The following is a 72,089-nucleotide window of genomic DNA, read 5'->3' on the forward strand; positions in this document are numbered from 1 at the left end:
GCAGAGGTTAGAGTACTGGCTTCAAAGTAGCTTTTTTAAACCTAATTTTATTGAGCTGATTTTATGTGCCAGGAAGTGTTCTAAGAAAAGACCCAGAACACGGGAGATAAATACAGGTTTCACATCCTTTGACAATTAGTACAAACATGACTGGGTTTCCCTGGTGGCTGAAACGGTAAAGAATCCGCCTGCAATGTAGGAGACCTGGGTTCATCCCTGGGTTGGGAAGATCCCCTAAAGAAAGGCATGGCAACCCACTCCAGTATTCTTGCATGAAGAATCCCCATGGACAGAGGAACCTGGTTGGCTAGAGTCCATGGCGTCCAAAGAGCCGGACACGACTGAGCGACAAAGCACGCACAAACAACCTGTCTCAAGTCCCAAGAGGACACCAGCTTGCCGGAACTAAATGGCTCGCCCTCGAATTTCCGGGGGGAAGCTTGAGTGTGTTACTACGGATCGATTGCTTTTGCCTGCCGGAGATCGATCTTAAAAAGACCCAGCACTGGGAGGCCAAGGAAAAGAGGTGAGTCAAGAACGTCTTCGTAGCGGAGCTACTGAGATTCGGAAGGCCACGCTGGTCCTGTTTGGCGTCCAAACGACTCAGACAGTTCAGTCATGTTCGCCTACGCAGTGAGGCGCGCCCTGCGCAAGAGTAAGACCCTTCGCTACGGAGTTCCCATGTTGGTGAGCGCAGGGAGGGTAAAGTGTGTGTTGGAAGCGGGTGGGGAGGAGGGATTCCGAAAGGTTGGGACCTCAAGATTGGCTGGGACATGAGTGCGGTGAACCTGTAATGTGTGAGGCGAGGAACCGCAACCTGCCCTAGAATGTGGCTGGCCTTTAGGCAGTCCTAGTTTCCTAGTCACTCCCTGCGCTGCTAGTGCGATCTCCGGTCCTTGTATGACCTTTGGTAGTTAACCTGGATGTGCTTCTGAACCAGATTTTAACCCGAACCAGGCTTTAGCTCGAGTCTGGATGATTACTAAACTCCCATTCCCCGATCCCAACCTCCCGCCTGCCATGCTACAGGTTGAAGATAACTCTGATCATTGAAAGTAGTTATATTCACTTAATTTAACTACAGTTTGGGGCATCCTCAGGTTTCAGTTTACTAGTTTGTGAATTGGCTTAATTCTTCCAGGGTTGCTATGAGTTAAATCCTTGTGAGTTAAATGTACCACAGTGTAGCAGCCCTGCAAAGATAGTCGCTGCATTATAGCTGATATTTTTTAAAGCACGTTGCAAGTAGTTTTGGCGTTTCTTCGTTTGTATCCACTCCTACATGGAGTTCTCAGAAGATCCTGGTCGTCTTGAAGATTCAAGTTAATGCTTAATACTTAACACCAACTGGAGTTGGAATCCAGTGAAACCACACTCTTTCTTTTCTGTTTGATCTTGGCAAGGTATTTTGTTCAACAAGCCTTGATGTCGTAGTAAATGAAATAATTTAAATAAAGCAGGTGAACAGTTTTAAAATAGTTTATTACTTTGATAAGAATTTGGTACAGGAGAAGTTACCAGATTTTACATTTAACCAGGACTAAATGAAAGTAGTGGTCTTAGAAAAGTAATGTGTTTTTTTTAGTTCATCTTTGATGAATGTGGATTTCTTTTTAATCTTTAAAAACTCCTTTTTATCTTTTAAAAAGTTTAAAGAAAATCATTTGTGAGACAATGCAGAATTATATTTGTGTAGCCAACAGGGACTGTAAAAACTATCCTCTCTGTGGATTTCCTTGCCACAAAATAGAGGTCCATTAAGAAACAGAAGTCCATTCAGAAACATGTGATTGTCAGTGCAAGTTGAGGTCACCTGCAGGTCCCACTGGAAGATAGTTTAGTTTTGTTTGTTATCTTTCAAAATCATCAAAGCTAAGCTCTTAAAACCACTGGTATTAAACTACCTTCTAGGGATTCCCTCATTTGTTTTATTTCTTGGACAAGACTACCACAGTAGACTTCTTCCTAAGTGTATTTCTCTGTACTGGTCTCTCTGTCTATACTGAATCTGTACTATACTGGACCTAGGTCTATACTGTTTCAAAATGTGGGTCCTCCATTAACTATGTGGACCTTTGTCCACAGAGTGATCTCTGCTTTTTAGTACACTGTCTAGGTTTGTCATAGTTTTTCTCCCAAGGAGCAAGCATTTTTAAATTTTATGGCTGCAGTTACCATCCACAGTGATTTTTGGAGCCCAAGAAAAGTCTGTCACTGTTTCCATTGTTTCCCTATCTATTTCCATTGTTTCCCTAAAGAATGGGACCAGATACCATGATCTTTGTTTTTTGAACGTTGTGTTTTGAGCGAGCTTATTCACTCTGCTTTTTCACCTTCATCAAGAGGCTCTTTAGTTCTTCTTTGCTTTCTGCTATAAGGGTGGTGTCAACTGCATATCTGAGGTTATTAATATTGGAATAACCCTGATGGAAAAGATTCATTGGAATATCTTGATTCCAGCTTGTGCTTCTTCCGGCCCTGCATTTTGCATGATGTACTCTGCATATAAGTTGAATAAGCAGGGTGGCAATATACAGTCTTGATGTACTCATTTCCCAGTTTGGAACCAGTCTATCATTCCATGTCCAGTTCTAACTGTTGCTTCTTGATCTGCATACAGATTTCTCACGGGGTAGGTAAGGTGGTTGGAGAAGGCAATGGCACCCCACTCCAGTACTCTGGCCTTGAAAATCCCATGGATGGAGGAGCCTGATAGGCTGCCGTCTATGGGGTCACACAGTGTCGGACACAACTGAAGCGACTTAGCAGCAGCAGCAGGTAAGGTGGTCTGGTATTCCCATCTCTTGAAGAATTTTCCACAGTTTGTTGTGATCCACATAGTCAAAGGGTCCTAGACAAGTAACTAATTCTGTAGGGGAAAATGTTGAACTCAGTTCTCTAAAACCCAACAGTACTATAAAGAGCTCAGATGATGCATGGTCTTCATCATATATCAGTTGGATATTCCATATTTACTATATTACTATGCCATAATTACTATAGTGTACTACTATACTTAAAGTTGAAGTTATTTTCTCTCTTTGTTGTTGTTGTTCATTTGTTCAGTCGTGTCTGACTCTTTGTGACCCCATGGACTGCAGTACACCAGGCTTCCCTGTCCTTCACCATCTCCTGGAAGTGAAGTGAAGTGAAGTCACTCAGTCGTGTCCAACTCTTTGTGACCCCATGGACTGTAGCCTACCAGGATCCTCAGTCCATGGGATCTTCCAGGCAAGAATACTGGAGTGGGTTGCCATTTCCTTCTCCAGGGGATCTTCCCGACCCAGGGATCGAACCTGGGTCTCCCGCATTGTAGGCAGACGCTTTACTGTCTGAGCTAGACCATCTCCTGGAGCTTGCTCAAATTCATGTCCCTTGAGTCACTGATGCCATCCAACTATCTTATCTTCTGTCGCTCTCTTCTTCTGCCTTCAGTCTTTCCCAGCAGCAGGGTCTTTTCCAATGAGTCGGCTCTTTATGTCCGGTGGCCACACCATTGGAGATTCAGCTTCAGCATCAGTCTTTCCAACGAATATTTCAGGGTTGATTTCTTTTAGGATTGATTGGTTTGATCTCCTTGCTGTCCAAGGGACTGTCAGGAGTCTTCTCCAGTCTTCTCCAGCAGAGTTTGAAAGCATTAATTCTTTATTGCTGTCTTCTTTATGGTCCAGCTCTCACATCCATACATGGCTGCTGGAAAAACCATAACTTTGACTAGGTGGACCTTTGCTGGCGAAGTGATTTCTTTGCTTCTTAATATGCTATCTAGGTTTGTCATAGCATTTCTCCCAGGGAGCAACTGTCTTTTAATTTCATGACTGCAGTCACCGCCCACAGTGATTTTGAAGCCCAAGAAAATAAAGTCTGTCACTGTTTCCATTTTCTCCCCATCTATTTGCCATGAAGTAATGGGACTAGATGCCATTATCTTAGTTTTTTGAATGTTGAATTTTAAGCCAGCTCTTTTACTCTTTTTTTTTTAATCTCTTACATAAATGTTGGTGCTTGCTTCACAAGAATATTTATTCAACAACAAACAGAAGAGGACTTGGAGTACCAGGTATAGGCTAACAGTACTCTCCTTCCTTTCTTTCCCAAACCACTTGGAAAAGAGAGTATATTTGTTGTTTCAATTTGTGCACTGCCCATTTAGTCCCCAGAGTTTACCTTTCTGATCTGACCAGTCATTACTGGTTTCTGCATACTAAAATTCAGACCATTTAATGTCTGAAGATGGTTTTAGTATATTCATTGTTTGGAAACTCATCACAATCTAATTTTAAAACATTTTCATCACCCTAAATGAATCACCAAACTCACTTGTAGCCACTTCCTGTTCTCCTCTACTCTTCTGTCTTAGGTAACCACTAATCATCTCTCTATAGATGTAATAGAATAATACAATTTGTGATCTTTTGTGAGTGACTTTGTTCACTTAGCATAATGTTTTCAAGGTTCATTCTTCTAACGTGTATCAAAGTGTCATACCCATTTAGTGACAAGATAGTATTCCATCAGTTGGAATATTTATTGTCCATTGATAAGCATTAGTTTTTTGGTTTTTTTTTTTCATTTATTGGCTATTATGAATAATGTTGCTATGAACAGTCATGTACAGATTTTTGTATGGATGTGTTTTCATTTCTCTTGGATAAATGCCTACTAGTAGAATTGCTGCATCATATAATAGCTGCATGTTTAACATTTTGAGGAACTGCCAAACTGTTTCTCAAAAAGTACATCTTTTTACATTCCCCCCAGCAATATATGAGGCTTCTGATTTTTCCACGTTCTTAACAACAGTTGTCATTGTCCAATTTTAAAAAGAATTAAACCCTTACAAGGAGATGTGAAGTGGTTTTGATTTGCAGTTTTCTCCTGGTAGCTTAGCTGGTAAAGAATCTGCCTGCAATGCAAGAGACCCTGGTTCAATTCCTGGATTGGGAAGATCCCCTGAAGAAGGGATAGGCTACCCTCTCCAACATTCTTGGGTTTCCCTGGTGGTTCAGACAGTAGAGAATCCACCTGCAATGTGGGAGACCTGGGTTCGATCTCTGGTTTGGGAGGATCTCCTGGAGGAGGGCATGGCAACCCACTCCAGTATTCTTGCCTGGAGAATCCCCATGGACAGAGGAGCCTGGCGGGCTGCACTCCATGGAGTTGCAGAGTCAGACACAACTGAGCGACTCAACAGAACAATGACTAATGATGCAGGACACCCTTTCTTACGACTGATTATTGGTTGTCTGTTTATCTTCTTTGAGGAACTGTCTATTCAAGGTTTTTGCCCATTTTTAAGAGAATGTGTTTTTCTTTATATTGGGCAGAGGTTTCCTTAAACACCTGGATTCAGTAAGTTTCCCAGTCTTTGTCAAGGGGCTCTGTGTGCTAGATTGGGCATTCCTTCAATACTCAGGCAGGTTACAACTCTGCCTTAAAGTTCTACTTATTTGCTCAGAGCCTCAAAGTTAGCCATTGTTGAGTGCTTAGGGTCTTCTAAGAAATCTCCTGAACTTACACACAGCTATGGGCACATGGACCATTCTGTTCATATGTATGTGTAACCAAAAGTAGGATCTGGCTGCTTGCAGCTCAAAAGCCAATAAAAAAGTAAAGTTAGTGGAAAGGAAAGGTTGCTTTATTTTGGATGCCAGCAACATGGGTGAACTATTAGAAGCCCTAAAAGATGATACTGTTATAGGGCTGCACTCACTATGCCAGCAACTATGGAAAAGTCAGCAGTGGCCACAGGACTGGAAAAGGTCAGTTTTCATTCCAGTCCCAAAGAAAGGCAATGCCAAAGAATGTTCAAACTGTCGCACAATTGCACTCATCTCTCTCACAGGCTAGCAAAGTAATGCTCAAAATTCTCTAAGCGAGACTTCAACAATATATGAACCAAGAACTTCCAGATGTTCAAGCTGGTTTTAGAAATGGCAGAGGAACCAGAGATCAAATTGCCAACATTTGTAGGAATATTGATAAAGCAAAAGAGTTAAAAAGCATTTACTTCTGCTTTATTGACTACACCAAAGCCTTTGACTGTGTGGATCACAACAAACTGTGGAAAATTCTTTAAGATGTGGGAATACCAGATCACCTTACCTGCCCCCTGAGAAATCTGTATGGAGGTAAAGAAGGAACAGTTATAACCAGACATGGAACAGCAGACTGGTTCCAAATTGGGAAAGGAGTACATCAACGCTGTATATTGTCACTCTGCTTATTTAACTTATATGCAGAGTACATTATGCGAAATGCTGGGTTGGATGAAGCACAGGCTGGAATCAAGATTTCCGGGAGAAATATCAATAACCTCAGATATGCAGGTGACACCACCCATATGGTAGAAAGCAAAGAGGAATTCAGGAACCTCTTGATGAAAGTGAAAGAGGAGAGTGAAAAAGCTGGCTTAAAACTCAACTTTCAAAAAACTAAGACCATGGCATCCAGTCGCATCAGTTCATGGCAAATAGATGGGGAAACAGTGGAAACAGTGACAGACTTTATTTTCTTGGGCTCCAAAATCACATGATGGTGACTGCAGCCATGAAATTAAAAGACGTTTGCTCCTTGGAAGAAAAGCTATGACCGACCTAGATAGCATATTAAAAAGCAGAGACATTACTTTGGCAGCAAAGGTCCATATAGTCAAAGCTGTGGTTTTTCCATTAGTCATGTGTGGATGTGACAGTTGGACCATAGAGAAAGGTGAGCACTGAAGAACTGATGCTTTTGAACTGTGGTGTTGGTGAAGACTCTTGAGAGTCCCTTGGACTGCAAGGAGATCCAACCAGTCAATCCTAAAGGAGATCAGTCCTGAATATTCATTGAAAGGACAGATGCTAAAGCTGAAGCTCCAATTCTTTGGCCACCTGACGTGAAGAACTGACTCATTGGAGAAGACCCTGATGCTGGGAAAGACTGAAGGCAGGAGGAGAAGGGGAAGACAGAGGTGAGATGGTTGGATGGCATCACCAGCTCGAAGGACATAAGATTGAGCAGGCTCTGGGAATTGGTGATGGACAAGGAGGCCTGGCGTGCTGCAGTCCACGGAGTCGCAAATGGTTGGAGAAGACAGAGCGACTGAACTGAACTGAACAGAACATGGGTGGGTGGGTGCAGTAGCATATGCCTATCCAAAGGCCCCCACAACATTCAGTGGGCTAGAGCTTTTATAGACTGAGAGAAGGGGCGAGATACAGAAACAGCACAGTCAGCTCTGACAGTCATCTTGAAGTTGGTCATTGGTGGTGTGACCAGCATCATCTTGATTGTTTTGAGTACTGTTAATCTTCAGTTCCATCATCAGTTTTTTTCCCATTTTCTTGAGGCCAGTTCTTAGAATTGTGGGAGCTTATGTCATGACCAGTCTGGTCATCATGTAGTTAACTTGATGCCAACTGGTGTGGATTACATATCTATAAGACAGCTCACAGCATATGGCTCAGAATATTATCCATAGCCCTTGAGAAGGAACTAAAGGTCCTGAACTATGCTTAATGATATTATTCGGTCTCCTTTAACTGTTTTTTTTCTTTGTTTCTTCATTTTCTCACTTCTCTGATTAAACTTATTATTTCACCTAAAGTGTTTTCACAGACAAAATGCAGATAAGAGGACATGGAGGACAAACACCTGCTATATTTCACATGTCCTTCCAGAGTGTCAGGAATATGTTTGAGTTTTTTAGAGTCTTCTGTGAACACCTTATTCCTCATATATTCTTTTTGAGTTTTTTGGTTAGATTGTTCTTTATCCAGTTGCCTTATTACCGCAGGCAGTATGCCTCTGAATTTTTTTAACAAATATTTCCAGGGAAAAGTCTTTTTGCACTAGTTGCAGTCCAAGTCAGGAAGGCTAAAGACTGCCTTGTAAGTGGGGTCTTCCAGGGAACCACTGGACTGGTCAAATAATGATAAAAGATTTTAAGGAGTTCCACCTCATTATGCCCCTTCCAGTCATTACTTCTTTATGTCATGATTTTAGGCTGTTGGTTTTCATAGTTACCATGGAGTGGGGATCAAGATGTGGGAATTGGGTAGGTTAAAAATGCCACCAAGCTTTCTGCTTTAACTGAGATTTAGTAATTCTTCTTTAGTAAATGTTTGATGGAGAAAGTTTTAGGAGCTCTTACTCTTCCATTTCATTGATTTCACCTGTTGGTTCCTTTTTTTTTTTTTTTTTTATCTTTGATAAGATTTTCTAATTTTCATTTGTTTTAAAAACATCAGATACTGCTCTTTGAAGCACTTTTATGATGATTCCTTTACAGTCTTTGTTAATGTGAAGTGATTGCCTCTGCTAATTCAAGTTGCTATTTCCTGTTTCTTCTTATGATAACTGAATTTTTAGTTTATCTTGGAGATTCTGAATAGTATGTTAGGAAACTATGTTCTCTTTAGGTCTTCTACTTCAGCAGCAGTTACCATGCTTGGATTAAGCTGTGGATAGTAGCTGCAAAAAGTCAGACACTACTGAGCTACTAAGCACACAGTAGCCTTATATTTGAAGCTTTCTTTCTCATAATAATTTAGGTTCCGGAGCCCTTGTAGTGCTAGTTTGCTGTGTCTTTGTTGTTGTTGTTGTTTAGTCACTAACTCTTTTGCGACCCTGTGCACTGTAGCCAGGCTCCTCTGTCCATGGGATTTCCCAGGCAAGAATACTGGAGTGGGTTACCATTTCCTGCTCCTGGGGATCTCACCGACCCAGGGACTGAACCCATGTCTCTTGTATCTCCTGCATTGGCGGGTGGATTCTTTATCACTGAGCCACCAGGGAATCCTTGTGCCTTGCTTACCTGGTACCTAATTGCTCGCTTAAAACTTCTAGGTGTGGAAAGTTAATAATCAACATGTAATTGTTTTTAAAGTCTAAAACTGATGGAGATCACAAAAGAAATTAATGTAGGTAGGAAAGACCAAACTCTTTGCCCTGGGGGATATTCCAACCTTAGAGATTTGGGATCTACAGGAGGGACCAATACAGGAAACTAAGAATTCTCAGTGAGGTAAAAGAAAAACCAAGCTTAAGGGAAAAGAAGGGAAATGTGATGAACTGTCAAATTTTGCTCATGACATAAGATGAGAACAGAGAGTTAAACATTGCATTTAATAAAATAGATGTGAGTGATGATTGGAGTGAGTCTCAGAGAAAGTGGGAAGAGTAGCAAGCATAGATAAATTGTTTTCGATATTTTACTGCAGCTAAGAACAAAGCAATGGGGAGGGAAAGTCTAGAGAAATTTGTTAGTAAGATGGGAGAAATAATAGCATTTTTTATGATGAGTTGTGCCCTGTGGTAAGCAAGATTTTTGATGAATTACTGCCTTTCAGTACGTAAGATGACTGGAATCTAGTGAACAAATGAATATATTTACTTAGGAGTATAGGTACTGTGGTAATGAGTGCGTGGTCGCTCAGTTGAGTTCAACTCTTTGTGACCCCATGGACTATGGCCCCACCAAGCTCCTCTGTCCATGGGATGTCCCAGACAAGAATACTAGAGTAGGTGTCATTTCCTTCTTCAGGTTATCTTCCCAACCCAGGGATTGAACCTACATCTCCTGCATTGGTAGGTGGATTCTTTACTGCTGAGCCACTTGGGAAGCCTCTGAGTGGTTGGTATGTACAATGCAATTTTGACAGTAACTACCCAGTATTCAGATGGAGAAACTCTATACAGTCAGGAAAAACAAGACCAGGGGCTGACTGGCTCAGATCATGAACTCCTTATTGCCAAATTCAGACTTAAACTGAAGAGAGTAGGGAAAACCACTAGACCATTCAGGTATGACCTAAATCAAATCCCTTATGACTATACAGTGGAAGTGAGAAATAGATTTAAGGGACTAGATCTGATAGACAGAATGCCTGATGAACTATGGATGGAGGTTCATGACACTGTACAGGAGATAGGGATCAAGACCATCTTCATGGAGAAGAAATGCAAAGAGGCAAAATGGTTGTCTGAGGAGGGCTTACAAATAGTTGTGAAAAGAAGAGAAGCGAAAAGCAAAGGAGAAAAGGAAAGATATTCCCATTTGAATGCAGGGTTCCAAAGAATAGCCAGGAGAGATAAGAAAGCCTTCCTCAGCGATCAATGCAAAGAAATAGAGGAAAACAACAGAATGGGAAAGACAAGAGATCTCTTCAAGAAAATCAGAGATATCAAGGGAAAATTTCAGGCAAAGATGGATTCGATAAAGGACAGAAATGGTATGGACCTAACAGAAGCAGAAGATATTAAGAAGAGGTGGCAAGAATACACAGAACTATACAAAACAGATCTTCACGACCCAGATAATCACAATGGTGTGATCACTCACCTAGAGCCAGACATCCTGGAATGTGAAGTCAAGTTGGCCTTAGAAAGCATCACTACAAACAAAGCTAGTGGAGGTAATGGAATTCCAGTTGAGCTATTTCAAATCCTGAAAGATGATGCTGTAAAAGTGCTGCACTCAATATGCCAGCAAATTTGGAAAAGTCGGCAGTGGCCACAGGACTGGAAAAGGTCAGTTTTCATTCCAGTTCCAAAGAAAGGCAATGCCAAAGAATGTTCAAACTGTCGCACAGTTGCACTCATCTATCTCACAGGCTAGCAAAGTAATACTCAAAATTCTCTAAGCGAGACTTCAACAGTACGTGAACCAAGAACTTCCAGATGTTTAAGCTGGTTTTAGAAATGGCAGAGGAACCAGAGATCAAATTGCCAATATCCGCTGGATCATCAAAAAAGCAAGAGAGTTCCAGAAAAACATCTATTTCTGCTTTATTGACTACGCCAAAGCCTTCGACTCTGGATCACAATAAACTGTAGGAAATTCTCAAAGAGATGGGAATACCAGAACACCTGACCTGCCTCTTGAGAAACCTGTATGCAGGTCAGGAAGAAACAGTTAGAACTGGATATGGACCAACAAACTGGTTCCAACTAGGAAAAGGAGTACGTCAAGGCTGTATATTGTCACCCTGCTTATTTAACTTATATGCAGAGTACATCATGAGAAACGTTGGGCTGGAAGAAGCACAAGCTGGAATCAAGATTGCAGGGAGAAATATCAATAACCTCATATATGCAGATGACACCACCCTTATGGCAGAAAGTGAAGAGGAACTAAAAAGCCTCTAGGGACTTCCCTGGTGGTCCAGTGGCTAAGACTCTGCACTCCTAAAAAGCCTCTTGATGAAAGTGAAAGAGGAAAGTGAAAATGTTGGCTTAAAGCTCAACATTCAGAAAACTAAGATCATGGCATCTGGTCCCATCACTTCATGGGAAGTAGATGGGGAGACAGCAGAAGCCGTGTCAGACTTTATTTTTTTGGGTTCCAAAATCACTGCAGATGGTGACTGCAGCCATGAAATTAAAAGACGTTTACTCCTTGGAGGGAAAGTTATGACCAACCTAGATAGCATATTAAAAAGCAGAGACATTACTTTGCCAACAAAGTTCCGTCTGGTCAAGGCTATGGTTTTTCCAGTGGTCATGTATGGATGTGAGAGTTGGACTGTGAAGAAAGCTGAGCACTGAAAAATTGATGCTTTTGAACTGTGGTGTTGGAGAAGGCTCCTGAGGGTCCCTTGAACTGCAAGGAGATCCAGCCAGTGCATCCTGAAGGAGATAAGTCCTGGGTGTTCATTGGAAGGACTGATGCTGAAGCTGAAACTCCAGTATTTTGGCCACCTCATGCGAAGAGTTGACTTATTGGAAAAGACCCTGATGCTGGGAGGGACTGGGGGCAGGAGGAGAAGGGAATGACAGAGGATGAGATGGCTGGATGGCATCACCGACTCGATGGGCATGAGTTTGCGTAAACTCCAGGATTTGTGACGGACAGGGAGGCCTGGCGTGCTGCGATTCATGGGGTCGCAAAGAGTCGGACACAACTGAGTGACTAAACTGAACTGAACCCAGCATTAGTGCAGACTTCATAGATTAAGGGCACGCTTCTCCATAGAACTCTCCTTATCAGACACCAGCTGAAAGTTCTGGGGCCTGGGGCCACCTATGCTCTGATTAACTGGTTATAAATTCAGTGGTTCCTAATAGCCACTTGGGTTCAGTAATTTGGTAGAATGACTCACAGAACTCAGGAAAACACTATACTTAGGATTAGTGTTTTATTATAAAGTTTACGGATTAAAAACACCCCAAAGAAGAGACCCTTAGGGCATGGTCCATGGAGGGTCCCAAAGGCAGAATTTCCATGTTTTCTCCCTATGGAATCAGAGCATGCCACCATCCCAGCACATTGATGTGTTCATCAACCAGGAAGCTCATCCAGAGTTTTTAATTGGGATTTTCATCATCTGTGGTTGATTTGATTATTGACTGTGTGACTGAACTCAGTCTCCAGCCACCCTTTCCTCCTTGGAGGTTGGGAGGTCAGGTTGCTATCACATGGCTCAAAGCCTCAACCCTGTAGTCACATGGTTGACCATTCCAGCACTGCCAGCCTCTATCGTGTGCCTCTCTAGGAACTCCAGTGAGTCACTTCATTAACATAAACTCAGGTGTAGTCCCAATAACAGAGATGCTCCTGTCACTCAAGAAATTGCAAGTGAGTAGTTTCCTCCCAAGAACCCCAGGACCAAGACCAGACAGATTCTTTATTATGTAGCATGTGGGTAATGTGATAGCAATAGTCCAGAAAAGAGATGATGGTGGCCAGGACTAGAATATTAGAAGATTATATAGTCAGAAATTGTGATATTCAAAAAATAGTTTGAAAATAGAGTGACAGAACTCAGGGAAGCATTAGATGTGAGATATGAATGAGAGGACAATCCCCTGGTGGAGGGCATGGCAACCAACTCCTGTATTCTTGCCGGGAGGATCCCATGGTCAGAGTAGCCTGGTCCATGGGGTCACAAAGAGTCAGACACGACTGAGGCAACTGAGCATGCATGCATGAATGAGAGGAGCTAAAGATGACTCCAGAGAAGCTAGCTTGAGTAATTGGATGAAAGTATTTGGACTTAACTGGCTTGTGAAAGATTGATTGGCAGTCGATTGGGGCAGAAAGAGTGTTGGGAGGAAAAGTGAATTTTTTTCATGTTAATTTATATATACCTGGTAAACTTTCAAGTGAATATGTCAAGTAAGAGGGCAGGTCTTCAGTTCAGCAGGATGTTTCCCATTGAAAATGTACATTTGAAAGTTGTTATGCTACAGTACGAGTACACGCTCAATTGACTCTGACTCTTTGCAACCCTGTGAACTGTAGTCCACCAGGCATCTCTGTCCATGGGATTTCCCAGGCAAGAATACTAGAGCGGGTGGTCATTTCCTTCTGCAGGGAATCTTCCTGACTCGGGGAACGAACCCATGTCTCTTGTGGCATCTGCATTAGAAGGTAGATTCTTTACCACCGAGCCACCTGGGAAGCCCCGCTATTAGGTTATAGAGGCTATTTAAAATCCATGGAACTGGATAACATCGCCTAGAGACTGTGTTGGTTGTAAATAAGTAGAAGAGGTGTGAGACACTGCAACATTTTGAGATGGGGAAGGTGAAGAATGAATAAAGGGAGGCTAAGAAAGAATTAGGAAAATCAGGGATGTGTCTTTTTGTTATCAACCAGGGTTCTTGGCCTTCCTTAATCAACAGAAATTGATAAGAGGCCCAACAAGAAGGCAAGCCTTCATTGGGGCCCCTACTGCAGCAAGGAGGAGGGAAAACAGGTAACAGGTTCCCTTGCTCATTCCCCAAGGGGGTTGAGCTGGTTCCTTAATGGTTCCTTAAATGGGGTGAGGGTAGGAGTGTGTCCAGGGGTTGGGCCAAAGGGCTGGCTTAGGTGGTTTGCCCACCCCTTTGGTGGCATTGAGTGCAGGGGGCACGCACAGCACCGTACATTTGCTCCTGGCACCATGTTTTTCCTCCCGGTTCTTCAGAAGTGACTTCAGAAGGGCTTCCCTGATAGCTCAGTTGGTAAAGAATCGGCCTGCAATGCAGGAGACCCCGGTTCGATTGCTAGTTCGGGAAGATATGCTGGAGAAGGGATAGGCTACCTACTCCAGTATTCTTGGGCTTCCCTTGTGGCTCAGCTGGTAAAGAAACTGCCTGCAATGTGGGAGACCTGGGTTCGATCCCTGGGTTGGGAAAATCCCCTGGAAAAGGGAAAGGCTACCCACTCCATTATTCTGGCCTGGAGAATTCCATGAACTGTATAGTCCATGGGGTCACAAAGAGTCAGACATGACTGAGCGACTTTCACTTACTCTGTTATGTCTATACCATTTCTGTCCTTTATTGTGCCCATCTGTGCATTAAATGTTCCCTTGGTATCTCTGATTTTCTTGAAGAGATCTCTAGTCTTTCCCATTCAACTGTTTTCCTCTATTTCTTTGCATTGATCACTGAGGAAGGCTTTCTTATCTCTCCTTGATATTCTTTGGAACTCTGCATTCAGATGGGTATATCTTTGCTGTTTTCCTTTGCGTTTCACTTCTCTTCTTTTCTCAGCTATTTGTAAGACCTCCTCAGACAACCATGTTGCCCTTTTGCATTTCTTTATCTTAGGGATAGTCTTGATCACTTCCTCTTGTACAATGTCACGAACCTCCGTCCATAGTTCTTCAGGCACACTGTCTGCCAGATCTAATCCCTTGAATCTATGGTCACTTCCACTGTATAATTGTAAGGGATTTGATTTAGATCATACCTGAATGGTCTAGTAGTTTTCCCTACTTTCTTTAAGTTTGAATTTGGCAATAAGGAGTTCATGATTGAGCCACAGTCAGCTCCCTGTCTTGTTTTTGCTGACTGTGTAAAGCTTCTCCATCTTTGGCTGCAAAGAATATCATCAATCTGATTTCGATATTTACCGTCTGGTGATGCTCATGTGTAGTATCTTCTCTTGTGTTGTTGGAAGAGGGTGTTTGCTATGACCAGTGCATTCTCTTGGCAAATCTCTATTGGCCTTTGCCTTGCTTCATATTGTACTCCGAGGCCAAATTTGCCTGTTACTCCAGGTATCTCTTGGCTTCCTACTTTTGCATTCTAGTCCCCTATAATGAAAAGGACATCTTTTTTGGGTGTTAGTTCTGGAAGGTCTTGTAGGTCTTCATAGAACCGTTCTTTGGCCAGTTCAAGGGTTTTTTTAAGGTTTACCACATACTGAGAAATGTAGCTTCTTCTTATTTTATCACTTGGTAAGTAAATGGAGAGATGCTCTCTAATTGGCTTATTTTGCAAAATCATAAAAATTGAAAACATTCTGGTCTTGAGGAGGCAAGGCCAGATTTTTTCATGGATTTATCCATTGTAGTCACATGCAGGCCATTTAGTTGGTTGTGCTTTTCTTTCTCATATACTAAGTGTATAGTCTTTCCTTAGTTCATAGGTCTTTTATAAGAATTAACTGACACAATGATTGTGATCTGGTATTTAAATCCTAGGATCAAGTACAGGTATAAATTAGTGATTTTGGTATTTGCTAATATGCTAAAATGTTTCCCAGTGATAGTATATAATATATTTGCTCTGAAAAGATGAATGGTTACTCACCAGGAGGAATAATCTATAGGATTTTGTATAATCTGCTACCCTTGGCATTTAGATAAGTAATATGTAGATATGATGAATTCTGCCCTTCTATTTTAATTGTTTCTCTGTTTTGTTTCAGTTGCTGATTGTTGGAGGTTCTTTTGGTCTTCGTGAGTTTTCTCAAATTCGTTATGATGCTGTGAAGATTAAAGTAAGAACTCTCATTGGAATTTGACATGTATATATGTATATTTTGGTTTATGAGACATGGATACTTAAAATACTAAGCTGTGTGAATTTTATCTCACTTTTTTTTTTTAATATTCATTTATTTATTTGGCTGCACCGAGTCTTAGTTGCAATATGTGGGATCTATTTTCCTGAGCAGGGATTGAACCCAGGGCCCCTGCATTGGGAGTGTGGAGTCTTAGCCAGTGGACCACCAGAGATGTCCTTATCTTGCTTTTTAAGTCTGATGAATGATCTTTGAGCTCTTTTATAAAACATTTTTTTAAAATTTTTATATAATGTTTTTAAAGTTTTTATTATTGATTTTTGATTGTGCTGTGTCTTCACTGCTGTGTGAGGACTTTGACGAGCTGCAGTGAGCAGGCGCTGCTCTCCAGTTGTGGCGCACGGCTTCTGTTGTCGTGGAGCACAGGTTCTAGAGCACATGTGGCGCATGGCCTTAGTTGCTCTGCAGCATGTGGGATCTTCCTGGACCAGGGATTGAACCTGTGTCCTCTGCTTTGGCAGGCAGATTCTTAACCACTGGACCACCGGGGAAGTCCTATACAATTTTTTTTTCCTATACAATTTTTAAAGATTACTTTCCATTTAGAGTTATTACAGACTGTTAGCTATATTCCCCATGATGTATCCTTGAGCCTATTGTACACCCAGTAGTTTATACTTTCCACCACTTTACCCCTGTATTCCCTGTCCCCTCCCCCCACTGGTAACCACTAGTTTGTTTTCTGTATTTGTGTGAGTCTGCTTCTTTTTTGTTGGGCTTCCCTGGTGGCTCAGATGGTAAAGCGTCTGCCTGTAATGCGGGAGATCCAGGTTTGATCCCCGGGTCGGGAAGATCCCCTGGAGAACGAAATGGCAACCCACTCCAGTACTCTTGCCTGAAAAATTCCATGGACAGAGGAGCCTTATGGGCTACAGTCCATAGGGTCACAGAGAGTTGGACACGACTGAGTGACTTCACTTTCTTTCACTTTTCCTTTTTGTTATATTTACTAGTTTGTTGTATTTTTTAGATTCCATGAATACATGGTATGTGTATGAATATGTGGAGAAAGAGACATAGATAATGAATTTATAGGGGTCTTTTCTCTAGTTTGCTTTTATGGTGGGACTAGTTTGTTTTCTGTATTTGTGAGTCTGCTTCTTTTTTGTTACATTTACTAGTTTGTGTAATTACTACCAAAGTCAGGTTTGTTGTTAAAGAAGAATTCTGGTTAATTCATTCAAAAGTATGTAGCTTTTGTTTGTGGCACACATCTGATACTTGTTTTTTTCCCAAGTACAGTTAACTCTGGAACAGCAGAGGTTTAGACTATGCTGCTCCACTGGTACAATGGACTTTTTTCAATGAATACCGCAGTACTTTACAATCTGCAGCTGGCTGAATCCATGCATGTGGAACCCACAGATATGGTGGGCCAAGTGTATATTTATTGAGGAAAATCCTTGTATAAGTGGACTCTCAAAGAACAAACTCGTGTTGTTCAAGAGTCAGCTGTATTTCTTTAGCAGACCGCAGTAATGTTGGTGGGAAAATAGAGTATTGAAAGCTTATTCAGTTTTTTCAGTTAATCTTATGGTTTAAGAGAAATACCAACTCTAGCTAGTGTTAAAGACAGTAGGTATTATAATAAATATTAAATTAAAAAGGAATATATGGTTTCTGTGAGGGAATAGACCAGTTATCAACTGAGTTTTAAAGTTTCTGTTAGCATCCCAATTGTTTTATTAAGGGCTTTTTGCCCTTTTGCTCTAAGATGAAAGTTATAGTAATCTGACTTTTGGAAATGGGATGTCATATATATGTTTGAAAAATAATTGAGTATTTGTTGAGTTTATCATGTCTTAGATCCTACAGATAAAGATCCAAGAAACTGGTTCTTATAAAGCTCATAGCATAATCAAGGCTGTGCTGTGCTATACTTAGTCACCCAGTCATGTCTGACTCTTTGCAACCCTATGGGCTGCAGCCCACCAGGCTTCTCTGTCCATGGGGATTCTCTCAGCAAGAATACTGGAATGGGTCACCATACCCTCCTCGAGGGATATTCCCAACTGGGTCAAACCCAGGTTTCCTGCATTGCAGGCAGATTCTTTACTGTCTGAGCCACCAGGGAAGCCCAAGAATACTGGAGTGGGTAGGCTATCCTTTCTCCGGGGAACTTTTGACCCAGCGATCAAACTGGGGTCTTCTGCATTGCAGGTGGATTCTTTACCAACTGAGCTGCCCAGAAAACCCCATAATCAAGGTTGGGAGACTTCTAATATAAAAATGTATCCAAACATACAGTATGACAATGCCTAGTGAAATGGCAGATTAGAATTTTGCATAACACATTGCTAGAACTTCAAGGAGAGATACATAGTTTAGATTTGGAAAAGGGATACCAGAGAAGGTCTGCTAGAGGTATCAACCTTGAATTAAGGCTTTAAGAATGATAAGAGTTAAATGATAGCTAAATGATGAAATTGATATGTTATTATATAATTATAATTATATATTATATAATTATATTATATAGTTATTTTTCAAACATATAATTATATGTTGTTATATAACATAGAGGGACTGTTGGGCATATGGTCAGATTTTCAGTTTAGAACTCTCTGGTAAGAGTACAGGATGGATGGAGTTTAGGGGAGCAAGATAGGAGGGAAGAGAGTGTTTCAGTTGGAGATAGAGACCTGTTAAGATACTTTGGCAGTAATATAGATGAACAATACTGGAATCTGAAGTAAAACATAGGCAGTGACAATAGGAATGAATGGATTCTAAAAGAATTTGTAGCAGCAAATTGATAGTGATATATACAATATTAAAATCTAAATAAATATGGGATGACTTAAGGCTTTGGTTTTAAGGACTGGGTAAATTTTCACAGCAAGGGAGAATGAGGGAGATTGCAGTAACAGAAGAGGTCTAGAGGATGAGATCAGAGTAAAGAGAACAAAGTTGAGAGAAATGAGGTTGATTGAAGTTGAGAGGATGGGATTGGTTGAGGTCTGTGGAAGGAGGTTTAGAGGACAAAGTTTAGCTGAGAAGGATCAGAGGACAAAGACCTACTGAGAGTGAGAGGTCCAGGTTGGTTGATACTGAGAAGTCAGACTCTGGTGAAGTCAAGAGTCAGTGTTTAGGTGAGGTTTAGTTCAAACAAGGTTGAGAGGGTAAGGTGGACTAACATTGAGAGGAACTGAGAAGATTGGTTGAGGTTGACAGGAATTATGAGGGTTGAGAGGCTGAGATTAAGGGAGAGTCAAGAGGGAAAATTCTTAAAGAGATGGGAATACCAGGCCATGTTACCTGCCTCCTGAAAAACCTGTGTGCAACTCAAGAAGCATCAGTTAGAACTGACATGAAATAATGGACTGGTTCAAAATTGGGAACGGAGTACATCAAAACTGTATGTTGTCACCCTGCTTATTTAACTTAAATGCAGAGTATATCATGTGAAATCCTAGGCTGGATGAAGCACAAGCTGGAATCAAGATTGCCAGGAGAAATATCTATAACCTCAGATATGCAGATGATTCCACCCTAATAGCAGAAAATGAAGAGGAACTAAAGACCTTCTTGGTGAAGGTGAAAGAGGAAAGTGAAAAAGCTGGCTTAAAACTCAACATTCAAAAAACTTAAGATCACGGTATCTGGTCCTGTCACTTCATGGCAAATAGATGGGGTAAAAATGGAAGCAGTGGCAGATTTTATTTTCTTGGGCTCCAAAATCACTGCAGATGGTGACTGAGGCAATGAAATTAAAAGATGCTTGCTCCTTGGAAGAAAACCTATGACAAACCTGGACAGCATATTAAAAAGTAGAGACATTACTTTGCCAACAAAAGTTCATATAGTCAAAGCTGTGGTTCATCCAGTAGTCATGTACAGATGTGAGAGTTGGATCATAAAAAAGGCTGAGCTGTTAAGAAGAGATGCTTTTGAACTGTGGTGCTCGGGAAGACTCTTGAGAGTCCCTTGGACTGCAAGGAGATCAAACCAGTCAGTCCTAAAGGAAATTAACTTTGAATATTCATGGAAGGACTGATGCTGATACCGAAGCTCCAGCAGTTTGGCCACCTTATACGAAGTGCTGACTCATTGGAAAATGAGTCAGAAAATGGTGGGAAAGATTGAGGGTAGGAGGAAAAGGGGGCAACAGTGGATGAGGTGGTTGAATGGCATCACTGAATCAATGGACATCAGTTTGAGCAGACTCCAGGAGATAGTGAAGAACAAGGAAACCTGGCGTGCTGAAGTCCATGGGGTTGCAAAGAGTCAGATATGACTTAGTGACTGAACAACGGCAACTGGAGGCAGAGGGCCAAGCTTCAAAGCCAAGTTGTGCCTCTTTGATAAGTCATTCAAACTCACTGTGTTCCATTATCCTTGCTTTGATCAAATAATACTACTTATGTCATACACTTTTTTGTGGGTTATAGGAAATAATAAATGTCAAAATACGTGGCATATAGCAGGTACTTGGTAAATTTTTAGCTGCTATTAGTTGTAGTAGTGGTCATAGTACTATTGAGATATTAGTTGTCATACAATTTGATAGATTGTAGAGATTTTCCCACATTTTTGTAATCTGCTATGTCATCTGAGCCATGCTTATATTAACTTTTTAAATTGCAAATGGAATCTAACAGACTTAAGTAACTTATGGCTGCTTTTATTTTTCTACAGATTGATCCTGAGTTAGAAAAAAAGCTGAAAATGAATAAAGTGTCATTGGAATCAGAATATGAGGTACGGTATGCTAATGTAGCAATATTCCTAGTCTCTGACTGGTTCTATCTACCTTAAGGTAAATTCAAATTATTACCAGTACAGAAAAAAAATTACCTTAAATATACGTTATTGGAACAACTATGTGGTTGTTTGAGAAGACAATCAACATGGATATGGTTTTCATATACTATGAGTAAATTCTGGATGGATCAAGAATTTAAAAATAAAAAAGCTCAAAAGGCTAAAAGTACTAGGAGTAAAAAATGAAGTTTCTTTTTTGTGTTCTTGAGTCAGAAAAGCCTATTTAAATGTGATGAGAAATAGAGATGCTTTAAAAGTAAATATTCAGAGGTACCATCTAAAAAAAATTGTGTAATATAAAGTCAGTGGTCAGATGAGAAATCCTAAAAATATTGTTTATCATTATCATGATGAATTAATTAATTTTAAATATAAAGAGCAAATCAGTATACAGTTTCAACAGCTCAGTTGGAAGTGGAAACATGGGCAAAACATATAATGAGTTCAGAGACAAGGAAATAAATAGCATTTTTTAAACACAAAGAGATGTTCAACTTATAATAGGAATGCTAATTAACATTATAATGAAGTGTCATTTTTCCAGCTATCTGATTAACAAAATCAAGGAGTTAATAGTAGGTTTCTTTATAGGATGTAGGGAAGGAGGACATTCTCCATCTCTTATCGTATTTTCCCTTTTCTTTTTATGTGTGGTCCTTTTTTATTGAAATGTAGGCATTGTGAATAGTAAATATTGAAGAGACTTGTGAAGAGTGGTTGATTCTCATTTTAGCAGTTCAGTTATTGGCTGGTCATTTTAAGCTTGATTTTACACTCTGTAAGGGAGGATCTGTGGAAAGGCTTTGAGGTTTCCTAAATTCCCTGAACTTTGTGGGACTCCTCTGAATTGTTTTCCCGAGAGGATCTTGTCAGAGCTGAAGACTGGACCACTGTGTTGTTTGCTGTTTTTGTTTTAGTTTAGTTTGAAACTGGACCACTTTTGCATGAAGTAACTCAGTCAGCCTTGCATCCCATCTAACAGTTATTCTTAAATTCTTTTGAGCACATATGTCTTATGTTATCTGAGTGAAGGCCATTGTTCTTTCTTAAAACTTTTTTTTAACTTTGGAGCATTTCATAACTATACTTGAAAATAATTTACTCTGTTCTTGAATTAGTAGAATTTTGTTCACCTTTGTAGATTTAAACTCTTGGTAAAGCTCTAAGAGAAATTTAGAGAATCATTATTCACTATTCCCTCATTATTTTCTCTTAAACTTCTAACTTGGTACTTCTCAGTATATAAGCAGTATATGAGCTATGAAGGATTTGTCTGGAAGTAGATGTTCCTTACAGTTCTTTTAGAAACCATAGAACATGAGAGCTGAAGAGATCATGCAGACCATTTGGTCTTGTCTTTTCATTATTACTTATGAGAAAATTAGTGCCCAGATAACTCAAATCACTTGCACAGGGTTATATAGCTTATTGGTAAAAGAGTAATGCTTAATATCCATGTGTCAAGGTCAATTTATATCATTTCTTCTGTTACTGGATGTAAACTATCCTGTGTTCTCTGTGTTTCTTTTTCTGTCTTGTTCAGTTAATTATTCCAGAATAACCAAAGCACATATATGAAAGTTAACTGTCAGAGTGGTGTGAGAGGATAAAGAAATGTTTATGTTCTTCCCTTTTTTCCTGTTTTCATTCCTGTGTTTCAGAGGTACATCTAACTAAAGATAACAGTGATCCAAACTGTATGTGAAACTAGTTTTTATTGCCCCAAAAGGGCTTTGCTCACAGCCGCTATAGGTAATTGCTTTTCATTCTTCAGGCCAGGCTCATTTCTCAGGTGCGGAACAAATCATTGTGATCTCTCTTCCTTCTAGCAGACTCTATACAGTCTCCAGCTTTGTTCTCTTCCTTTCATTTATTGCCAGCACCTATGCTAATCATTACTCTGCTGTATCAGTGTTGAGGTGGAATTTCGTTTTCTCAGCTTCTTCCCTTTCTTTGTGCGCTCAGAAATAAAACATGTAAATTATTCAAGAAATACAAGTCAGAATGACTTGGAACAAAGAGGAACCACCTCACATAAATCAGAATGGCAATCATTAAAAAAAAAAAAACCCTACAGATAAATGCCGAATCTGGTTTAGAGAAAAGATAACCCTCCTGCACTGTTGGTGAGATTATAAATTGGTGCAGCTACTATGGAAAACAATATGGGTGTTCCTCAAAAAACTAAAAATAGAGTTGCCATATGATCCAGCAATCCTACTTCTGAACATATATCTGGAGAAAACTATAATTCAGAAAAATATATGTACCCCTATGTTTACAGTTGCACTATTCACAATAGGCAAGACATGGAAATAAATGATTATTGACAAATGAATGGGTAAAGAGGATGTGGTACATATGTACAATGAAATACTACTCAGCCATAAAAAAAGAATGACACTATTTGCAGCAACATGGATGGATCTAGACATCATTATACTACGAGAAATAAGTCAGAAAGAGAAAGACGAATGCCATATGATATCACTTATATGTGGAATCTAACATATGACAGAAATGGACATATCACAAAACAGAACCAGACTCTGATACAGACTTGTGGTTGCCAAGTCTTGATAGAGAGAACAGACTTATGGCTTGCCAAGGTGGGGGTAGGTGGGGGAGGGAAGGATTGAGAGTTTGAGATTAGTAGATACCAAGTATTATATACAGAATGTGTAAACAACAAGATCCTACTGTATAGCACAGGGGAGTATATTCCATATTTTGTGATAATCCATCATGGAAAAGAATATGAAAAAGAATGCATGTGTGTGTATCTATACATATATATATATAAAACTGAAGAAGTTTTGCCATAGCAAAAACTAACACTACATTGTAAATCAACTGTAATTCAACAGAATAAATTTTTTAAAAAACATGTAGATTCTGTTCCTTTTTTAATAGTTTTATTCTGATGAGGGGAAAGATAGGCAGTAATATCAAGAGCAAGAAAAATTCCAGATCCGATAAAGAAATATAATATTTCTTCAATTTTTAAGCTTGACATGCAGTTGATTTATTTACTAGAATTATAAGTGAGGGCCTATTGAACTTTTTCTGTTCATTTATTCAGTTAGGTCCTAGCCAAACTCACAGGGCTCCTATACTAATATTTATGCTCTAATTTTTGTGGCTCTGTAGAAAATAAAGGATTCCACCTTTGATGACTGGAAAAATATTCGAGGACCCAGGCCTTGGGAAGATCCTGATCTCCTCCAAGGACGAAATCCAGAAATCCTTAAGACTAATAAGACAACTTGACCATGCTGATGCTGTTTTTACTTTTTTGATTTTTAATAAAAATGTTATCAACTGGAATTCCAACCATATACTCCTATCCAATGGAGAGAAAATCCCAGACCTGCAGAAGCCTAGATAAGAGTAATTTGATGACAAGTACTCTTGATAAAAAGTCAAGTACAGGTTTGTATGAGGCCCAACTCTTCCATTTGCAAATGACAGTAACAATGTTGACCATATATATTTTTTACTGCTCAATAAACATGTGAATACTGCTACTTAAAGAGTGTCCTTTATTCTATTCCCAACGTGCATGCATGCTAAGTCACTTCAGTCATGTCTGACTCTTTGCAAGCCTATACAGCATAGCCCACCAGGGTCCTCTGCCCATGGGATTCTCCTGGTCTAATTGAAATCTCTAGAATACTGCTTCCAACAACAGTAGAATACACTCTTCTCAAACTCACACATGACGTTCATCAAGACAACATTCTTGGTCATAAACCACATGTTAAAAAATTTTAAAGAAAGGAAATTATACGAAGCATGCTCTTAAACCACAATAAAATTAAATTAGAAATCAGTAACAGAAAGCTACTTGGAAAATCACCAAATACTTGGAGATGAATTAATACACTTCTGAGAGAGTCAATTCCTAGGTAGGTTGATAAGAAGTCCAGGGTTCCCAAGGAGGAGAAAGCGGTTCAGAGCCCTCAAGAAGGAAGAAGGGATCTGGGGCTCTCAAAAAGAAAAGGACATTCTTTTCTACATTGCTTTGTCTTAGTCAGTATAACAATGTATCTTGAGGACGTGTTTCTCCTTAACAAGAACTTTCTGACTATTCCTGTCATCTTAAAATGTATATTAGGGGAGTGGGTCTGGTAAGATCTTTCTATTGTTCATTCTAATCTTGCTAATTTAAGATGTATGTTGTGGGAGTAGGTCCGAAAAAAGTATACAAGGCCTTGATAAGATTAGCGAGGGGGAACAAAAAAAAAAAAAAAAAAGATTAGCGAGGGGGGCATTCTCTGTCCCCCTTCCGATGTCTATATCAGAAGGTGTCTCTGTCCCTTTTCTTACTTTAATAAAAGTCTGCTACACAAGTTCTTGAGTGATCAAGTCTGATCCCTGGACCCAAAGCTAAATCTTCTTCAGAGATCACAAAACCAACATTGTTCACCATGAGCTATCACTTCTAAATGACACATGTCACAGAAGTCTAAAGAGAAACTTAAAATATTTTGAAGTAAATGAAGCTGAAATACAACTTACCAAAATTAGTTGGGTACAGCAAAAGCGAAGTTTTGAGGGAAATTAGTATCATTGAATGTGTGTGTTTTAAAAATCTATTAATCTAATGAAAAAGAAGAGCAAATTAAATTCAAAGCAAGCAGAAGAAAAGAAATAATTAGAGCAGAAATCTATTGAGAAAATCAACAAAACCAATAGCTGGTTCTTTAGAAAGAGCAATACAATTGATAAACCTCTAGCCAAACAGAAAAAAAGAGAGAAAACACAAATTACTAATACTAGAAATGAAAAAAGGCCATCAGTATTGGCCCTATAGATGATGAAGAATAATGAATATTATGAACAACTTTATGCCCACAAATTTGATAATCTAAATGAATCAATTACATATCCTTTCAATTCCTTGACATTTCATTTCCTTGAAAGATGCAGTCTGCTAAAACACAAGAAGAAATAGGTATTCTGAATAAGCCTATGTCTTTTAAAGAAATTAAATCAATCATTAATGTTCTAACACAGAAGGCACCAAACACAGATAAGTTCAGTCGCGAATGCTACCAAATATTTAAGGGAGAACTTACACCAGTTCTCTGCAACTTCTTGGAAACAAGCAGAGGAAATACTTTCTAACTCATTCTTTGAGGTCTACATTATCATAATACCAAAGGCAAAGAAAGACACAACTAGAAAGAAAAACCATAGACCAACATCCCTCATGAAGATAGATGCAAAAGTCCTCAGGAAAATATTAGACAAATCCAACAATGTATAAAAACAATTATATACCACAACCAAGTGGGATTTATCCCAGGTATATCCGGACTGGTATACAAGGCTCTGTACAAAGCTCAACATTGCTCATTATTAGAGAAATACAAATCAAAACTACAATGAGATGTCACCTCACATCAGTCAGAATGGCCATCATCAAAAAGTCTACAAACAATAAATGCTGGAGAGGGTGTGGAGAAAAGGGAACCCTCTTGCACTGTTGATGGGAACGTAAATTGATACAGCCACTATGGAAGACAGTGTGGAGATTCCTTAAAAAACTAGGAATGAAACTACCATGCGACCTAACAGTCCCGCTACTGGGCATATACCCTGCGAAAATCATAGTTGAAAATGCCGTATGTATCCCAATGTTCACTGCAGCACTATTTACAACAGCTAGGATGTGGAAGCAACCTAGATGTCCTTCAAGAGATGAATGGAAAAGAAGCTATGATACTTATATACAATGGAATATTACTCAGCCATAAAAAGAAATGCATTTGAGTCAGTGCTAATGAGATGGATGAAACTAGAACCTATTATAGAGTGAAGTAAGTCAAAAACAGAAAAACAACACATATGTGGAATGTAAAAAGATGATACTGATCAACTTGTTTGCAGGGCAGCAGTGGAGAAACATGCATACAGAACAGACTTAATGTGTTAGGAAGCATTTAACAAGAGGCTTCCTGTGTGCTGTTTTGGATCTGTCAGGAACCCTCTGGCCCTTATTAATTTCTGAATATTCAGGAATTAAGAGGAGAGGCACACCTTTCCCGGGGCTGAGGAATCCAGGCATTTCTCATTATGGTGATAAGTACCCTCTTCCTTTTTATGAACCATACAGTAAAAAGTGATTGCAACTTTCTCTTTGATAGGGATCATCTATGTTTTGTATATCTGGAATTTTAATCTTTATATTTGCTGAGAATAACTACCTTGTAAGACAGTATATATGCCCACACCATGTTGATTAAAACACCTTTGGTCCATCAGAGCTCGGGTCCCCATGTCTTTCTTTCTCTCTTCCTCTCGTTATCTCTCTATTTCTGGCTGATTCCCTGGAACACGAAAGCTGGCTGTGTAACCCAGGGAACATTAGCCTCTTTAGTTCTTTCACTCTCTCATCGTCGACTCCAGACCACCAGGTTCCAGTCCATTAAAGGACCAAGAAGTGGCGCCCGAACAGGGACTTGGTACATGTGACAAGATTCAGACGGAGTGACCCCTAGGGCCTATTGAGGCCGGTAAGTATTAAGACACGGGTCAATCGGCTGAAAAGCCCCCTCACTTTTCTACTTTACTTCAGCACTTATTTAAAGTTCAGAGATTTTCGGTTTCACGCCAGAGAATAGAGGCTTGCCTCCAGACAGTGGTTGAATATAACCCTTGGTTTCCTAATGAAGGTAGTTCAGATAGATTTCTGGTCCCTATGGGCTCTCATTAAAGCTGTGATTCTGCCATTTCAAGGTAATTCTAGCCCTCATAATATTTGGCAACAGGCAAAACACTTATTACATAAATATAAATTAGACAATGATACCTTACAAAAGGCCCAATTAAAAAAACAAAAGATATTTCAAAATTTTCCTACCAACCCTGCCCCGGTTGCTCCAAGCGCTCCTCCCTTGCTGGAGGGCACATATCCCAAAGTCTCTCCCTGTATAAAACCTAATGATTCTGACAATGACTCCCTTAAGACACCTTTTAACATTAAAACTGACAACACCTTTCTAAATAACAATAATCTACCCCCTTTGTGACAGAGGCTCTCTGAATTGCTGGCTTTGTAATCACAAGTCTCTGAAACCAATGGTTTTTCTGCCTTTCCAGTTTTAAGAAATGCTGACGCTTTAGGGCAGATAATACCTCAATATAAAGGTATTAACCTTTTTCACATGCAACAAATAAAAAAGGCTGTAACTATGTATGGCCCACATTCATCTTTTTCTAGAGAGACTCTGAATGCTATGGCATCTTCTATTGAAACCTTTATTCCCTATGATTGGCAAATTTTTATAAAAGCTCTCCTAAAACCAAGAGAGTATCTTCAGTGGACAATGTGGTTTCAAGATATAGCCAGAGATCATGCTAACAAAAATGCTTGAGCTGGTACTCCCCAAAATCAAATTACTTTTGAGATGCTAACTGGCACCAGACAGTTTGATGCTATAAAAGCTCAAATATGTTGCCCTCCTTGTTGCATGATCAATTAAAAACAGTGGCCCTTAAAGCTTGAGATCAAATTACTCCTCAAAGAGAGCCAACAGGTAGCTACTTTAAAATATTGCAGAGACCTAATGAAACATATGCTGATTTCTTAGCTAGATTAAAAACTGCTCTTCCCCATACAGTAATTGGGAAAAAAACTAAAAGACAACTAAAAAAAAATTACTTGCTTATAAAGATGCAAATCAAAAATGTCAAAGGGCTATAGCCCCAATTTATGAAACAGAGACTATTTTTGATTATTTGAAGTCTTGTCACAATATAAGATCTGAAACTCAAAAGATGCAAATGCTAGCTAAAACAAAAAAGGAAAATACCCTGAGAAAAAAAAATGAAAGGTGCTTTACATATAGAGATAAAAATAATTTTAAAAATGACTGCCCTAAAAAAGTTAAAAAAAAAAAAAAAAAACAACCTCCAAAAATCTGCCCTTGCTGCCATAGAAAAATACATTGGGCCAAAGAGTGTAAATCTAAATTTGATATTAAAGAAAAACCTGTTCCGAAAAACTCCAAGCAAGAGACCCCCCAGTTCCCCTTCAACAAAAACCAGGGACAAATTCCATCTTTTCCCTCAAACCCTTAACATCCGGCAGTGCTGCCGTCGATATACCAGCCCTAAACTCCTTTACCCTCAAGCAGTCCCCTCTAAAATACCTACTGGACTTTTTGGGCCCCACAAACCTTCAGTCTTTTACTTGGCTGATCTAGTTTGACTTAACAGGCAAAAAGACCAGGGGTCTCCAAATGGAAAAAATAGGCTGCAAGTGTCAGACATTTTTATCTCTCTTAAGCGGCAGGAGGAAACAAATTAGCGATTTTTTTTTCTTCTTCTCCTCTATACAATTTTAAAAGGAGGTTTCTCTTAAAATATTGTGCTGCCATAATGACACCTGGTTTCACTTGAAGCTAACTATTCTCAAACCCTGAGTTAACCAATGCATTTTTCTTATAGAAATGTTTGTCTTATGCTATGTTAATGAACTATGTATTTATCCTAGATTCTTTCTTCAAGTTAGTTCTGCCTAAGACTCAGAACCGACTTGACACACCATGTTTTACTCATGCAAATGTTCTCTTAAGCTATGTTAACGAAACTGTATTTGCTTGAAAACCTGCCTTTCTTCAAGATTCATGTCAATCATTTTGTGGCCTGAGACAACTCACGTGGTGCTAAGATTATCTCAAAATGCGTGTTGTGGGTGAGGGGCCTGGTGCTATTCTCTGAGTTTTGAGACATTTCCTTTCTCTAATTAAGCAGACTGCTGGTAGTTATATGATGTCTGGCTAAAGACTAGCAGGGGGCCACTCTTCCTGCCCCCTTCTAATGCCTATGTCAGAAGCTTTCTCTATCTCCTTTATACTTTAATGAAACTTTATTACAAATAAATCTCAATTTGAAAACACATTACAAACTTCTACCGATTTTCAACTAGCTTTTCTAAAATATTTTGAAAATTTTTCATTTAATTATCCTTCTGGTAAGCTGTGAAATTTCTTCAAAAACACTAAATTTATCATTTCTCGCACTTCTTTTATATAGATGGGACTAAAAACACCAAAGCTTCATTCTGGTCTCTTAAAAAATATAGTCTTTTATACTAAATTTCATTCTGCTCAACAAAATAAATTATATGCTCTTATTCAAGTTATTTGCCTGTATCCTTACCCCATTAATATAGTCTCTGATTCTATATATTCAGTTTTTGTATTAAAAAATATAGAAATATATAGAAAATATAGAAATATAGAAACCTCTACCATAGTTCTATTAAAACAGACAATGGCCCTGCCTATATTTCTAGACACTTTAAACAATTTTTACAATCTTTTTCTATTAAACATATTACAAATATTCCTTATAATCCGCAGACACAAGACATAGTCAAATGAACACATCACACACTAAAGTTATAAATAAAAAAATTTTAAAAGGGGGAATACACAGGAACACTACTGTCTTCCTTATCTAAAGCAGACTTTACTAGATTCCAACATAAGATATTTTCTAAACTCACAACTCTTGTTAGTACAGCTTTTGACCCAAGGGGGCCCCTGACATTCAAAATGGAGACAAAACAACAAAAACCCTGAGAAGAAGAAATTCCAATACAGGCCATCGCGGCTCTAAAGATCTACAAAATGCACCTCCCTCGGCGACATCAACCCTATGATCTCCCCACTTGGGGACAAATAAAAACCCTTATTAATCAAGTTAAAAATCTGGTTTCTCAACAGGGAATGCTTCAGAGTCCTGAAAACCTTCTTATCGCTATGCTCTGTTGGCCTGCACGACCCCCGCTTGAGCCGGATTAACTAACTTACTTACCCAACCCCCCTTTATTACAGGTCATAAAATGAACTGAAAAAAGACTGAGCGTCCACCCATGTGCCCCATCCCTGGAACCCTCACACCCTGGAGAAGAAGAAAAACTAATTAACATTTCTGTAGGCTATGAAGACCTTCCATTGCCTGGGCCCCCCAAAATTTACGCATAAACGTCAGCTGATCAACTTGGACTTTCGTTCTGCCTCCAAAGAAAGACTTTCGGACATTGCTACCCTTTTTCTGTCTGTGAACCATGTTTATACTACTGAAACTTTAGAAAAAGAGTTAAGGGAAAAAAAAAAACCCCAAAAAACATTATATATTATGCTGCTTAAGTGGCTTAAAAGGTTACTAACACTACGTTAAAACATTACCATGACAAAGGACTTCTTGGCTGGCCTCCTCCTCCTCGAATCGTCCTTGATAAACAAATTGGGCCTGAACTATGAGACATATATAAAACATAAAAAACTTGCTGCCAACACCAGAAAACTTGAGACTCGGACTGGACATTTCACAGAGACCAGTCGTGGTCATAGTAACTATTTCTTTTGCTATAGTCAGTCAAATTTTATATAGGCCTGTGTCCCACTTCCTTTTGTTATGGCCATAGAAAATTTACAATTTAATAAGACTTTACGTTCTGTAACTTGTATTAATTGCCAATTCTGTGTTACTCCTGTTCATTCCAATCATAGTACCTATAACTAGGAACAAATCAAATTTCATTTACATGATAATGCCTCTCTGAATGTACAATTACTGCAAAAGAAAATCTTTAAAACTTCTTCTAAATGTCTGCTCTCTTCCACTAATTTAGAAACTTTAGCTGAACAAATTATCCAGGCTAGACCAACAAGGATGGTTTCAAAGTATTACCCACAGCATCAGGTCTAAAACTGTAACTTTGGTGATTATCTTGATAATTGTATTTGTTGTTTCTTGTCGCCTTTCTATAAGGTTGGTTAATACCAAACTCATTTGATCAGGACCTTTTTTTTTAAACAAATAAAATAGGGGGAATTGTCAGGAAGCATTTAACAAGAGGTTTCCTGGGTGCTGTTTTGGATCTGTCAGGAACCCTCTGATCCTTATTAATTCCTGATTAATCAATCTGATTTCGGTGTTGGCCATCTAGTGATGGCCATGTGTAGAGTCTTCTCTTGTGTTGTAGGAAGAGGGTGTTTGCTATGACCAGTGTGTTCTCTTGGCAAAACTCTATTAGCCTTTGCCCTGCTTCATTCCGTACTCCAAGGCCAAATTTACCTGTTACTCCAGGTGTTTCTTGAATTTCTACTTTTGCATTCCAGTCCCCTATAATGAAAAGGATGTCTTTTTGGGGTGTTAGTTCTAAAAGGTCTTGTAGGTCTTCATAGAACCGTTCAACTTAGGCTTCTTGAGCATTACTGGTTGGGACGTAGGCTTGGATTACCGTGATATTGAATGGTTTGCCTTGGAAATGAGCAGAGATCATTCTGTCGTTTTTGAGATGGCATCCAAGTACTGCATTTTGGACTCTTTTGTTGACCATGATGGCTACTCCATTTCTTCTAAGGGATTCCTGCCCACAGTAGTAGATATAATGGTCATCTGAGTTAAATTAACCTATTCCAGTCTATTTTAGTTCACTGATTCCTAGAATGTCAACATTCACTCTTGCCATCTCCTGTTTGACCACTTCCAATTTGCCTTGATTCATGGACCTAACAATCCAGGTTCCTATGCAATATTGCTCTTTACAGCATCGGACCTTGCTTCTATCACTAGTCCCATCCACAACTGGGTATTGTTTTTGCTTTGGCTCCATCCCTTCATTCTTTCTGGAGTTATTTCTCCACTGATCTTCAATAGCATATTGGGCACCTACTGACATGGGGAGCTTCTCTTTCAGGATCCTATCATTTTGCCTTCTCATACTGTTCATGGGGTTCTCAAGGCAAGAATACTGAAGTGGTTTGCCATTTCCTTCTCCAGTGGACCACATTCTGTCAGATCTCTCCACCATGACCCGACCACCTTGGGTGGCCCCACACAGCATGGCTTAGTTTCATTGAGTTAGACAAGACTGTGGTCCTGTGGTCAAGTTGGCTAGTTTTCTGTAATTATGGTTTCAGTGTGTCTGCCCTCTGATGCCCTCTCGCAACACCTACCATCTTACTTGGGTTTCTCTTACCTTGGACGTGGGGTATGTCTTCACAGCTGCTCCAGCAAAGCGCAGCCGCTGCTCCTTACCTTGGACCAAAGGGTATCTTCTCACAGCCGCCCCTCCTGACCTTGAACGTGGAGTCGTTCCTCTCGGCTCTCCGGCGCCCATGCAGCAGCCGCTGCTTGGAGGTGGGGTAGCTCCTCTCAGGCGGGGCCCCTGACCTCCGGGGTGGGGTAGTTCCTCTCGGCCGCTGCCCCTTACCTCTGACGTGGGGAAGCTCCTCTCCGCTGCTGATCCTGCGCTGTTACAGCCTGGCGCTCTCAGTCGCTCGCCTGACCTTGGGCGAGGGATAGCTCCTTACAGTCACGATTCTGTGCGGTCGGTCGCAGCCGGCGCGCTTCTGCCCAACTGTGGCTCAGATCATGAACTCCTTATTGCCAAATTCAGACTAAACTGAAGAGAGTAGGGATAAGCACTAGACCATTCAGGTATGACCTAAATCAAATCCCTTATGAATATACAGTGGAAGTGAGAAATAGATTTAAGGGACTAGATCTGATAGACAAAATGCCTGATGAACTATGGACGGAGGTTCGTGGCATTGTACAGGAGACAGGGATCAAGAGCATCCCCATGGAAAAGAAATGCAAAAAGGCAAAATGATTGTCTGAGGAGGCCTTACAAAATAGCTGTGAAAAGAAGAGAAGCAAAAAGCAAAGGAGAAATGGAAAGATATTCCCATTTGAATGTAGAGTTCCAAAGAATAGCCAGGAGAGATAAGAAAGCCTTCCTCAGCAATCAATGCAAAGAAATAGAGGAAAACAACAGAATGGGAAAGACTAGAGAGAAAATTAGAGATACCAAGGGAACATTTGATGCAAAAATGGGCTCAATAAAGGACAGAAATGGTAGGGACCTAACAGAAGCAGAAGATATTAAGAAGAGGTGGCAAGAATACACAGAAGAACTGTACAAAAAAGATCTTCATGACCCAGATAATGAGAATGGTGTGATCTAGAGCCAGACATCCTGGAATGTGAAGTCAAGTGGGCCTTAGGAAGCATCACTATGAACAAAGCTAGTGGAGGTGATGGAATTCCAGTTGAGCTATTTCAAATCTTGAAAGATGACGCTGTGAAAGCGCTGCACTCAATATGCCAGCAAATTTGGAAAACTCAGCAGTGGCCACAGGACTGGAAAAGGTCAGTTTTCATTCCAATCCCAAAGAAAGACAATCCAAAAGAATGCTCAAACTACCGCACAATTACACTCATCTCACACGCTTGTAAAGTAATGCTCAAAATTCTCCAAGCCAGGCTTCAGCAATACATGAACCGAGAACTTCCAGATTTTCAAGCTGGTTTTAGAAAAGGAAGAGGAACCAGAGATCAAATTGCCAATATCCACTGGATCATCAAAAAAGCAAGAGCGTTCCAGAAAAACATCTATTTCTGCTTTATTGACTACGCCAAAGCCTTTGACTCTGTGGATCACAATAAACTGTAGAAAATTCTGAAGGAGATGGGAATACCAGACTATGTGACCTGCCTCTTGAGAAACCTGTATGCAGGTCAGGAAGAAACAGTTAGAACTGGACATGGACCAAAAGACTGTTTCCAACTAGGAAAAGGAGTACGTCAAGGCTGTATATTGTCACCCTGCTTATTTAACTTATATGCAGAGTACATCATGAGAAACGCTGGGCTGGAAGAAGCGCAAGCTGGAATCAAGATTGCCGGGAGAAATATCAATAACCTCATATATGTAGATGACATCACCCTTATGGCAGAAAGTGAAGAGGAACTAAAAAGCCTCTTGATGAAAGTGAAAGAGGAGAGTGAAAATGTTGGCTTAAAGCTCAGCATTCAGAAAACTAAGATCATGGCATCTGGTCCCATCACTTCATGAGAAATAGATGGTGAAACAGTGGAAGCAGTGTCAGACTTTATTTTTCTGGGCTCCAAAATCACTGTGGATGGTGATTGCAGCCATGAAATTAAAAGACGTTTACTCCTTGGAAAGAAAGTTGTGACCAACCTAGATAGCATATTAAATAGCAGAGACTACTTTGCCAACAAAGTTCCGTCTGGTCAAGGCTATGGTTTTTCCAGTGGTCATGTATGGATGTGAGAGTTGGACTGTGAAGAAAGCTGAGTGCCGAAAAATTGATGCTTTTGAACTGTGGTGTTGGAGAAGACTCTTGAGAGTCCCTCGGACTGCAAGGAGATCCAACCAGCCCATCCTGAAGGAGATAAGTCCTGGGTGTTCATTGGAAGGACTGATGCTGAAGCTGAAACTCCAATACTTTGGCCACCTCATGCGAAGAGTTGACTCATTGGAAAAGACCCTGATGCTGGGAGGGATTGGGGGCAGGAGGAGAAGGGGACGACAGAGGATGAGATGGCTGGATAGCATCACCGACTCGATGAGCATAAGTTTGAGTAAACTCCAGGAGTTTGTGATGGACAGGGAGGCCTGGCGTGCTGCGATTCATGGGGTCGCAAAGAGTGGGACACGACTGAGCGACTGAACTGAACTGAACTTATTCAGGAATTAAGAGGAGAGGTATGCCTTTCCTAGGGCTGAGGAATCTAGGCATTTCTCATTTTGGTGATAAGTACCCTCTTCCTTTTTATGAACCGTACAGTAAAAAGTGATTGTTTGCCACTCTCTCTTTGATAGGGATCGTCTTATGTTTTGTATATCTGGGAATTTTAATCTTTATCTTTGCTGAGAATAACTACCATGTAAGACAGTATATATGCCCACACCATGTTGATTACAACAGCTTTGCTCCATCAGGGCTTGGGTCCCTGTGTCTTTCTTTCTCTCTTTCTTTCTTTCTCTTCCTCTCTTTATCTATTTCTGGCTGATTCCCTGGAACGCGAAAGCCGGCTGCATAACCCAGGGAATATTAGCCTCTTTACTTCTTTTACTCTCTCATTGTCAACTCCAGACCACCAGGTTCCAGTTCATTAAAGGACCAACAAGGTGAGGGTGGGATGTTCTGAGAGAATAGCATTGAAACAAGTATACTATCAAGGGTGAAACAGATCACCAGCCCAGGTTGGATGCATGAGACAAGTGCTCAGGGCTGGTGCACTGGGAAGACCCAGAGGGATAGGATGGGGAGGGAGGTGGGGGGGGGGATCGGGATGGGGAACACATGTAAATCCATGGCTGATTCATGTAAATGTATGGCAAAACCCACTACAATATTGTAAAGTAATTAGCCTCCAACTAATAAAAATAAATGAAATAAATAAATAAATAAGGGACCAACACTTATGGACATGCGGGGTGGGACGAATGGAGAGAGTAGCATGGAAACATATACACTAACATATATAAAAGAGAGAACCAGTGGAATTTGCTGTATGACTCAGGGAAATCAAACCAGGGCTCTCTGACATCCTAGAGGGGTGGGATGGGGTGAGAGGTGGGAGAGAGATTCAAGAGGGAGGGGACTTCTGTATACCAATGGCTGATCCATGTTGATGTATGGCAGAAATCAACACAAAACTAATTATCTTTCAATTAAAAGTAAAAGAAGTCAGAGCATAGATATTTTATTTTATTTTATTTTTCATTTATTTTTATTAGTTGGAGGCTAATTACTTCACAACATTGCAGTGGGTTTTGTCATACATTGACATGGATCAGCCATGGAGTTATATGTATTCCCCATCCCGATCCCCCCTCCCATCTCCCTCTCCACCCGATTCCTCTGGGTGTTCCCAGTGCACCAGGCCCGAGCACATGTCTCATACATCCCACCTGGGCTGGTGATCTGTTTCACTATAGATAATATACATGCTGTTCTCTCGAAACATCCCACCCTCACTTTCTCCCACAGAGTCCAAAAGTCTGTTCTGTACATCTGTGTCTCTTTTTCTGTCTTGCATATAGGGTTATCGTTACCATCTTTCTAAATTCCATATATATGTGTTAGTATGCTGTAATGTTCTTTATCTTTCTGGTTTACTTCACTCTGTATAATGGGCTCCAGTTTCATCCATCTCATTAGAACTGATTCAAATGAATTCTTTTTAATGGCTTAGTAATATTCCATGGTGTATATGTACCACAGCTTCCTTATCCATTCCTCTGCTGATGGGCATCTAGGTTGCTTCCATGTCCTGGCTATTATAAACAGTGCTGTGATGAATATTGGGGTGCACGTGTCTCTTTCAGATCTGGTTCCTCAGTGTGTATGCCCAGTAGTGGGATTGCTGGGTCATATGGCAGTCCTATTTCCAGTTTTTAAAGAAATCTCCACACTGTTCTCCATAGTGGTTGTACTAGTTTGCATTCCCACCAACAGTGTAAGAGGGTTCCCTTTTCTCCACACCCTCTCCAGCATTTATTGCTTGTAGACTTTTGGGTAGCAGTCATCCTGACTGGCGTGTAATGGTACCTCATTGTGGTTTTGATTTGCATTTCTCTGAGAATGAGTGATGTTGAGCATCTTTTCATGTGTTTGTTAGCCATCTGTATGTCTTCTTTGGAGAAATGTGTGTTTAGTTCTTTGGCCCATTTTTTGATTGGGTCATTTATTTTTCTGGAATTGAGCTTCAGGAGTTGCTTGTATATTTTTGAGATTAAGTCTTTGTCTGTTGCTTCATTTGCTAGTATTTTCTCCCAATCTGGGGACTGTCTTTTCACTTTACTTATAGTTTCCTTTGTTGTGCAAAAGCTTTTAAGTTTCATTAGGTCCCATTTGTTTATTTTTACTTTTATTTCCAATATTCTGGGAGGTGGGTCATAGAGGATCCTGCTGTGATTCATGTCGGAGAGTGTTTTGCCTATGTTCTCCTCTAGGAGTTTTATAGTTTCTGGTCTTACATTTAGATCTTTAATCCATTTTGAGTTTATTTTTGTGTATGGTGTTAGAAAGTGTTCTAGTTTCATTCTTTTACAAGTGGTTGACCAGTTTTCCCAGCACCACTTGTTAAAGAGATTGTCTTTTTTCCATTGTATATCCTTGCCTCCTTTGTCGAAGATAAGGTGTCCATAGGTTCATGGATTTATCTCTGGGCTTTCTATTCTGTTCCATTGATCTATATTTCTGTCTTTGTGCCAGTACCATACTGTCTTGATGACTGTGGCTTTGTAGTAGAGTCTGAAGTCAGGCAGGTTGATTCCTCCAGTTCCATTCTTCTTTCTCAAGACTACTTTGGCTATTCGAGGTTTTTTGTATTTCCATACAATTTGTGGAATTATTTGTTCTAGTTCCCTGAAAAATACCTGGTAGCTTGATAGGGATTGCATTGAATCTATAGATTGCTTTGGGTAGTATAGCCATTTTGACAGTATTGATTCTTCCAATCCATGAACACGGTATGTTTCTCCATCTGTTTGTGTCCTCTTTGATTTCTTTCATCAGTGTTTTATAGTTTTCTATGTATAGGTCTTTTGTTTCTTTAGGTAGATATGCTTCTAAGTATTTTATTCTTTTTGTTGCAGTGGTGAATGGTATTGTTTCCTTAATTTCTCTTTCTGTTTTCTCATTGTTAGTGTATAGGAATGCAAGGGATTTCTGTGTGTTAATTTTATATCCTGCAACTTTACTATATTCATTGATTAACTCTAGTAATTTTCTGGTGGAGTCTTTAGGGTTTTCTATGTAGAGGATCATGTCATCTGCAAACAGCGAGAGTTTCACTTCTTCTTTTCCTATCTGGATTCCTTTTACTTCTTTTTCTGCTCTGATTGCTGTGGCCAAAACTTCCAAAACTATGTTGAATAGTAGTGGTGAGAGTGGGCACCCTTGTCTTGTTCCTAATTTCAGCGAAAAGCTTTAATTTTTCACCATTGAGGGTAATGCTTGCTGTAGGTTTGTCATATATAGCTTTTATTGATAGTATTTTAATAGCATTGCTCAGGAGTCTGTTAATAGCAATTAAACTTATGTTTCTGTGTTGTTCTTTTCCTGAAATCTTGTTTTGTGTAATATGTATTTTATATTAAAATTGATTGTTGAAATAAAAGTTTAGAAGAAAATTTTTTACTGAAAAGATTATATCTAAATAATCTTCTCTGTAGACAGCAAAGTTCAGTGGAAAAGAATGGAAACTGATAGACCTGAATTGAAATCTTGGCTCTGTCAGTTTGTCAGGTTACAAACTATGTAATCTTATACAAATTATATAACCTCCTTGAGACTCCATTGCTTTGTCTATGAATTGAAGTTTTGTTGTTTATGTCAATTAACCTAAATGAAATATATATGGAATGCAGGCAAGGAAACATAGGTGATAAAAAGAGTGGCTACTACTATTGTCTAGGAGACAAAAAAATAGTCTGTTTACAGATGACAGATATTCTGTCCTAAATTACAGATTCCAGTAATTCTCTTTTTAAAAAATTTCTCTATTTGTTTTCTGCCTTTTGACCCTTAAATAGTATTTAACTGGCTGGAAGCATCACCAAATGATAGAAGGCGAATGGACAAAAGTTTTCTGAAATGGGATTTTCGATTTCCTCTGGATTGGGAGAGCAGAGACGAGACTTTGTGGACAAAAAGGTGCTGAGAGGCATAACTGGTCTGTGGTATTTCCAACAGAAATCATCCTGGTGTGGGAAAGCCTTGGAGTCACTGCCTATTATCAGTGGAGGGTGTGCTAAGACCACACAACACTGAATTTGGGGGTTCACCTCAACTGAGGGTGCTTCCCAAATGGTACTAGTGGCAAAGAAGTCACCTACCAATGGAGGAAACATTAGAGACATGGGTTCAATCCCTAGGTCGGGAAGATCCACTGGAAGAGAGCATGGCAACCCACTGCAGTATTCTTGACTGGGAAATTCCATGTACAGAGGAGCCTGACCTACAGTCCATAGGATCACAGAATCGGACATGACTAAAGAGACTTAGCATAGCACACACACTCTTAAGTAAAGTCCAGCTCTGGTGCAGGGTGCACTCTCTACAGGGCCCCTAGTCTTCAGTTCTGGTTTGTTCTCTCTGCATTCTCCCTTTGCATACTGTGAGACCAGGAGATACCAGACTGGGTGAAATTGCCTTGGCTACTTTAGCTACTACATCCTCCTTGTGCAGAGTTGATGCCTGCAGCCCAGGAGAGCCACATAAATTCTGGACTCCACAGAGAAGAGATCAAAGAAACTATAGAGGACAACAATTTCCACATCTGGTGCTTCTAGGAGCTGCCCACCATCTCTTTCTGAACTGGGCTTTACTCTCTCTCTTCATCTATATCCTTTTGCCTTCATACTTTGTGCTCAGCTTTCTCCTATCCTTTCTCATCTTCTTTTTCCTTGCCACTCAGGCCTCCTCCCATTAAAAAAAAATAATCAAATAAGCCTTAATGAAGCTGAAACTTCAGTCCTTTGGCCACCTGATGTGAAGAGCTGACTCATTTGAAAAGACCCTGATGCTGGGAAAGATTGAGGGCAGGAGGAGAAGGGGACGACAGAGGATGAGATGGTTGGATGGCATCACCAACTCGATGGACGTGTGTTTGGGTAAACTCCGGGAGCTGGTGATGGACAGGAGGTCTGGCGTGCTGTGGTTCACGGAGTCTCAAAGAGTTGGACACGACTGAGCGACTGAACTGAGCTGTTGTCATTGAACACTGAGAAAAGATGCTCGACTTGGAGAAATTCCAGCACTTCACCAGCAAATGTTCAGCTGTGAGGTTCATTAAGGCTTATTTATTGATTTTTTTTTAATGGGAGGAGGTCTGAGTGAGCAGAATAATTATATTGTAGTGTGATACTTCCAAACACACAGAAAAAATCTTCACAAAATCCTTTACAGGTGTCTACTCCTAACCAATCCTTTGGATTTTACAATTCTGAGAAGGCTCCAAGGGCAGTTTTCGCTCCTTTTCTGCTGCCTCCCCCATCCTTTCCCATCAAAGAAGGGCAAGAAGCCACCACAGTTGTCACACTTTCCCCCTTTTTCTTTTGCTATGCTCTGTTAGTTGCTTTTTACCATGAATTTTCTCTGCAGTTCTAAAATGTGAAGGCCAGAGAGGCCTTTACAGATAGCCAAACAATACCATTCCACAGTCTTCAGCCACTGTTTCTGATGCAGCTCCAGAAAATATTATCTCCTATCATATACTAGAAGAAAAAAAATTCAAGCTCGTCATCAATTTGCACAGCTAACAACTTTGGCTTTTCTGACAACTTATAAGGGCCTACATTTACTAAAATGTCAGAGAGCTTCCCTGGTGGCTCAGCAGTAAAAAGAATCCACCTACAATGCAGGAGACAGGAGACGTGAATTCAATTCTTGGGTCAGGAAGATCCTCTGAAGGATGGCATGGTAACCCACTCCAGTATTCTTGCCTGGAGAATCCTCAGGGACAGAGGAGCCTGGTGGGCTACAGTCCATGTGGTCGCAAAGAGTCAGACACGACTGAAGTGGCAAGCAGGCACGCAGAGAGTTAGAGAATGTGAAGTTGACAAGCTTAAGACCACCTATCTTTGACTAAGATCCTCATTTTATGAAAAGGATAGATGAGGCCAGAGAAGAAAGGCGACATGCCCAAGGTCACACAGCTGGTTAGTGGAAGACCACTAACCAGTTACCCTTCCAGTTAAAGACAGTCCTTCCGTTTACTTTTAGTTTAAAGGGTGAATGGGAACCGTTAGTTTTTCCTAAGGGTGATAAACTCTGCATGTCTCTATTTGTGAATGTAGATGAGGAAACAAGCCTCTGAGAGCTGGTACAGTGTTTTTGACATTTGTAACAATGCGAGGTGAATACGTGCTTAGAATGCTTTTCAAATGAATAGATGGATGTGTATGAAAAAGGAGAAAGGGAGTGGCCATGTGTACAATATTATCTGTGACTCAAGAAAAACAGACAACCAGGGGCACATTAATGTTAGGGAGTGTATTTGTCCCCTGAATACAAAGCCTGGGTGAGGGAGAGTGTATCTGTGGGTAAGTGACATCTGTAAGGACCAGGTGTGCGGGGAGTCCAGTCTGTGATCCCAGGATTAGCCTTAACTTCCTGGGGCTCCATTTTGAAAGGTTGTTGCTGAACCACACAAAGACGATGGGATTCTTGGCCTCTGGAGGAGAAGAATTCAATCAGGGACCAGAGACGATCGCTCAGAGCTTTTGTGTAATAAAGTTTTATTAAAGTATAAAGGAGATAGAGAAAGCTTCCGACATAGGCATCGGAACCCCCTTACTAGTATTATCCATGGAATTATATACTCTCTAATTAGTTATTACAATGAATCAAAAGAATGTCTGGAGGTTGTAAAGACCTCACTAGACCTACTCCCATAATTTACACCTTAAGATAATAGGATTAGCCAGAAGTTTTTTTCTGGAGACTGTCCTCAAACAGGATACATTATTGTTATATAATCCTAAGGAATGTAGAGGGACAAAAAAAGTTTGTCCTTTCTTCCTCATTGAGAATTCCAGGCCCCTCTCTCCTTGGGGACCCTTAGACTTCTTATCAACTTGCCTAGGAATTGACTCTCTCAATTTCATTATCTTCCTAAACATTAAATGACTAGATTAGAGCTCTAAGGATTGTCTCAGATCTATCTCAGATCACAGACCTGAAGGAGGGAATGGCTTTCATTTCACTGACATGTCTCATGGTCTTGTGACACTGTATGCTTTTGTGTGTGTATGTGGGGTAGGGGGTGGGGTGGGGATGGGGTCTCTTGCTGAAAATTGTATTGGGTAGAAAAGGAGCATTCCTACCTCTTAACATCCAACGTGTTTGGCTCCACTCCCAAATCCCAAGCTCCATTTCTCCTCTGTTCATGAGAAATGAGAACTTGGAAAAGAGCTAAAGGGTTTGGTTTTGAACTTCCTGAAGCTGATGAAACAGCTGTGGGCTGTTTCAATTTTTAGCACCTTGCTGGCCTTTTATTTCATTTCATATCCCAATCCATATCTAGTGAAATCAAAGTCCTGTGACTATTTATTCTCTCAACTGTCATGAAAAGTGTTCCCCTCCCCCAGACGGAGCTGATTTCTTTGGTTACATTTCACACTGTCATTCTGAGGTCACCTGCCACTACTCAGGACTCGATCTGCACCAAAGCTTCCATGCTGCTGCGTCAAATAGACAACGAGGCGCAGGGGAAGGGGGGTGGAAAAAGAATACCAGTGGAGAACAGTTCATCTCTTTTGGAAACTAGTTTCTGGCATTTGACAAGTCAGTTAAAGGAGAGTAAGTCTCTAAAGGTTTTCTGCCATCTGCCTGAGAGTAGGCTTAGCTGCTCTAGCTGGGTCTGTGATCCCTAACACAAGGAACTACAACACCATGACTGGAGGGCATCCTTGGTGCTGAGCCAAATTATAATTTCTTTCCCTAGAAATGAGAATTAACCTGAGCTTAATTCCTATCTGTAGAAAATAAAAATCAGATTAATTAAAAGGTTATACACCCTGACTCCCCATGGCTTTCACTGACATTCTTGTAGGGAATGGGCTCATTTAAGTTCATCTTGATCTCATCAACTAATGGATTGTTGCTGTTGTGTAGTCGCTCAGTCGTGTCCTACTGCTTGCGACCCCATGGACTGTAGCCCGCCAGGCTCCTCTGTCTGTGGGATTCTCCAGGCAAAAATACTGGAGTGGGTTGCCATTTTCTTCTCTGGCGGGTCTTCCCAATCCAGGGGTCAAAACCATCTCCTTCGTTGATAGGTGGATTCTTTACCACTGAGCCACCAGGGATGCTCCCAACTAATGGATGTGAGATTTAAATTCAGGTTCCAGCGCTGGATTCTTTACCACTGAGCCACCAGGGATGCTCCCAACTAATGGATGTGAGATTTAAATTCAGGTTCCAGCCCTTCTGCTCAGCTTGGTTCTGTGGTGCATTGCAGGGCACAGGATCGCACCCAGTGTTAGGGACCAGCCTCCTGATAGGTACAAGGTTACAGCGGGAATGTAAATTCTGTAAAAAAAAAAAAAAAAAAAAAGTGCTAGCAATCGAAACATTCAGTCTGAGGCTGGTCAGGATGGGGTGGACTGAAATACGGTCCCCACCTTTGGGAACCTTGCAAAGCACTCACTGATCAGTTTTTGTATGTATCACCTATGAGTTAAGTAAAGGTACAAAACGCTTTATTGGCAGCAAAAACATTAGATTTAGAAAAGACAGAAGAACCAGTGATCAAATTGCCAGCATTCACTGGCTCATGGAGATAGCAAGGGAATTCCAGAAAAACATGTATTTCTGCTTCATTGACTATGTTAAAGTCTTTGACTGTGTGGATCACAATAAAGTGTGGAAAATTCTTAGATGAAAATACCAGATCAGCTTTCCTGTCTCCTGAGAAACCTGTATACTGGTTAAGAAGCAACAATCAGAACAGGATATGAAACAACTTTTCAAATTTCAAAAATTTGAAAAGGAGTATGACAGTCTGTATATTGTCATTCTACTTATTTAACTTATATTCAGAGTACATCATGAGAAATGCAGGGCTGGATGACTCACAAGCTGGAATCAAGATTGCTAGGAAAAATATATCAACAACCTCAGGCAGGCAGATGATACCATTCTAGTGGTAGAAAGTGAAGAGGAACTAAACTCTTGATAAAGGTCTTAACCACTGAACCACCAGGGAAATCTGATTTTGTATTTTTCAATGAAAAATTTTCTTATAGTTTTAAAGAGATATATTTGACTTACAGCACTATATAAGTGTATAGCATAATGATGTAACATATACACATCAAAAATATATATATACACGTCAAGAAATGATTATCACAATAGGTTTAGTAAACATCCATTGTGCAAAGATACAAAATTAAACAATCAGAAAAAAAAATATTTTGCTTGTAATAAGTACTCTTAGGATTTATCTAACAACTTCCACATAAACCACATAGCAATGCTAATTATATTTATCCTGTTGTACATTGCATCCCTGTATTTATTTACTATAAAACTGGAAATTTGTACTTTTTAACTACCTTCATCCCTCCCCCGAACCATGCTTCTGTTAACCACAAATTTGATCTCTGTTTTCTGTGAGTTTGTCTGTTTTGATATGTAGCTGACCAACACACAATATTAGTTCCTGGTGTACAGCACAGTGATTCTGATTGTCTGTCCGGTTCTCTGTGATCAGCCTGTTAAGTCTGCTTGCCATCTTCACCATACAAAGACATTACCTGATTGTTGACTAGATACTCACACGTGTCATACCCATGACTCATTTATTTACTAACCGGAAGTTTCCACTTCTCAATCACATCTTTCTCGCCTCCCCTCTGGCAACCATCTCTTTGTTCTCTGTACACATGACTATGTTTCTGTTTTGTTATGTTTGTTCATTTGTCTTGATTTTTAGATTTCACATAAAAGTGAAATCATATAGTATTTGTATTTCCCTATCTGACTTATTTCACTTAGCATAATACCTTATAGGCCCGTTTATGTTGCCACAAATGACAAGATGTCCTTCTTTTATTATGACTGAGTAATATTTTAGTTTATAGCTATATTGTATTATATATATATATGGATACACTATATATACAACATACATATAGGTGGTATATATATATCACCATATATACATACCACATCTTCTTTAACTATTCATCTATGGATGGACTCAGGTTGCGCCCATATCTTGGTTGTTGTAAATAATGCTGCAATGAACACTGAGGTGCATATATCTTTTCAAATTAGTATTTTCATTTTCTTTCTTTGGATAAGTACTCAGGAAAGGAACTGCTGAATTTTTTGGTAGTTTTATTTTTAATTTTTTGAAGAACCTCCACACTGTTTTCCATAGTGGATGCACCAATTTATTAATACATTCCCAACAATGCACAAGGATTCCCTTTTCTCCACATCTTGCCAACACTTGTTATTTGTTGTCTTTTTGATGACAGCCATTCTGACAAATGTGAGGTAATATCTCATTGTGGGTTTGATTTGAATATCCCTAGTGATTAATGATGTTATACACCTGAAACTAATAAACTGTTATATGTCAATTATGCATCAATAAAAATTATTTCAAATGTGCTGCTGGTACAAGGGGCAGTATCATGTCTAAGTTCAGTTGTGTCTCTCATCTGTAGAACAGTTTGATGACACATTGTCACAGATCAGTGTTTGTTAAGAGCAGTGAGGATAATGAGTTCTCTCAAGTAACAGAGGTCAGGGACTGAATTTAAGAGCCAGAATCTAGGGGATCAGAATTAGCGTTAAAATTTCCAAGGCTGGAGAGGTGACTGAAGGGATTTACCTTTTACCTAGGGATTCTGAGGTGTCAACAGACAATGGTATCTCTAAGGAAAACAGGTGAGTATCCAAAGAGAGTGCTGCTTAGCATCTACAATCAGAATAAGGCAAAACTGAAGGAGCAGGAAACTGAGAATGGTTGCACTCAAAAAAAAAAAAAAAATCATGATGCCTGTTCAGTTCTTAGAGCAAAGTAGATTTTCAAATACAGAATCTGTTGAATAAAGAGATCGCTGGGTCCCTAGGAGGAAGGATATATCAACATTATGACAAATATATCATGTAGTGATTCTCTCAGTCCTTTCCCCAAGAAACCTAAAACCATTTCCTTAGGAGACACTGTGGTAGGGATAGAGAAATGACTAGAATTGAGAAGATTATTGGACACAATACCTGCATTGATATTGATGCTCAGATTCCAAAGCATCATTGTGGACCCTGAAATAGTGGGAGCTTATGACATCAGGGAAAAAGTGGAGTTCTAGCTGACATACGTTTTACAATGGGTTCTGTGGCCTGCAGGCCAACCTAGTGGTCATATGTCCAAGTCCTCAGGTATGTAATTGGGATTGGTATCTTAACTAGTGGGAATAACATCCATATAAAGTTGGCATGTGGAATAAGAGCCATCATCATTACTATGCAGGTGGATGCCTTTTAAACATCCCTCTTCCTCTGGCCAGGATAATAAATCAAAGTCAATACTGTGTTCATGGTGAGAAGGTAGACACAAGTGCACTATTCAAGCCTAAAAGAAACAGCAGCAGTTGTATTTATCACATCTCCGTAGAAATCACCAATCCAGCCCTACAGAAGCTGTATTGATCCTAATGAGTGATTGTAGACACCAACTCTCCAAAGAGAATGTTTTATTGCTGCTGCTGGGCAGATATATCTATCATTGCTAGAGGATATTAAATGGCATCAGGTGCATCAGTCATTGATTTGCTAAACTGGTTAATTTATATTTTGACCAGAAAAGAGCATCCAAAAAAAAAAAAAAAGCTGTAGCATTCATGTGTCATGGATAACCATGTATATTTTGTATATTTGCCTCCAAAGTCATGTTCACCTTCCTGCATCTGGCATATTATCTGAATAGGTTTAGACTGTCTAAACATTGCAGAAGACATTGAACTGACTCATTATATCAACAGCATCATGCAGATGGGCCCAGGCAAACATGAGTTGGTTAGTTCATTGAAGGTCTTATGAGGAGATATACATTCCAAGGTTAGGAGCCAAACCTTATAAGGATTCAGGGACAATTTGTATTATTGGAGTATTTCAGATTACAGGGTATAGCTCATGTTGGGAAATACCTGAAGAGTAAAGGCAAATTGCTTCATGATGCCTTCCCTACCACAAAGAAGGTGATGCCTGATATATGCTTCTTTGGGTTACTGAAGCAAACATTTCACACCTATGAATATGATGCTGGATGATAATAAAAGTGGCCAATTTTGAGTAAGAATGCAAGGCAAGAAAAGGTCTTTGTTTCTTGCTTGCCCATTGAAAACCAGAAGCCATAATTAGAGCTGTCAAGTATGGCACAGCTGATGTCTTTGACCCTGTTGGAAACTGGTGGTAGTGGTAGATATGATGTGAAATCTATGACAAGCACCCCCCAAAAGAATCACTATATAGGCCCTGGGGTTTTGAAACAAGGTCATGTCCTCTGCCTATGGAGAAATAGCTCTTAGTGTGTTAGTGGATCCCAGGCAAAATGGGAATTTTGTCCATGTGGCTCCATATGAGCACATATACTGAATCATTGAGTATCAGCTAGATTTCTTTGGGTCTGTTAACTTACAAAATCAAAAGGATCTGGCAGCAATTCACAGAAAGCTCAAAATAGAACATCCAGTGTCAAACTCATACAAGAGAAGACATCTATAAATTGTATGAGCAGGTATTTGAAGTCATCATACCACTCATCATTGTTACACCAGTGCGCTTCCCTCAGCTTCCACATATGCCCACGTGTGGGATTTGCTCAATTAGCTAAAGGATGAATAAAATGCCTGACTTTGGTATATGAATGGGTAGGCTTGGTATCTGAGTTCAAACCAAACATTCAAGATTACTGCATAATATTCCTCCTCAGGGATGATTCTAAAAGGAGAGAAATAGCAAAACATCATATTCTCAGGCAGTTTTATGGCTAGTAATGTTGATTGTCTACCCTATGTGGAAAGTCCCTAATTAGACTACTTCAGGTGGCTAAGATATTACATAATATCACTGAGTATGATATTCTTTATTTCCATCCATGTTGTTGCAAATGGCAACATTTCCTCTTTTATGACTGAGTACTATTCTAGTGTATGCACATATACCACATCTTTGTTGTAAAACTTTTTATTTTATATTGGAGTGTAATTGATTAACAATATTGTGTTAGTTCTAGGTAAACAGCAAAGTCATTCAGTTATACATATACATGTATCTATGCTTTTTCAAGTTCTTTTCCCCATTGAGTTGTTATGGAGTATTGAGCGGAGTTGCCTGCACCATGCAGTAGGTCCTGTGTGCTTGTCAATCTCACACTCCCTGACTATCTCTTCCCACCATTTGCCCCTGGCAACTATAAGCTCATTCTCTAAGTCTCTGAGTCTCTTTCTAAAGATTCTGCATCTAAGTGATATCATACGATCTTTCTCTTTCTCTGTCTGATTTACTTCACTCAGTATGACAATCTCCAGATCCATCCATGAGGCTGAAAGTGGCATTATTTCTTCTTTTCAAAGGCTGAGTAAAATTCTATTGTATATACTTACCATCTCTTCTTCATCTGTTCTCCTGTTGATGGACATTTCTGTTGCTTCCATGTCTTGACTATAATAAACAGTGCTGCAATGAACATTGAAATGCATGTATCCTTTTGTACCATGTTTTTCTCCAGGTATGTGCCCAAGAGTGGGATTTTAGGATCATATGATAGCTCTATCTTCAGTTTCTTAAGGAGCCTCCATTCTGTTCTCCATAGTTGCTATACCAATTTACATATTCATCAACAGTGTAGGAGGGTACCCTTCCCTCCACAACCGCTCCAGCATTTATTATTTGTGGATTTTTTCTTTTTGTGATAGTCATGCTGACTGTTGTGAGCAGATATCTCATTGTAGTTTTGATTTGCATCTCTCTAATAATTAGCAATGTTAAACATTTTTTTCATGTGCCTCTTGGCCACCTGTATGTCTTGTTTGGAGAAATGTCAGTTAGCTTTTCTGCCTGTCTTTTCATTGGATTTTTTTTTGGAAGATACTAAGTTGCATTCAGCTTTGTTTGTAAATCTTGGAGACAAATCCCCTTGTCACTCACACAATTAGCAAATATTTTCTCCCAATCTGTGGGTTTTCTTTTTGTTTTATTTATGGTTTCCTTTGTTGTACAAAAACCTCTGAGTTTAATTAGGTTTCACTTGCTTATTTTTGTTTTTATTTCCATTAAACAAAGAGATGGATTGAAAAATACATTGCTGTGATGTAATTTTTAAATTTATTTTTAATTGCAGGATAACTTCTTTACAATGTTGTATTAGTTTCTGTTGTACAACATGAATCTCCCTTTTGAACCTTCCTCCCTCCCATCACACCCATCTAGGTCATCACAGAGCAATGAGCTGAGTTCCGGGTGCTACACAGCTGCTTCCTGCTAGCTGTCTGTTTTACACATGGTAGTGTATATGTGTCAGTGCTACTCTGTCAGTTTGTCCAACCCTCTCCTTCCCCCACTGTGTCCACAAGTCCCGTCTCTATGTATGTGTCTCTATTCTTGCCCTGCAGGTTCATCAATACTATTTTCTAGATTCCATATATGTGTGTTAATAGATGATATTTGATTTTTTCTTTCTGACTTACTTCACTCTGTATAACAGGCTCTAGGTTCATCTACCTCATTACAGGTGACTCAAATCCACTGCAGTTTATGGCTGAGTAATATTTCATTGTATGTATGTACCACAACTTCTTTATCCATTCATCTGTCGATGGACATCTATGATGCTTCCATGTCCTGGCTATTGTGCTGCTATTAACATTGGGATATATATATTTTTGAATTATGGTTTTTCCAGGGTATAAGCCCAGAAGTGGGATTGCTGAGTCATATTATAGTTTTATTTCTAGTTTTTAAAGGAATCTCCGTACTGTTCTCCATAGTGGCTATATCAACTTACATTCCCACCAACAATGCAAGAGGGTTCCCTTTTCTCCACATTCTCTGCAGCATTTGTTGTTTATAGATTTTTTTGATGGTGGCCATTCTGACTGGTGTGATGTGATACCTCATTGTACTTTTGATTTGCATTTCTCTAATAATGAGTGATGTGGAGCATCTTTTCATGTGTTTCTTAGCCATTTGTATGTCTTTTTTGGAGAAATATCTGTTTAAGTCTTCTGTTCATTTTTTGAATGGCTTGTTGGTTTTTTTGATACTGAGCGATATGAACTGCTTATATACTTCGGAGATTAATCCTTTGTCAGTTGCTTTTTTGCAATTATTTTCTCTCATTCTGAGGATTGTCTTTTCATATTATTTCACATATTTCACATCTTTGCTGTGCAAAGCTTTTAAGTTTAATTAGGTCCCATTTGTTTATTTTTGTTTCCATACTCTAGGAGGTGGTCAAAGAGGATTTTGTGATTTATGTCAAAGAGAATTCTATGTATGTTTAGAATTTTCTATGAATGGTATCAAGTCATCTGAAAATAGTGACAGTTAATAATTTTTTATTTTCAAACTTGGATTACTTTTATTTATTTTTCTTCCCTGATTATCATAGCTAAGATTTCCAAAATTACGTTGAATAAAAGCAGCAACAGTGGACTCCTGTCTTGTTCCAGATCTTACAGGAAGTGTTTTAAGGTTTTCACCATTGAGTGTGATATTAGCTGTAGGTTTGTTATATATGGACTTTCCTATGCTGAGGTGTGTTCCCTCTGTGCCAACTGTCTGCAGAGTTTTTATCAAAAATAGGTATTTATTTATTTCAAGTTTCTTCTCTATCTATTGAGATGATCATATGGTTTCTATTCTTTATTTTGTTGATGTGATATATCACACTGATTAATTTGTGACTATTGAAAAGCCCTTGCATTCCTGAGATAAGTCTCACTTGACCGTGGAGTCTGATCCTTTTAACCTACTGTCTTGGATCATTGTGCTTTTGTTTTCATTTGTCTCTAGGTATTTTTCAATTCTTTTGTTTTCTTCATTGATCCATTGGTTGTTTAGAAACATACTGTTTTTCCTTCACATTTTTGTGTTTTTAATAGTTTTTTTTTCTTATAGTTGATTTCTAATCTCATAGCATTTTGGTCAGAAAAGATACCTGATGTAATTTCAGTTTTTTTAAATGTGCTGAAACTTGCTTTGTGGACCAGTAGGTGATCAATCCTGAAGAATGTTCCATGTATACATGAGAAGAGTGTGTATTCTGCTCCTTTTGGATGGAATGCTCTATAAATATCAATTAAGTCCATCTGGTCTGATGTGTCATTTAAGGCCTGTGTTTCCTTACTGATTTTCTGTCTGGATGATCTGTCCATTGATGTAAGTGCAGTGTTAAAGTCTCCTACTCTTACTGTCTTACTGCTGGTTTTTCCCTTTATGGCTATTAGTATTTGCCTTGTATATTGTTGTGCTCCAGCATTGGGTACATATATATTTACAATTGCTTTACCTTCTTCTTTGATAGATCCCTTAACCATTATGTAATGTCCTTTTTTTTGCCTTGTCTCTTGTGAAAGACTTTATTTTAAATTCTATTTTGCCTGATATGAGCATTGTTACTTTAGCTTTCATTTGTTTCCCATTTTCATGGAATATCATTTTCCATCCCCTCTCTTTCAGTCTGTATGTGTCTCTAGGTCTGAAGTAGGTCTCTTGTAGACAGCATATATACAGGTGGTCTTATTTTTGTATCTATTCATCCTGTCTGTGTCTTTTGCTTGGAGTGTTTAATCCATTCGCATTTAGAGTAATAATTGGTATATGTTCCTAGTGGCATTTTCTCAATTGTTTTGGGTTTATTTTGTAGGTCTTTTCCTTCTCTTGTGTTCTCTGTGTAGAGAAGTCCTTCTAGCATTTGTTCTAAAGCTGATTTGGTGGTGCTGAATTCTCTTACATTTTGCTTGTTTGGAAAACTTTTGATTTCTCCATTAAATATGAATGAGAGCATTGCTGAGAAGAGTATTTTTGATTGAAGATTCTTCCCTTTCATCACTTTAAATATATCATGCCACTTCCTTCTGATGTGCAGAGTTTCTGGGGAAATATCAGCTGATAACCGTATGGGAGGTCCCTTGTATGTTCTTTGTTATTTTTGCTTTTAATATTTTTTCTTTGCATTTAATTTTTGTTAATTTGATTTCTATTTGTCTCAGCATGGATTTATCTTACCTGGGACTCTGTATTTCCTGGAATTGGGTGATTTTTTCCTGTCCCATGTTATGGAAGTTTTCAGCAATTATCTCTCCAAATATTTTCTCAGGTCCTTTCTCTCTTTCTTCTCCTTCTGGAACCCTTAAAATGGAAATGTTGGTGCATATAATGTTGTTCCAAAGGTCTCTTAGACATCTTCTCATCTTTTCACTCTTTTTCTTCATTCTGTTCTGTGGCAATGATTTCTACCATTCTGTCTTCCTGGTTACTCATCAGACCTTCTGTCTCAGTTATTGGCCTATTGACTCCTTTCAGTGTATTTTTTCATTTCAGTTTTTGTCTTGCTCATCTCTTTTTGTTCTTTAGTTATTCTAGGTCTTTGTTAAACATTTCTTGCATCTTCTCAGTCCTTGCCTCCATTCTTTTTCCAAGATCCTGGATCATCTTCACTGTCATTATTCTGAAATCTTTTTCCAGAAGATTGCCTATCTCTACTTACAATAGTGTTTTGTTTTGTTTTCTGGGGTTTTATCTTGTTCCTTCATCTGGGACATATACTCTTGCCATTTCATTCTGTCTGACTTTGATTGTGGATTCCATTCTGCAGGCCTCAGGATTGTAGTTTTTCTTGCTTCTTCTCTCTGCATTCTGGTGGAATGAGGCTATCTAAGAGGCTTGTGAAGGCTTTCTAATGGGAGGGACTAGTGTTGAGTGGAGATGGGTCTTGTCCCTCTAGTGGACAGGGCTGTGCTCAGTAAAACTTTAATCCGCTTGTCTGCTAATGGGTGGGGCTGTGTTCCCACTCTGTTAGTTGGCTGACCTGAAGCAATTCAGCACTGGAGCCAAAGGCTGTTTGGTGGGGTTAATGGCAGGCTCTTGGGAGGGCTCATGCCAGTAGAAACTTCCCAGAACTGCTGCTGCCAGCAAATGCCCCTGACCACACATCGAGCCCTAGTCATCCCCACGTCTACAGGAGATCCTTCAATACTAGCAAGTATGTCTGGCCCAGTCTCTTATGGGGGTCACCCCTTTTTCCCCCTGGGATCTGATGCGCATGAGAGTTGTCCTCTCCCTCCAAGAATGGAGTCTCTATTTACCCCAGTCCTGGGAGTGTCCTGTGATCAAAACCCACTGGGCTTCAAAAGTAGACTCTCTGGGGACTCCTCCTCCTGCTGCTAGCCTGGGAAACCAGATGTTGGGCTTAGAAATTTCACTCCAGTGGGAAAACTTCTGTGGTATAATTGTTTTCCAGTTTGTGGGTCCTGGAATTTAAGTTTATCACAATTGAGCCCTTCTTACCATCTCTCTTTGTCTTTGGATATAGGGTATCCTTTATTAGTATGTTCCAGTGTTTTTTTGTTGATGGTTGTTCAGTTATTAGTTGTGATTTGGTGCTTTCATAAGAAGAGTTTTATCCTGCATCCTTCTACCCTAGCATCTTGAGCTAATCTCCTACCACATCTTCTCAACCAATCATCTGTTGATGAGCACGTGGGTTGTTTCCATGTCTTGGCTACTGAAAATAGTACTGCTATGAACATTGGGGTGCATGTATCTTTTCAAATTAGTGTTTGTTTTCTTTTCCAAATATATATACCCAGTAGTGGAATTACTGAATCATGTGGTAGTTCTAATTTCAGTTTTTAAAGGAACCTTCATAGTATATTCCATGGTGGGTGCAGCCACTTACAGTGTACAGGGGCTCCCTTTCCCCTGCCTCTTCTCTAGCATTTATCATTTGTATAAAATCTGATGATAGCCATTCTGACAGTTGTGAAGTGAAACCTTTTTGCAGTTTTGATTTCCATTACCCCAATACTTAGTGACATTGAGCGTCTCTTCATGGTCCTGTTGGTCATATGTATGTCTTATTTGAATAAATGTTCATATAGGTATTCTGCCCATTTTTTTAAATTGGATTTTTGCAGCAGAGGTTTATGCTTGTCAAGAAGCATCCATCCTGCAAAAGGTGCAAACAACAAAGTAGGCCAAATGATTTGGCCAGTCAACATTAGGCAAACTTAACCAGTGACCATCATGGAACTGGCAAGGTGGGTACAAGAACAGAGTGGCCATGCTGGCAGAACTAGTGGCTACACTGGGCTCAATAGCATGGACTCTCATTTGCCAAGAAAGTCCAGTCTCTAAATGTCCAACATGCCAACAACAGAGATCATTGCTGAGATCCTGAGAAGTCACTGTTTCTCAAGAAGACCTGGCAACTGCTCGGTGGGAAGTCAACTACTCGGTGGGAAGTCAACTACTATGGGGCCCTTTAATCTGGAAGGGCCAGCATTTGGTCCTCGCAAGAATAGATATCTATTCTAGTTGTGATAAGTGGCCTTTTGTGCCTGCAGAGTCACAGCCAACATCTGTACTGAGGGCTTGCTTAGAAATGTATGATCTTTAACCATGGAATCCCACGTGGCTTAGCATGTGAACAGATATTTCAGCCTTCCATGACTGAGGCACAGAAATAGGTCCATCCTAATAGTATCCATTGTTTGCATCACTTATCAAATATTCACTAGCAACCACATGCACAGTGTGGTGCAACAAACTATAGAAGACACAGCAGAAAAAGCAGCTCAGAAAAAATATCCTGGAAGGATGAGTACCATCCTTCAGGGTACAGTGTCTATACTAAATCAAAGACAGTCATATGGTACTGTATATCCATTATAAGGAATATATGGGATCAGAAAGCAAGGAGTAGAAGTTGGGTGGGCCTCCTTAACATGACTCTTAGTGAGCCACTGGTTGTTTTTCCACTTGTCCTCCCAGCAACTGGGTGTTCTCCAAGGCTGTAGGAAGGCCGTGGGCCACAGAAAATGTACTTTTGCCAGAGACACAGCATGAGTGCCATGGAACTGCAAGGTACAGCTGCCATAAAAGCCCCCCAAGTATTAACATGTCCAAAGACTAGTCTGTGAGAGGAGGAGTCACCATTTTAGATGGAGTCATTGACCCTGAGTAGCAGGGGAATTAAGGCTACTAATCTTCAGTAGAGGCTTGGAAGATTACCTGTGGAACCAGCTGATACACTTGCCAGACTCCTGGAGCTCCCTTGCCTGGGCAGTGGCGTGACTGGACTTATGCAGCAATCTTCACCTGAGGGGTCTCAGAATCCTGAGGATAAAGATGCAAAATTTTTAAACAAACAATATTGAGAGTCCTGTGTTTTCCCCATATATTCTACTCTGCTCCCTCTACTTTCTCCTTTCTTATACTCATACCCCATGGGTATCTAAAGCTACTATAAGGCTGGCAGAAACAGTTCTCAGCAGTAGTGTTCTGTTGCTTATCAGGACTCCTCCAAGGTATGGGATAGTAGGAAACAGCCTCATGCATTAGTTTTTGTTAAAAGAGAAACTGTGGCTAAAGTTTAAACATAGAACTATTATTCTAATTCTTCCTCTTCCAAAAACCCTGACCCTGTTTCATCTGGAAAGTGACCTGGTCTGCAGATGTTCTCTGATACACCTCTACACAATGAAGTCTTTACCATCTATTGGAGTCACAGAAATCTTTAAAAATTTTTGATTCCATTGTTTGGGAGAAGTGGGAAAGTTTCCAACACTGCCTAGTGGGGTCAAAAACAGAACCAGTACAAAAGACCTGTATATGGAAAATTATAAGACACTGATGAATGAAATCAAAGATGACATAAACAGATTGAGAGATAGTCCATGTTCCTGGGTAGGAAGAATTAATATTGTGAAACAACTATACTATCAAATGCAATATACAGATTCAATGCAATCCCCATGAAACTACCATTTTTCACAGAACTAAAACAAAAAAAATTCACAATTCATATGGAAACACAAAAGACCCTGAATAGACAAAGCCTTCTTGAGAAAGAAGAATGAAACTGGAGGAATCAGTCTTCCTGACTTCAGATTATACTACAAAACTACAGTCATCAAGACAGTATGGTATTGGCACAAAAACAGAAACACAGACCAATGGGACAATATAGAGAACCCTGAGATAAACCCACACACCTATGGGTACCTTACTTTTGACAAAGGAGGCAAGAATATACAATGGGACATAGAGAGCCTTTTCAATAAGTGGTGCTGGTAAAACTGGACAACTACATGCAAAAGAATGAAATTAGAACACTTCTTAATGCCATACACAAATATAAACTCAAAATGTATTAAAGACCTAAATATAAGACCAGAAACTATAAAATTCTTAGAGGAAAGCATAGGCAGAACACTCAATGATGTAAATCAAAGCAAGATCTTCTATAACCCACCTCATAAAGTAATGGTAATAAAAACAAAAATAAAGAAGTGGGACCTAATTAAACTTAAAAGCTTTTGCACAGCAAAGGAAACTACAAATAAGATGAAAAGACAACCCTCAGAATGGGAGAAAATAATAGCAAATGAAACAACTGACAGAGAATTAATTTCCAAAATATAGAAGCAGATCATACAACTCAACACCAGAAAAACAAACAGCCCAATCAAAAGTGGGAAAAAGACCTAAAAAGACATTTCTCCAAAAAAGACATACAGATGGCTAACAAACACATGAAAAGATACTCAATATCATTCATTATTCAGTTCAGTTCAGTCGCTCAGTCGTGTCCGACTCTTTGCGACCCCATGAATCGCAGCACGCCAGGCCATTATTAGAGAAATGCAAATCAAAACTACAGTGAGAACACACATATACATACACACACATACACACATATACATACTCATATATACACACATGTGCACATGAATACATAAACATATGTACATACATACACATATATACACACACACACACAGGCCCACTGCCATCTCTTCTGAAGAATCCTGGCTTCCCACAGGTAAAGCTTTTCTATAGTAAGACCTGGGGAACTGTTAAGCCTTATCTATATATTCCAGAGAACTTCAAGACAACTCTGCTCGGAGGAGCCAAGATGGCGGAGGTGTAGGACGGGGAGACCACTTTCTCTCCTAGAAATTCATCAAAAGAATAACTGAACGCAGAGCAAACTTCACAAAACAACTTCCGATCGCTAGCTGAGGTCACCAGGCGCCCAGAAAAGCAGCCCATTGTCTTCGAAAGGAGGTAGGACAAAATATAAAAGATAAAAAGTGAGACCAAAGAGCTAAGGACGGAGATCCGTCCCGGGAAGGGTCTTAATAGAGGACGTTCCCAGACACTGGGAAACCCTCGCACTGGCGGGCCTGGGGGAAGTGTTTGAATCTCAGAGGGCAACCTGACTGGGAGAGAAACAATAAATAAAACCCACAGACTGCGAGCCTAAAAGCAACTCCCAGCAGAAAAGTACCCCAGACGCCCGCATCCACAACCAGCAAGTGGGGGCGGAACGGAGAGGAGCGGGCGGCATTGCTTGGGGTAGGGTCTGGGGCCTGAGTGCCCTGAGGACAATCGGAGGGAGCTTTTGTGAGTTCCCAGCTTGAACTGTGGGAGAGCAAGAGAGAGAGAGAAAATTAACCGGCCCGAAGACACTGCCGTTCGCAGAACAAAGGGACCGAGAAAGTCCTGAGAAGGGCTCGCAGGCTGCGGACCGGCCCAGCCCCGCCGGAGGCAGGAGGCAGGGGGGAGGGGAAGGGGGCAGGCTCGGTCCCAAGGATCGCATCCGCTACCACACTGCAAACAGGCCTCCGCCTTCTAATCAAAGACCTCCGGGGATTCTGGATGGTCGACATCCGCCGGGAGGGTCGCGGCTAGACACAGTACACGCACCCGGCCAGTGCGGGGGGGATTGGGGCTGGGGACGCGGAGGGCAGAAGGCGCACGCACCCGACTGGCGCGGCGGAAACTGAGGCTGGGATCGCGCAGGGCAGAAGACGCGCCACACCTGGGGAGAGAGCGCCCGACAAGCGCCTGGCCGCCTGAGCCACTCGGGCGGCGTAGGGACAAACCGCAGGCGCAGCTTTGTGTTCCGCGCTTTTGTGAATCACCCGAGGGCTGGAACCGCCTGGAGCCTGAGCAGCCCAGACGGAGAAAATAGCCCCAGCCCCTCCCTGCAGCGCCGGCTCCACCCCGGAGCGCGACGGAACTAGCTACTGAATAAGAATCCACCTCCGCCCCCTGTGTCAGGGCGGAAATTAGGCGCGGAAGAAACCGGCAACAGAAGCCAAATAAACAAAGGGAACCGCTTCAGAAGGGACCGGTGCAACAGACTAAAATCCCTGAAGAAAACACCGACTTCACCAGAAGGACCTATAGATATCGAGAAGTATAAGCTGGAACGAGGAGATATATGAAACTGAGCCGAAACCACACTGACCGAAACAGCTCCAGAGAAATTCCTAGATATAATTTTTTCTTTTTTCTTTTTTTTTATTTTTTTAAATTTTTTAATTTTTAATTTTTTTTTCCTTTAAAATTCCCTATTACTCCCCCATTACTCCTTAACTTTCATTTTCATAAGATTTTTATGATTTTTTTTATTAGGTAAAACAATTTTTTTTCTCTTTTTTTTTTCTTTTTCTTCTTTTTTTTCCTTTTCTTTTTTCTTCTTCTCTTCTATTTTCTATTTTTCTTTTTCTCATTCCTTTTAAAGTCATCTAGTACTCCTCTTACTACTCCTTAATTTTCATTTTCAATACACTATAACCTTACAGGGAAAAAAAAAAAAAGAAGAGAAGCCCTATTTTTAAACCAAACTTCATATATATTTCTAAATTTTTTTTTTTTTATGTTTTGGTTTTTGTTTTTAATATAGTATTTTTAAGAGTCTAACCTCTACTCTAGATTTTTAATTTTTGTTTTTCAGTATATGATATAAATTGTGAACATTTAAGAATCCAATATTCAGCTCCCATTTTTATTCAGGAGTGTGTTGATTATTCTCTCCCAATCTTGACTCTCTGTTTTCTACCTCAGAACACCTCTATTTCTTCCTTTCCCCTTCTCTTCCCAATCCAATTCTGTGAATCTTTGTGGGTGTCTGGGCTACGGAGAACACTCTGGGATCAGACAACTTCATAGATCTGTCTCTCTCCTCTTGAGTCCCCCTTTTTCTCCTCCTGCTCATCTCTATCTCCCTCCTCCCTCTCCCCTTCCTCATGTAACTCTGTGAACCTCTCTGGGTGTCCCTAACGGAGGAGAAACTTTTCACCATTAACCTAGAAGTTTTATTATCAGTGCTGTATGGTTGGAGAAGTCCTGAGACTACAGGAAGAATAAAACTGAAATCCAGAGACAGGAGACTTAAGCCCAAAACCTGAGAACACCAGAAAACTCCTGACTACATGGATCTTTAAGTAATAAGTGACCGTCCAAAAACCTCCAAACCTACACTGAAACCAACCACCACCCAAGAGCCAATAAATTTTAGAGCAAGACATACCACGCAAATTCTCCAGCAACGCAGGAACATAGCCCTGAACGTCAACATACAGACTACCCAAGGTCACACCTAACACATAAACCCATCTCAAAACTCATTACTGGGCACTCCATTGCTCTCCAAAGAGAAGAAATCAAGATTCATGCACCAGAACACTGACGCAAGCTTCACTAATCAGGAAACCTTGACAAGCCAATCATCTAACCCCACCCACTGGGTAAAACCTCCACAATAAAAAGGAACCACAGACCTCCAGAATACAGAAAGCCCACTCCAGACACAGCAATCTAAACAAGATGAAAAGGCAAAGAAATACCCAACAGGTAAAGGAACATGAAAAAACTCCACCAAGTCAAACAAAAGAGGAGGAGATAGGGAATCTACCTGAAAAAGAATTTAGAATAATGATAATAAAAATGATCCAAAATCTTGAAAGCAAAATGGAGTTACAGATAAATAGCCTGGAGACAAAGATTGAAAAGATGCAAGAAATGTTTAATAAAGACCTAGAAGAAATAAAAAAGAGTCAATTAGAAATGAATAATGCAATGAATGAGATCAAAAACACTCTGGAGGGAGCCAAGAGTAGAATAACAGAGACAGAAGATAGGATAAGTGAGGTAGAAGATAGAATGGTGGAAATAAATGAAGCAGAGAGGAAAAAAGAAAAAAGGATCAAAAGAAATGAGGACAACCTCAGGGACCTCTGGGACAATGTGAAACGCCCCAATCTTCGAATCATAGGAGTCCCAGAAGAAGAAGACAAAAAGAAAGGCCATGAGAAAATACTCGAGGAGATAATAGCTGAAAACTTCCCTAAAATGGGGAAGGAAATAGCCACCCAAGTCCAAGAAACCCAGAGAGTCCCAAACAGGATAAACCCAAGGCGAAACACCCCCAAGACACATATTAATCAAATTAACAAAGATCAAACACAAAGAACAAATACTAAAAGCAGCAAGGGAGAAGCAGCAAATAACACACAAAGGGATTCCCATAAGGATAACAGCTGATCTATCAATAGAAACCCTCCAGGCCAGAAGGGAATGGCAGGACATACTGAAAGTAATGAAAGAGAATAACCTACAACCTAGATTACTGTACCCAGCAAGGATCTCATTCAGATACGAAGGAGAATTCAAAAGCTTTACAGACAAGCAAAAGCTGAGAGAATTCAGCACCACCAAACCAGCTCTTCAACAAATGCTAAAGGATCTTCTCTAGACAGGAAATGCAGAAAGGTTGAATAAACGTGAACCCATAACAACAAAGTAAATGGCAACGGGTCCACACCTATCAATAATTACCTTAAATGTAAATGGGTTGAATGCCCCAACCAAAAGACAAAGATTGGCTGAATGGATACAAAAACAAGACCCCTATATATGCTGTCTACAAGAGACCCACCTCAAAACCAGAGACACATACAGACTAAAAGTGAAGGGCTGGAAAAAAATATTTCACGCAAACGGAGACCAAAAGAAAGTAGGAGTCGCAATACTCATATCAGATAAAATAGACTTTCAAATAAAGGATGTGAAAAGAGACAAAGAAGGACACTACATAATGATCAAAGGATCAATCCAAGAAGAAGATATAACAATTATAAATATATATGCACCCAACATAGGAGCACCACAATATGTACGGCAAACGCTAACAAGTATGAAAGAGGAAATTAATAGTAACACAATAATAGTGGGAGACTTTAATACCCCACTCACAACTATGGATAGATCAACTAAACAGAAAATCAACAAGGAAACACAAACCTTAAATGATACGATGGACCAGCTAGACCTAGTTGATATCTATAGGACATTTCACCCCAAAACAATCAACTTCACCTTTTTCTCAAGTGCACACGGAACCTTCTCCAGAATAGATCACATCCTGGGCCATAAATCTGGTCTTGGAAAATTCAAAAAAATTGAAATCATTCCAGTCATCTTTTCTGACCACAGTGCAGTAAGATTAGATCTCAATTACAGGAAAAAAATTGTTAAAAATTCAAACATATGGAGGCTAAATAACACGCTTCTGAATAACCAACAAATCATAGAAGAAATCAAAAAATAAATCAAAATATGTATAGAAACGAATGAAAATGAAAGCCTAACAACCCAAAACCTATGGGACACTGTAAAAGCAGTGCTAAGGGGAAGGTTCATAGCATTACAGGCTTACATCAAGAAACAAGAAAAAAGCCAAATAAATAACCTAACTCTACACCTAAAGCAATTAGAGAAGGAAGAAATGAAGAACCCCAGGGTTAGCAGAAGGAAAGAAATCTTAAAAATTAGGGCAGAAATAAATGCAAAAGAAACTAAAGAGACCATAGCAAAAATCAACAAAACTAAAAGCTGGTTTTTTGAAAAAATAAACAAAATTGACAAACCATTAGCGAGACTCATTAAGAAACAAAGAGAGAAGAACCAAATTAACAAAATTAGAAATGAAAATGGAGAGATCACAACAGACAACACTGAAATCCAAAGGATCATAAGAGACTACTACCAGCAGCTCTATGCCAATAAAATGGACAACTTGGATGAAATGGACAAATTCTTAGAAAAGTATAACTTTCCAAAACTGAACCAGGAAGAAATAGAAGATCTTAACAGAACCATCACAAGCAAGGAAATCGAAACTGTAATCAAAAATCTTCCAGCAAACAAAAGCCCAGGACCAGATGGCTTCACAGCTGAATTCTACCAAAAATTTAGAGAAGAGCTAACACCTATCTTACTCAAACTCTTCCAGAAAATTGCAGATGAAGGTAAACTTCCAAACTCATTCTATGAGGCCACCATCACACTAATTCCAAAACCAGACAAAGATGCCACAAAAAAAGAAAACTACAGGCCAATATCACTGATGAACATAGATGCAAAAATCCTTAACAAAATTCTAGCAAACAGAATCCAACAACATATTAAAAAAATCATACACCATGACCAAGTGGGCTTTATCCCAGGAATGCAAGGATTCTTTAATATCCGCAAATTGATCAACGTAATACACCACATTAACAAATTGGAAGATAAAAACCATATGATTATCTCAATAGATGCAGAGAAAGCCTTTGACAAAATTCAACACTCATTTATGATTAAAACTCTCCAGAAAGCAGGAATAGAAGGAACATACCTCAACATAATAAAAGCTATATATGACAAACCCATAGCAAGCATCACCCTCAATGGTGAAAAATTGAAAGCATTTCCTCTGAAATCAGGAACAAGACAAGGATGCCCACTCTCACCACTACTATTCAACATAGTGTTGGAAGTTTTGGCCACAGCAATCAGAGTAGAAAAAGACGTAAAAGGAATCCAGATAGGAAAAGAAGAAGTGAAACTCTCGCTGTTTGCAGATGACATGATCCTCTACATAGAAAACCCTAAAGACTCCACCAGAAAATTACTAGAGCTAATCAATGAATATAGTAAAGTTGCAGGATATAAAATTAACACACAGAAATCCCTTGCATTCCTATATACTAACAATGAAAAAACAGAAAGAGAAATTAAGGAAACAATACCATTCACCATTGCAACAAAAAGAATAAAATACTTAGGAGTATATCTACCTAAAGAAACAAAAGACCTATACATAGAAAACTATAAAACATTGATGAAAGAAATCAAAGAGGACACAAACAGATGGAGAAATATACCGTGTTCATGGATTGGAAGAATCAATATTGTCAAAATGGCTATTCTACCCAAAGCAATCTATAGATTCAATGCAATCCCTATCAAGCTACCAATGGTATTTTTCACAGAACTAGAACAAATAATTTCACAATTTGTATGGAAATACAAGAAACCTCGAATAGCCAAAGTAATCTTGAGAAAGAAGAATGGAACTGGAGGAATCAACCTGCCTGACTTCAGACTCTACTACAAAGCCACAGTCATCAAGACAGTATGGTACTGGCACAAAGACAGAAATATAGATCAATGGAACAGAATAGAAAGCCCAGAGATAAATCCACGAACCTATGGACACCTTATCTTTGACAAAGGAGGCAAGGATATACAATGGAAAAAAGACAATCTCTTTAACAAGTGGTGCTGGGAAAACTGGTCAACCACTTGTAAAAGAATGAAACTAGAACACTTTCTAACACCATACACAAAAATAAACTCAAAATGGATTAAAGATCTAAATGTAAGACCAGAAACTATAAAACTCCTAGAGGAGAACATAGGCAAAACACTCTCTGACATAAATCACAGCAAGATCTTCTATGACCCACCTCCCAGAATATTGGAAATAAAAGCAAAAATAAACAAATGGGACCTAATGAAACTTAAAAGCTTTTGCACAACAAAGGAAACTATAAGTAAGGTGAAAAGACAACCCTCAGATTGGGAGAAAATAATAGCAAATGAAGAAACAGACAAAGGATTAATCTCAAAAATATACAAGCAACTCCTGAAGCTCAATTCCAGAAAAATAAATGACCCAATCGAAAAATGGGCCAAAGAACTAAACAGACATTTCTCCAAAGAAGACATACAGATGGCTAACAAACACATGAAAAGATCCTCCACATCACTCATTATCAGAGAAATGCAAATCAAAACCACAATGAGGTACCATTACACGCCAGTCAGGATGGCTGCTATCCAAAAGTCTACAAGCAATAAATGCTGGAGAGGGTGTGGAGAAAAGGGAACCCTCTTACACTGTTGGTGGGAATGCAAACTAGTACAGCCATTATGGAAAACAGTGTGGAGATTTCTTAAAAAACTGGAAGTAGAACTGCCATATGACCCAGCAATACCACTTCTGGGCATACACACTGAGGAATCCAGATCTGAAAGAGACACATGCACCCCAATGTTCATCGCAGCACTGTTTATAATAGCCAGGACATGGAAGCAACCTAGATGCCCATCAGCAGATGAATGGATAAGGAAGCTGTGGTACATATACACCATGGAATATTACTCAGCCGTTAAAAAGAATTCATTTGAATCAGTTCTAATGAGATGGATGAAACTGGAGCCCATTATACAGAGTGAGGTGAGCCAGAAACATAAAGAACATTACAGTATACTAACACATATATACGGAATTAAGAAAGATGGTAACGATGGCCCTATATGCAGGGCAGAAGAAGAGACGCAGAAGTACAGAACAGACTTTTGAACTCTGTGGGAGAAGGGGAGGGTGGGATGTTTCGAAAGAACAGCATGTATATTATCTGTGGTGAAACAGACCACCAGCCCAGGTGGGAGGCATGAGTCAAGTGCTCGGGCCTGTTGGGCTGGGAAGATCCAGAGGAATCGGGTGGAGAGGGAGGTGGGATGGGAGACCAGGATGGGGAATTCGTGTAACTCTATGGCTGATTCATATCAATGTATGACAAAACCCACTGAAAAAAATAAAAATAAAAAAAGAAAAAAAAAAAAAAAACTACAGTGAGATACCACCTCACACCAGTCAGGATGATCATCATCAAAAGTCTATTTAAAAAAAAGTCTACAAACAATAAATGCTGGAGAGGCTGTGGAGAAAAGGGAATTCTCTTGCATTGCTGGTGGGAATGTAAACTGATACAGCCACTGTGGAGATTCCTTTAAAAGCTAGGAATAAAACCACCATATGACCCAGCAATCCCACTCCTAGACATATACCCTGAGGAAACCAAAATTTAAAAAGACCCATGTACTCCAGTGTTAGTTGCAGCACTATTTACTACAGCTAGAACATGGAAGCAACCTAAATGTCCATTGACAGATAATGGATAATGAAGCTGTGATAAATATATACAATGGAATACTACTTAGCCATAAAAAGAAAGGCATTTGAGTCAGTTCAAATGAGGTGGATGAACCTAGAACCTTTATACAGAGTGAAGTAAGTCAGAAAGAGAAATGTAAATATCCTATACTGACACACACATATATATAGAATCTAAAAAGATGGTACTGATGAATTTATTTTCAGGGCAGCAATGGGGAAATAGACATAGAGAACAGACCAATGCACACGGGGGGAGGGGAAGAGGGAGAGGATGAGATGTATGGGGAGACTAACACAGAAATTTACAATACCATATGTAAAATAGAGAGCCAGTGGGAATTCACTGTATGACTCATGGAACTCAAACAGGGACTCTGTGACAATCTAGAAGGGTGGGATGGGGAGGGGGATGGGAGGGAGGTTCAGGAGGTAGGGGACATTGGTGTATCTATGGCTGGTTCTTGTTGATGTATGACAGAAAACCACAAAATTCTGTAAAGCAATTATCCTTCAATTTAAAAATTAAATTAAAAAAACAGAACTGGTCAAACCCCCCCTCTTTTTTTGGTGCGGAGGTAAGTCCTCCTCCTGTTCTCATTTTTTTCCTTGTTTCTTTTTTGATGTGTTTGTTTATAACTTGGAGTTCAATTCAGTTCAGTTCAGTTGCTCAGTCATGTCTGGCTCTTTGTGACCCCATGAACCTCAGCACATCAGGCCTCCCTGTCCATCACCAGCTCCCAGAGTCCACCCAAACCCATGTCCATCGAGTTGGTAATGCCATCCAACCATCTCATCCTCTGTTGTTCCCTCCTCCTTCTGCCCTCAATCTTTCCCAGCATCAGGGTTTTTTCAAATGAATCAGCTCTTCGCATCAGGTGGCCAAAGTATTGGAATTTCAGCCTCAACATCAGTCCTTCCAATGAACACCCAGTCCTGATGAACTGGTTGGATCTCCTTGCAGTCCAAGGGACTCTCTAGAGTCTTCTCCAACACCACAGTTCAAAAGCATCAATTCTTTGGCACTCAGCCTTCTTTATAGACCAACTCTCACATCCATACATGACCACTGGAAAAACCATAGTCTTGACTAGACAGACCTTTGTTGGCAAAGTAATGTCTCTGCTTTTTAATATGCTGTCTAGGATGGTCATAACTTTCCTTCCAAGGAGCAAGCATCTTTTAATTTCATGGCTGCAGTCACCATCTGCAGTGATTTTGGAACCCAGAAAAATAAAGTCAGCCACTGTGTCCACTGTTTCCCCATCCATTTCTCACGAAGTGATGGAACCAGATGCCATGATTTTAGTTTTCTGAACGTTGAGCTTTAAGCCAACATTTTCACTCTCCTCTTTCACTTTCATCAAGAGTCTCTTTAGTTATTCCTCACTTTCTGCCATAAGGGTGGTGTCATCTGCATATCTGAGGTTATTGATATTTCTCCCCGCAATCTTGATTCCAGCTTGTGCTTCTTCCAGCCCAGCGTTTCTCATGATGTACTCTGCATATAAGTTAAATAAGCAGGGTGACAATATACAGCCTTGACATACTCCTTTTCCTATTTGGAACTAGTCTGTTGTTCCATGTCCAGTTCTAACTGTTGCTTCCTGACCTGCAAACAGGTTTCTCAAGAGGCAGGTCAGGTGGTCTGGTATTCCCATGTCTTTCAGAATTTTCCACAGTTTTTTGTCATCCACACAGTCAAAGGCTTTGGCATAGTCAATGTAGCAGAAATAGATGTTTTTCGGGAACTCTCTTGCTTTTTCGATGATCCAGTGGATGTTGGCAATTTGATCTCTGGTTCCTCTGCCATTTCTAAAACCAGCTTGAACATCTGGAATTTCATGGTTCACGTATTGCTGAAGCCTGGCTTGGAGAATTTTGAGCATTACTTTACTAGTGTGTGAGATGAGTGCAATTGTGCGGTAGTTTGAGCATTCTTTGGCATTGCCTTTCTTTGGGACTGGAATGAAAACTGACCTTTTCCGGTCCTGTGGCCACTGCTGAATTTTCCAAATTTGCTGGCATATTGAGTGCAGCACTTTCACAGTGTCATCTTTCAGGCTTTGAAATAGTGATGCTTTGAAATAGTTCGTAGTGATGCTTCCTAAGGCCCACTTGACTTCACATTCCAGGATGTCTGGCTCTAGGTGAGTGATCATACCATGGTGATTATCTGGGTCATGAAGATCTTTTTTGTACAGTTTTCCTGTGTATTCTTGCCACCTCTTCTTAATATCTTCTGCTTGTTAGGTCCCTACCATTTCTGTCCTTTATTGAGCCCATCTTTGCATGAAATGTTCCCTTGGTATCTCTAATTTTCTTGAAGACATCTCTAGTCTTTCCCATTCTATGGGGGCTGTAAATCTCTTGAAGGTCAACCTTTTTTCACAATGAGGTCCATATTTTTCTTTTGCTTTCTGAAGATCTTTGGACAAGCAGAAAATTAGGCATCTTTCCTAAGGTAGATCATGTGCCTCCTTTTACTTCAGAGTTCTTTTACCAGAGAAACTCCTATTTTATTCAAACCATTGGTCAGATTTACTCTAGATATATGATCTGCCAGAAAGACCCTTAGTCTGTTAATTTCTTCTCAAAGTAGTATAGTCTCACTGAGTAAGATCTGGAATTGTAGTGGCCCTCTCTGGCTTCTTGGGGATGTCAGAGTTGTGAGTGTGGCCCCTGAAGAAGAAAGGGCATTAGAATAGCCATCACACCATGGGCAATCTACCTCAGTTTGAGGTAGGAGATCGATGGGCCCCTGGTATGGACAGCTGGTATTTGTCAAATGGAGTAAAACCAAAGCTTTGTTTTCCCCCAGTCAACCCAAGGACAAAGCCAGTGGCAGAAGCTGAACTCTTCTGAAGTAAAGAGAAAAGGGGACCACTCCTAAAATCAAAGAAAACCTCCCTGTCTGCACATGTGCAGGAAGGTTCCTTGGGGTCGAAAAGGGTGGAGGTACCACCCTGTAAGAAGTGTGGACATACCCCCACAGGCCTCAGGAGTGGGATCCATCTTTGCAAAAACTTGCAAAGGCATACTGCGGAGGGTCCTAGGGCAGGTTAGGTGTGAAAAAAGATAACTGGCCAAAGGTAAACAAGGACCCAGAAGGACTGTCCCACTTAAGTGATTTAAATCACCTCTGACTGCCGGCTTCCTCCTTAGAGAGGACATCCTCTCGCTTTTTCCCTTGTCTCTCCCAGTGTGTATTTATGCTTTGTTTCTGTCTTAAATAAACAAACTGTTTCTCTGTGTGCTCTCCCACTTATGCTGTGTCTCTAAGAATAAACTTTGTTCCTGCTTTTGTGTTCTTGAAACATTCTTGCTTTCAAATGGGGGCTAGAGCCAGGGGGTCATTGCTCCCAGTCTCTAGTCACTGGTGGTCCAGTGGTGAGGATTTCTGGTTTTTCACTCAAGTTACCCAGGTTCAGTTCCTGGGCAGGGAACGAAGATCTCTTAAGACCACTCCCTGCTATCTCTTCAAAATCAAGCTGGTGAAAAGAAGCCAAGAAATGAAAGATTTTGAGTAGATTATAATATTCTGTGACCTCTATTATGTAACTTTCACCTTGCTGCTGCTTCTGCTTTTTCCATAGAAAAAGACCTTGTCTTTCTATGTCTTCGTATGTTTGTGTTTCACAGTCCCACTCTTTTCTCAGCTTTCTCCTATCCTTACCTCTGTTTTCCTTTCTGCCCCCTTGACTCTCTATTTTGTGGCGCTCCCTCTTATTTTGTTCTGGAACTCCACCCTTTCTTGATATGCCACAGCCCTAGCAATAGGAAAAAGAAAATCTTCTAGGGCTCTTTCCAAGTGTGTCTGCCCTTGTTTGCCTGGGAATAATCAAACTGTGTTAACTTGGCTGTAATGATTTGATCTGACGTGTCTGACACCAATTAGAAACTGCTTTTAAGGAATAGTCATGTTGGGCCTTAACACAGGACAGCCACCATTTAAAAGTATGGCCTATACCTAAAATATCTAATGCTGTTCAGAAACATAAAATAGACAGGAGATCACACCTGTCCTCAATGTAAAACACTTTTAGTCAACATTTTTGGAGATAGCATGGTAACCAACGAGAAAACCATACACCATCGAGTGTATGGTACTACAAATTAAACACCTTGAGAGAAGCAAAAGGTCTTCCACCAGTATAAAAAATCACTAAGGTTATGAGTAGGTATCAGAAAAATATAAATAAAGAGAGGGAAAAGGTGACAAGGACTACAGCTATCATGTTTTGGCAAATGGCCTGCTCATTAGGCCTGCAAATGGCCTGTCCACACCCCCACCCCCAGCCCACCAGTTTTCATCAAGTGTCTTTGGGTCAACAAGAAATTACCGTGTTAGTAAATCGTTATCCAACTCAATTTTAATAGACACTTGTGCAAAGAGCAAATGCAAACACATGTTTGACAAGGGTATAGTTAATTGATTCTCAGATTTGTCATGGATTAAAATCCAGATTTCTCTACCAGATGAACCTCATGAATGAGAAGGGCTGCCTAAGAGAACTCTGTAAAAGTTGGGCAAATTATGATTAAACAACAATGTCCTATGTGTAGCATAGAGAGCTATATTCAGTATCCTATGACAAGTCCTAACGGAAAAAATATTTTAAAAGAATGTGTGTATATATGTTGTATATATACATTTGTTGTATATATACATCTGAGATATATATATATATATATATATATATATATGATATGATGTTGTATATATACATCTGAGATATAACGTTGATCCTCTGAAAGCCTATGACTTTGGGCAAGATCACATACTTAGGGCTTCCATGGTGGTTCACTGGTAAAGAATATGCATGTCAATGCAGGAGACCCGGGTTCCATCCCTAATCTAGGAGGATCCCACATGACATGGAGCAACTAAGCCCTTGCACTAAAACTATTGAGCCCGTGCTCTAATAGAGCCCTGAAGCTGCTGCTGCTGCCCCCATGTGCTCTGTGCTCCACAACAAAAGAAGCCACTGCAGTGAGAAGCCTGTGCACCACAACTCGAGCATAGCCGCTACTCTCGGCACCTAGAGAAAAGCCCGTGAAGCAACAAAGACCCAGCACAGACAAATATAAATAAATAAAATTATCTACTTAGCAGGCTGTTGAACTGCTGTTGATATTCATATGCCAATGACACGGAATTTTTTATCTTCCTACTGCATCAGTCAGTGTGTCTGGCTTGTTTAACACTATCAAAAACACAAACCAGTAACAAAAATTTGTACATAATCAACCAAGGAAAAGTCTAATAAACTACTAAACAAGGGCATGCCAGTTCAAACTAGATGTGCTACAGGCACATCCATGAAACATCAGTAACCACAACATAAATAAGTACAGGTCCTCTTGTTGGTTGGAATCTAACAGTTCCCATGATCATTGAGAGGAGTAGTAAGACTAAGACCAGATATAAAATATTAAATGCATTTAACCACACAGATCCCTTTTAAATTGCCAAGTCACTTTATTTGAAGATAACAACTTGGGAATTATCAGTGTGATTATTGATCATTTCTCCCAGTAAGTGCCAATGTGATTTTCTCCATTTTGTGAACTCCAGTTTTATTTACTTGGGCTCATGGGATTTTTCTCCAACAGTTTATGTATCATCCTCTTCAAGTATATCTTTTACGTAGAAAGTGGCACCCAGAAATGCTGCAAAGAAAAGAAGGCAAAGGCGAAGAAGCAGTAGAGATAATGATTTGTTCAGAGTCAACCTTAGACTGGCTTGAATACCTACTTCTTTGTCAGGTGGAGTACCACTATCTACACTGCCACCTGGTCCTCTCTCAGTACAATTTGGTGGTTTCCAACCTCGCTGACAGTGACAATGTTTCCTGCTGTTGCACACCCCTCTGTAATTGCATTTCTTGACATCACAGTCAAAACCCAGGTCTTGAAAAAAAGTACAGTTTTGGTCCTTACAGTATGCTCCCGGGCCACAGTTTGCACCATCCACTACAAGCCCCATCTCTGGCACGTCTGTCCCGAAGTGGGCATCATACCCAAAGCAGGACCGTGGTGTCACATCATGCACTATTATCTGATGAAAAGTGGTGTGCTCCCCACCACCAGGAATAGTCTTCACAGCCCCACAGTGCAGCATTCCGCAGAGAACGTCGTCGTGCTCACACGGCACAGGCTTGCCTCCCCCTCGGCCCACCTTCACGCCGCAGTTCCCGAAGCGGTCGCCCCTGACATTCAGCACGCCGTAGCACGCTGGCGCGGCCTCTCTGACGTTGTAGCCAAAGAGGGCTTGGCACTGCAGGTCCCGGTCGCTGCAGTTCCCCTTCACGCAGACAGCGGACGGTGAGCACGGGGTTCCGTCCTGGATGTAGGTGTCAGCTGGGCACTCATGTGTCTTCCCGCTGCAGTATTCTGGTAGGTCACAGATACCAAGAATATCTCTGCACGTATATCCAGGTTGAGCATATTTACAGTTTCTGCAGCAGTCTCCATAATCACAATCACTGCCAAGGGTGAGGACACAACTGGAACTGCAACATACATCCTTTGTACAGTCTTTGAAGGTGCCACAGTCACATTCTTCGCTGGGATCTTTCTTCTTGTCACCACATCGTCTTGCTTCATAAGGAAAATTTTGGTATGGTACATTTGGAATACTCAAACAAGGATCCCACGTATGTAAATGGACGTGAATGACTTCAAAAGTACAATTACTCATCATATCTAGAAGACCCAGATTAGCATTCATGAGACAGTTTTGTCTCCGAAAACATCGACAACCTGGACTATCATGACGAGCACCCATAACATGACCTATCGCATGTGCTGCAATAGTTGCAGTTAAAAATATGTGGTATCTTGGAGCATATACATATGATGCTCC

The 72,089-nt window shown here is 40.0% G+C and overlaps 1 protein-coding gene across 1 annotated transcript; it reads left to right on the plus strand.

The window, feature by feature from the left end:
* The first annotated feature begins 468 nt into the window (after positions 1 to 468).
* COX16 (cytochrome c oxidase assembly factor COX16) lies at positions 469 to 24,081 on the plus strand. Its single transcript, XM_065940601.1, has 4 exons — positions 469 to 687; positions 15,629 to 15,700; positions 20,423 to 20,485; positions 23,699 to 24,081. The coding sequence occupies exons 1-4, from the start codon at positions 619 to 621 to the stop codon at positions 23,816 to 23,818; spliced, it is 324 nt and encodes a 107-aa protein (XP_065796673.1). The 5' UTR covers positions 469 to 618; the 3' UTR covers positions 23,819 to 24,081.
* The last annotated feature ends 48,008 nt before the right edge of the window (positions 24,082 to 72,089 follow it).

The sequence above is a fragment of the Muntiacus reevesi genome, chromosome 7 (genome assembly GCF_963930625.1).
Source record: "Muntiacus reevesi chromosome 7, mMunRee1.1, whole genome shotgun sequence".
Classification (NCBI taxonomy): Eukaryota; Metazoa; Chordata; class Mammalia; order Artiodactyla; family Cervidae; genus Muntiacus; species Muntiacus reevesi.

What these genes read in the sequence shown, in the direction of transcription:
- COX16 (XM_065940601.1), top strand. Translation starts at nt 619, where the DNA reads ATGTTCGCCTACGCAGTGAGGCGCGCCCTGCGCAAGAGTAAGACCCTT. An exon ending in GCTACGGAGTTCCCATGTTG is followed by an intron (nt 688 to 15,628) that starts GTGAGCGCAGGG and finishes GTTTTGTTTCAG; the next exon opens with TTGCTGATTGTTGGAGGTTC. An exon ending in ATGATGCTGTGAAGATTAAA is followed by an intron (nt 15,701 to 20,422) that starts GTAAGAACTCTC and finishes ATTTTTCTACAG; the next exon opens with ATTGATCCTGAGTTAGAAAA.